The sequence below is a fragment of the Cyprinodon tularosa genome, unplaced genomic scaffold (genome assembly GCF_016077235.1).
Source record: "Cyprinodon tularosa strain WSP-4 unplaced genomic scaffold, ASM1607723v1 ctg374, whole genome shotgun sequence".
NCBI lineage: Eukaryota > Metazoa > Chordata > Actinopteri > Cyprinodontiformes > Cyprinodontidae > Cyprinodon > Cyprinodon tularosa.
Genome location: NW_024039090.1, coordinates 1 through 70,936, shown reverse-complemented (window position 1 = coordinate 70,936; position 70,936 = coordinate 1). Strand labels below are relative to the sequence as shown.

At 37.0% G+C, this 70,936-nt stretch overlaps 2 protein-coding genes across 4 annotated transcripts; one reads left to right on the top strand and one right to left on the bottom strand.

Annotated features, from left to right (window-relative positions):
- Window positions 1–5,271: 5,271 nt before the first annotated feature.
- ash2l (ash2 like, histone lysine methyltransferase complex subunit) lies at window positions 5,272–27,062 on the top strand. 2 transcript variants are annotated; one of them, XM_038296676.1, is made up of 17 exons: window positions 5,272–5,400; window positions 5,998–6,064; window positions 7,197–7,342; window positions 7,417–7,505; window positions 7,584–7,678; window positions 9,406–9,501; window positions 9,590–9,685; window positions 12,869–12,944; window positions 18,567–18,584; window positions 24,293–24,392; window positions 24,478–24,695; window positions 24,778–24,945; window positions 25,021–25,214; window positions 25,985–26,077; window positions 26,196–26,294; window positions 26,371–26,430; window positions 26,722–27,062. In XM_038296676.1, exons 1-17 carry the CDS (start codon window positions 5,342–5,344, stop codon window positions 26,827–26,829), a joined length of 1,782 nt encoding a protein of 593 aa, XP_038152604.1. In that variant the 5' UTR covers window positions 5,272–5,341; the 3' UTR covers window positions 26,830–27,062. The 2 variants fall into 2 exon arrangements, with proteins under 2 accessions (XP_038152604.1, XP_038152606.1); XM_038296678.1 differs by lacking the exon at window positions 18,567–18,584 and having other exon boundaries at window positions 5,273–5,400.
- A 7,085-nt stretch (window positions 27,063–34,147) lies between these two features.
- Window positions 34,148–59,095, bottom strand: LOC119790902 (G protein-coupled receptor kinase 5-like). 2 transcript variants are annotated; one of them, XM_038296650.1, is made up of 16 exons: window positions 58,886–59,095; window positions 58,228–58,317; window positions 53,572–53,684; window positions 50,235–50,312; window positions 48,898–48,995; window positions 46,303–46,395; window positions 46,066–46,129; window positions 45,220–45,360; window positions 42,680–42,870; window positions 42,550–42,587; window positions 41,662–41,751; window positions 36,690–36,898; window positions 36,442–36,579; window positions 34,611–34,748; window positions 34,405–34,535; window positions 34,148–34,327 (listed from the first exon to the last, which is right to left on the bottom strand). In XM_038296650.1, exons 1-16 carry the CDS (start codon window positions 58,935–58,937, stop codon window positions 34,306–34,308), a joined length of 1,686 nt encoding a protein of 561 aa, XP_038152578.1. In that variant the 5' UTR covers window positions 58,938–59,095; the 3' UTR covers window positions 34,148–34,305. The 2 variants fall into 2 exon arrangements, with proteins under 2 accessions (XP_038152578.1, XP_038152579.1); XM_038296651.1 differs by having other exon boundaries at window positions 34,148–34,324.
- Window positions 59,096–70,936: the final 11,841 nt, after the last annotated feature.

Below are 70,936 nucleotides of genomic sequence, written 5' to 3'. Positions count from 1 at the left end.
GGGGTGCCATGTCATCTGCTGGTGTTGGTCCATTGTGTTTTCTGAGGTCCAGGGTCAACGCAGCCACATACCAGGAAGTTTTAGAGCACTTCATGCTTCCTGCAGCTGACCAACTTTTTGGAGATGCAGATTTCATTTTCCAACAGGACTTGGCACCTGCACACAGTGCCAAAGCTACCAGTACCTGGTTGAAGGACCATGGTATCCCTGTTCTTAATTGGCCAGCAAACTCTCCTGACCTTAACCCCATAGAAAATCTATGGGGTATTGTGAAGAAGAAGATGCAATACACCAGACCCAACAATTCAGAAGAGCTAAAAGCCACTATTAGAGCAACCTGGGCTATCATAACACCTGAGCAGTGCCACAGACTGATCGACTCCATGCCACGCCGCATTGCTGCAGTAATACAGGCCAAAGGAGGCCCAACTAAATACTGAGTGCTGTACATGCTCATACTTTTCATGTTCATACTTTTCAGTTGGCCAACATTTCTATAAATCCTTTGTTTTTATTGGTCTTCAGTAATATTCTAATTTTCTGATATGATGAATTTGAGATTTTCATTTGTTGTCATTTGTAATCATCAAAATTAAACAAAATAAACTCTGAAATATATGAGTTTGTATGTAATGTATGAATATAATATACAAGTTTCACTTTTTAAATGGAATTACTGAAATCAATCTACTTTTTCATGATATTCTAATTTTATGACCAGCACCTGTAAATACATGGACTCCAGGTAGCTCAGGTGAAAGTGGGTGGGCTTATGGTTTTTACCAGTCCTCCAGTCTTCTAGCTGCAGGCTACCAGGCCTTTCAGAAGGCAAGTCACTCAGCCTTAATCAGGTGAAGTGAGCACAAAGGCAGAAACCAGGCCAGCAGATCTGGCAAGTAGTCTTTTTGAGTTTTTGTATCATGTTTATTTTTCCTGATGAAACCTGGAATAAACGAACCAAACTGCATTTTTCACGTATTTTGAGAATTTTTTGTACTGCGTGAAACCAGAAACCCACTATTCCTCAAGTGACTATTTGATTTACATTTATTTTTTGCTTTTTTATTTTTAAGTTTTTTCATAGACAACTAGTCACTACACAAACGTTACTCGTTACTCTATGCTTCGGTTTAACGTTTATATTCATTTCGCGTCATGTGCAGTGTTGTATGAAGTACTGAAATCTCGGAGTCAAGTAAAAGTATAAGTACATCTCCAAAATATGACTTTGGTAAAAGTCCAAGTCACTAACTGAAATGTTACTTGAGTATAAGTCTTAAAGTATCTGAAATGGCTTGTACTTAAGTATAAGAATTACTGTAAAAATAGATGTACTCAAGTAATGTAGTGAAAAGTATAAGTAAAAAGTAAGTGCAGTTTGAATGACATTTTTTAAAAACATTTTGGTAAACTTTGAAGGTTAAATTCACTTAAAATAATATAAACAACCAAGTGTAGGATAAATTTAGACTGGCTTTGCGAAACAGGCGTATCCTATTGGTGTTGATGAATGAACCCAGGCAAGACCCGACTTTGTAGTCAGTAGGGGTCAAAACACTTGCGTTTCTCTCGCTCTCTCGCTCTTTTTTTTTTTTTTTTTTTTAACTTAGTAATTAAACCAAACATTTAAAATGTATCGGAGTAAAAGTATGCAATTGAGTTCGTAAATGTAGTGAAGTAAAAGTGAAAGTTCTCAAAAAAATGTATGCTCTTGGAAAGTATAAATTACTCCAAAATATACTTAAGTACAGTAGGGAAGTATTTTTACTTCGTTACTATACAACACTGGTCATGTGCGCCATCCAATGCAGATCATTGGCGCCATCAACATCTAGTGAAAACTAGTGTAATTGGATGAGTCATATAATGCAAACACTCATTGGTTAGCTAAAGGAACTCATCAGAAGCAAGCAGGTGTTCTTCAAACTGTAAACGTGAATTGTCTATGCCATGCTACAATGTAGGATTCAGAAAAAGATGCTGAAATGTCTGAAAGGTCGGACACACGCGAGAGCGTATCGGGAGACGGAGATCAACAAGACCTCCCTCATCCTTTACCCTATCTCGAAGAATTTTACAAAATAGTTGAAAAATTGAGCTTTCAATTCATATAGTGGTATCTAGCTATTTTTTTAAAGGTTACTTTTTAGATCTATACTTTAAGTAGTTTATGGAGCACAGACCTTTTCACTATTACTTGAGTAAAAAGGTCAAGTTGATACATTACAGCTCAAGCTATTTTTCATAGACCACCTGGCAGAAATTACATATGAAACATTGACAGATTCAACAGACTTTAACTGTAACTGAAGTTACATTAAAACTGCAGAAGAATCGTACTCCAGCTGATCCCTGGAACTTTATCATAGAATCATTGCATGATGTACTGATAAATGTGGACTGGATTGTACAAAGTTACATCTTCATCCAGATGTAGCAGATGTGTCTCCCTTAGAAGAGGAAAGGGGGGGAGAACGCACCACTGTTAACTCCTCAACAATCACTTTGGGGCGTTTAGAACAACTCCCAGGGAGGCTTTTAGCATTCCAGCGCTCCTTTGTGCAACCTCTGCTGACACACTTTGCTTTTATAATCGTCGTCGTCAAACTGGTGATTGAACAACCCAGCGAACATCTTAATAACACAGAGGGGTGTGGGGTGGTCCTCCATCCACAGAGAGCCTAGTTTCCTGTTGCTTTCTTCACTGCAGAGCAATAAAACCAGGGGGTTAAACAATGAGGAGGGTGAATGTAAAGAATTATATTGACATGTCTGAAAGTTTGTGTCAAACACCACTTTAGCTTCTGTGCTGACTCTGTGACGCTCTGGAAAGTAATGGCAAAGTTTATGTGAGTTATTAGATGTTAAGTAGGATGGCATACGGTCCAGTGGTGGAGTGGAGATTATTCTTCCATTCAGAATTTAATTCCCTCTTCCAGGACTTTCTCTCTCTGCCCCTCTGTGAATTACAGCCAATAGCGACACAAATCAGTCCTTCTCAACTGGACTTTCTAAACACTACATATATTTAAATACATGTTATACATAAATGGGATTAGATTTGTGTTTATAATTTGATGTAAAGAAACAATGTAACAAAAAAAACAAAACCAAAACAAATGCAAAACAGAATTTTTATATGTCAGTGTGAATATTTTTATTAATGGGTGATTAAATATCTTGAAAATAAAGAAGCAGGATAAAATGCTACATAAGTACGTTACCATTTTACCAAATAAAACATGGTTGTTGAGAATAAACTTGTTTCCTTAAAGGTTAATTTCTCCTATTTATTGCAACGTTTAAGGTCAAAATCTCTCTACTTTTTAATGAAACACCGGAGGGATTTTTTCTTCTTACGAAAAGTAACTATTAGCTTTTATTGAAACAAAAATGTATATATAATTTTTGTTTTAATTTGAGTAACTTTTTTACTTAAGAGACCGTTCTTTTACGTGAGTTATTTTATTTTATTGCACTCTGAACAGGAGGGATCTGGCGCTTTGAGTAGTAACTAATTAGATTTATTTAGTTACATTTACTGAAGAAATATTTTGATTTTTTTTTTTTTTTTTAGGACAAATTTTCCTGCATGACACTTCTTACTTTTATTCGACTAATATTCTTGTGAAGTTCCTCTACTTCTACTTGCGTAAAAGTTGTGCTTAATCTCTCAAACGTTATCTAGCTATTCAGAGATGAGAATATACAATAAACAGTCAATATTGTCAGTGGAAGTTCAATTGCTCTCTCTAATATATACATTAATCAGAGGAAGTTTCCTTTTATTTGCATTATGCTAAAAATATCGATTTGGAGAAGTGTTTCTTCTGCAGGTTTTTTTATTTTATACACTGCTCAAGAAAATTAAAGGAACACTTTGAAAACACATCAGATCTCAATGGGGGAAAAAAAATCATGCTGTTTATTTATACTGATATGGATTAGGTGATGTGTTAGGAACAAAAGGATGCCACATCATTTGATGGAAATGAAAATTACAAAAATTACAGAGAAAAAATGATGCGGCAGGCTAGTCCATTTTGCTGAAGTTTCATTGCAGCAACTCAAAATGGTATTCAGTAATTTGTATGGCCCCAAAGTGCGTGTATGCATGCCTGACAACGTCAGGGCATGCTCCTAATGAGACGACGGATGGCGTCCTGGGATATCTCCTCCCAGATTTGGACCAGGGCATCACTGAGCTCCTGGACAGTCTGAGGTGCAACCTGGCGGCATCAGTTGGATCAAAACATAATGTCCCAGAGGTGTTCTATTGGATTTAGGTCAGGCGAGCGTGGGGGGGCAATCAATGGTATTAATTCCTTCATCCTCCAGGAAGTGCCTGCATACTCTCCCCACATGAGGCCGGGCATTGTCGTGCACCAGGAGGAACCCAGGATGCACTGCACCAGCATAGGGTCTGACAATGGGTGCAAGGGTTTCATCCCAATACCTAATGGCAGTCAGGGTGCCGTTGTCTAGCCTGTATAGGTCTGTGTGTCCCTCCATGGACATATCTCTCCAGGATGGAGTCACAGCCAAACAGGAACAGACCAGATGAAGCTACTATGACGAGAAAAAGAAGAGAGAGCAGAACGTTTTTTTTTTATTAGTTAAAAACAGAAAAGGGTCTAACAACACACCAGGATTAAAATGTTATTAGGAAAATCTGAATTGTAGAAAGGAAGAATTTAGCGTGCTTAGGGGCAGACAATATAAATTTTCTTTTGCTAATCCTACTGTTATTTTATTTTTAAAAATATAATTTTTTGTTTCTGTTTATTTGTGGTATTCTTTTTATTATGATATGTAAGATATTTTAATGACTTATGTTTTTTTTATGTCATTCTTCTATTGTTATTTGATGTAATTTTTACATCTACCAAATAAGTAAAAACACATTTCAAATACCTAAAGTACTAAACTTGCCTCTTTTCCTTATTTATTTTTGTTTTTCTGCCCCTTTAACTATTTTGCTCTATACGTTCACAAAATCTTAAAGCTTGTATTTGATTTGTTTGCATCACAATACATTTTTCCTTTATATTTTGGAGAATTTGTTCTTTTTTTGTATGTGACTTGTATCATTATATATTTATTTACATTCACAAACTTCAATACCATTGAGATTTTAAGTCATATATCAACTCAAGTAATCCGTATTTATAATAATCCGTAATAATCTGTACAGTATTCTGGTTTTAAAACAATGAATTTTGCCTGGGTTTGTCTCTATTTGCAGCAGTTCTCCTTTGAACCTGTGGTGGCGCCATTGGCTTCATCAAAGAGCGGAAGTCGAGCTCTCGCGATACTTTCTTGTTTTCATTGATTCTCAAACATGGCGTCTGAAGTGCAGGCGGGCACCGCTGCAGCTGCAGAAAAGGACTTGGCTGTAGGGTATGTTTGTTTCCTATTAAGCTTTCTATAGGTAATAACAGTGGTTTTAGTAATCCAACGCATATATTTAAGTTTCCTGAACGCAATGGCTTTGTTTTCGTCACGAGAACCGTTAGCATACCAGCTAGCTAGCGAATGATAGCTGTGTTGAGGAGCTACGAGGTAACAAAAAGTAACAATAGTGTTAATTATTGCAGTTAATTGACTTGTAAATGCCTGCTGTTTTAAAGATTAACTTTGCAACTGTTTTATTTGCTCCTCGGTCTCAAATTCTAGCTAATGTAGTTCAATAAACATGTATTGTTTGGTTATAGGTGCGCTTTTGCTTTAATTTAATCAGTAATCTGTCTGTTTAGCGTTTAGATTTGTATACCAACTGAAATAAGTTGCACAACCACTGAAGCTCTACGTTGTTGTGTGGTGAACTAATAGGAGAAAAACACTATGTCTTTTTTGACATCTTGTTCTGTGTTTTCGTTGATGACAAAGCATCTAGAGAATGTAGATCTATTTAATATTAAAGGTTTGTGCCTGTGTTGTTTTAATGTCCTATCTAGAGTCATGCTTGACTAAACTTGTCTCGCTTTTGGATTTCAGAGAGGTTGCCTTTGGGGAACAACCTCCTGGAATGGACACAGAGTCATCAAATGGCAAAGAGGGAATGGTAAAACTTTTTTAATGATCCTACTTTATCTTATATCTTGCTAAGCTTCAGTAAGATGTTAAAGTCGTAGGGAAGTCATATTTAAATGTCAAATCGTTCTGGCTTAAACATGTATATAAATGTACTCTTTATCAGACTATATTGTCCCAAAAATTAGAAAATTTTCTATAAAAAAAAAATCCTGTCTTAAAATCTGTGGTTTTTTTTTGTTATCTTATGCAGGTCAGTTAGTTGTACGTCAGCCTGAACACCTAATTTCGGCCAATCATATATCAACGGTCATCTGTCAATCAAATTTTTTTGCTCATATCATCTTGAGTCATATGTCGCAGCTAATATACGCAACGGTTAAAATAAGAAATCAGAATCATTTCCTTTCCCATTTAGTTCCGTCCCAGTGTTCAAAGGGATGGACGTCTGTGTCTTCGGCAGGCGTAGAGCTAACAAACATGTACGGCTGTAAGCCTTCTACACCAAATCAAGCTTCTGCTGCCCTGGTGTCCTCTTCCACATCTTCGTGTTACTATTCCTGTACCTAACCCTCCTCCTCTAAATAAAAAATGGATGACGGAGGAGACTCATCCACGACCTCCGACACTAAACTCTCCTCCTCTTGCATGTTTCGTCTGTCCATAGCGTTCCTTGACAGTGTCGTTTCTAAGTCACCAATTTAGTGCTACTTGGTCCCAATGGAATTTCCCATTGGGAACCTACTAGCACTAAGTTGCTAACTGGTTAGCAAGATGCTTCCAACAAACCGGCCACAACCAGACTTGCTTGAGAATCTTCCGCCACAACAATCCCGCCCCCCCCTGATAAACGACCATTCACTTTATTCACTCATGTAAAGTCGTGCCCCACTTGGGAGAATTCTGAAGAACCAGTTCGAACGGCCGTTTCCCTATGACTTTATGAATTTTAATTTTGGCATTTAGGCAATATAATGAAATTCTAAAATAAAGTGTATTTATATTTACTGTGTTTAGCTGTTCAAAGGAGGCAGCATCTGTGTTCCCAATGAGTTTTAACGGGTTACAATTATAGATGCCCGTGGTTTTCACTGTTTTACATTAAGTTGTTGTTTTCAGCTTTCTAACCCCTGTTGCTGTTTATTTTGTGGCCTTTTGCCCAGGAGGCTGTCGGTGATGGCTCCGAAGCAGCCGGCACTCTGACTGGATCCGGAGATGAGGAGAGCGGGCGGCAGCTCGGGGAGGTGGAGCTGCAGTGCGCCTTGTGTATGAAGTGGTTCACAGCGGAAACATTTGGGATTGAAACGGCGTACGTGTCTCCAGGATGTTGATTGCTGCTTTTTGGTTCCAATGCAGCCTTTAACTGCTTTTCTCCCCCCTCAGGACGTGTCTCCCCTTCATGACCAATTATGTGTTTCACTGCAATGTATGCCATCACAGCGGCAACACGTACTTCCTCAGGAAACAAGCAAGTATGTGTCCTGTTGCTGAAACCTGAGGTTCAGTGTTTTTTTTGTTGATGTTAACTGGATCAAATTTTTTTCTTTCAGACCTGAAGGAAATGTGCCTCACAGCTTTGGCAAACCTCACATGGAGGTCCAGAACACAAGATGAGCATCCTAAGACCATGTTCTCCAAAGACAAGGTGGGAGTCCGTCTTTCGGACTTTGGTGGTGACGTTTGGAGAGATGCTTAAACATTTGATTTACAATTGAAACCACAGTTGTTGTTTTGTTATTGAAGAGGTGTTTTAAAACTGAAAATAAAATGACAGATTTTGTCAACCTAACATGGGACAGCAGTAATTGGGCCATCCTTGCTTCCCCTCAAGAAATGAAATGTGGCAAAATACTTTTTTTTTTTTTTTTACATTAACTTCTATGGAGTTAATTTTGTTCCATTATTGCTGCGTTAAAGATCGCGTTTTGTAAATGGAAATTTAAAAAAAAAAAGTGCTTAACAGAAATGAAAAGTTTGATTGAGTGATTTTATTTCAAGCGATTTCTAGCATCAAAAGTGATACTTTTTACAATATGTAAAAAAAATATTTTGAGCTTTAATTTACTGTTTTTCACAAATGTTTTAAACTGCAAAAACGTTCTGAAAATGAGTTACATTTCTCAAAATATGTCTATTTACCCTTAATTTAGGTAGAAAATTAAGATGATCTGCCAATGCAGTGAGCATTTTTACCTTTGAAATAAGATAATTAGATATTATGCACTTGAATTAAAAGACTAGTTTTTATTTTAAATGTTAATTGTCTTATTTCATTGGCAAAGTGTCTCACTTAACTGCTCAATCAAAAAAAAAACGTGCTTATTTTAAGAAAAAAATTACCTACTTAGATAAAAAAAATTTTGCAGTGTATATTTTCAGATTTTTTTTTTTTAAATTTCTCTTCAGATTTATAGATTTATGGTTTACTTCATATTTCTTTTATATTTAATTTTATTTTTTACTTTTGCACTTTGGGAAAGGCTACCTATACAAAGGACTTTATTATTTTCAGCTCCATCTCCATGGCTGTGAAACTCTTCCTTCTTTTACAGCCACTATCAAACAATTATGCTCATTTTATTGGATGGAACCAAAATTTGTAAAACATTTGCACTGAAGTCTTTGTAGATCACCGGCAGGATGCCCAATCATTGCACCAACCAAAAAAAAAATGGAAATGCAGTCTAGCTCCTCTTATTCTGAATCTTTGAAGATCAGGTCCTATTCACTTAAAAGGGAACGCCGTTTTTTTTTTTTTTTTACAATGGCCCCTTTATTTGCCGTTATTACATCATGTTCTACTCACTTATATGAGTTTTGTGTCATTTGGAGCCGTTCTGAAGATATTCCGTTAGGTTATATCCAAGTAACGTCTTCCTAAAGGCACAAACTAAACTTTTCATAACTTATTGTTATGGTACGCCAGCATTCATAACATGTAGGCGAATCACTGTCCCCCAGACATCCACGGTTATTTTTATATTTTTATCTTTTAAAAACAAAGCAGAGTGTGTATGACTTTATCCGTCAGACACACTCAGTTTCCCTACGACTTTAAACAAACACAGCAGGATATGAAGCCCAGCTAACTGACAGATTTTAAAGTTTTTCTTTTTATTGTTGTTAATTTATTATTTTCCTGGGTTTGCTGTACAGAAATTTCAGGCTGCATTAAAGGGTTTAAAGCTGAAATGACATAATTGAAACACGATGATGTGTGTATCTGTCTAGCATAAACCAGTCTTTAGATAAGAGGAAACCTAAATGTTTTCCCTGCTAATGAGCCATTTCACAGAAACTCTTTTTCAGTAGCACCCCTTTAATTCTTCCCTTTTGAAGCTGTTGTTTTAATAAAGCTCCTTCCATTTGCAGGATATCATCCCATTCATTGATAAGTACTGGGAGTGCATGACGACTCGACAGCGACCAGGGAAGCTCACCTGGCCCAACAACATAGTGAAGACGATGGTAATGTGGCGTTCAGTCCTTCCCATTCCTGTACGGAAGCATTTAGAGAGTTAATTGGTTAAAATGACATCACTGCCGCGTTTTGCAGAGCAAAGAGAGGGACGTGTTCCTGGTGAAAGAACACCCTGACCCTGGCAGTAAGGACCTGGAGGAGGAGTACCCAAAGTTTGGCCTTTTGGATCAGGTGACTGAATAAAGCTGAATAAATGCAGCACAGCTTTTTTTTTTTTTTTTTAAATGCTAAATACACTCTGGAAAAAATATTTAGAAATGAGTAAAATCTTCTTAAATTAAGTGTACTTACCTTTAATTTTAGTAGTTAAATGAGATAATTTGCCAATGGGATGAGTATTTTTACTCTTAAATTAGGATAATTGGATAATATGCACTTGAAATAAGACAATGCAAATGTTCATTTCTTATTTTAAATGTAAATTGACTCGTTCCATTGGTTAAATGTCTCACTTTCCTACTCAATTCAAGAAAATATGATCTTATTTAAAGAAAAAAAAAAGACTTATGTAGATTTACATTTTTTGCAGGGCAGGCTTGGTTTTAGTGACTCCAAATAAAGGTTGCCTCGTTTCTATCGCTAAGTTTTTTTGTCAACAGAGAGCTGCCATTAGTCTCTCCCTGCTTCCTTTAAGCCCCTGTCAAACCGTGACCATTTAGCCAGCATATGCCTGAAATACGAAACATCTGGCAAAAATGCTGCCATACCTAGGATAAGTTGTGGATAAGTTTTGTTTAAGTTATGAGCACGCTCACACAAGTCGTCGTACAGCTAGTACATGGGCCATAAGTTATAGGTAAGTTATCTGATCGTCTACATACGTTAATTGTAAGTTACTCATAAGTCGTGGCATCTAGCTTGTCCAAAACTCCAAGTAACGTGCACATAACTTCTGTGTAACTTATCAAGACCTTATCTCCAGCGCATATCAACGAATCTGATGTGTTCCAGACGAGCGATGAACGTGTTTCAAACTTCCAGCTACTGTATAATGGTAAACTAGCCCCACCCGCCAGAGCCCCAAATAATTTTTGCCTGTGAGTTGGTCTAGCCTTGATCAATGCCCCAGGCCCTAGAACTGGCGGGCCAATCACAAAGCAGAGATGTCCTTTGAATTTTTGGATGCAAAGCGGGCGGGTTTTGAGGCTGTGACGACGAGGCTGCGCGACGCTGGAGAAAGCACAACAAGGAAGATGACAACAACTATTGAATAGTTCCCGTTTGACTCAGCTTTGGAATCAGTTCTGGAAGGATTAGACTTTGGGTTTTTGTTGAAACGTGAGCAGGAAGAGTCTCTGCGCTCTTTCGTCATTTAAGAAGGACGTATTCGCCATTTTACCGACAGGCTGTTTGTTTACACTCCCCCACCAGCTTTCTGTCACGTTACTGCGTCACAGTCAGTTGCGCTCATTGGTCAGAGCATTGGCCAATAGGAGCAGACATGGTTTGAAAAACAAACGGTTGTTCTCATCAATAATCTTCCGATGTCTCATTTATCGGGGCCAGACTAAATTACACATTTAATCTCACATTTAGTCTGGTTTATCAGGCTAATTTAATGGCGTATTGGCAGCGTTTTGGTATTAAGGGGGTTCACAGGAGAAAACAATCAGTTATCCCCCAGACTGCATCCCCATCATAGGGTGAGGGAGAATGTGAGTGTGATGGATCCTCCCTGCGTTCACACCAACTACCTACAAACCTAACAGACATGACGCTGAATCTGCTGCGACTGCAAACCCTTCATTCTCTCTTTTTCTTGTTTTGTTTTTTTGGCGGGCAGCAAACAGCAGCTAGGTGAATACCACGATCAAAGAAATCTTTTTATGCGGACTAGGCGCCTCTGGGTGCATTGCTGTCCCCCTCAGGACACTGGCTTTTGCATCATTTCATGGCATTACGCAGCCGTGCGTTATGCAGAAGTTAGGCTGTCGTTGGACATCAGTTCTGGACTCGTTATGAATAATCTATATATATGCCCAAAACTGAAAAAATACATAGAATGTTCAGCATATGCCAGAGTTTTAGGAGATTCTGGGACGTCTGCTGGCTAAATCAGCAAGGTGTGACTGGGCCCTGAGCGCTGTCTCACAGGCGGCTGCCTCCTCCTGAAAGCCCCACATGCCGTCAGGGGAATGAAATGATTTCATTATATGTTACAGTCTATGATTACAGCAGTTGTTATGTTTTTTTTTTTTTTTTGTTTTTTTTTTTTGCTATTTTATAAAATATGCAAAATAATTATAATTGTTGTGGGCATTATTGCTACTCTTTCTGACGCTTTTATTTTATTTTGACAATTACAAAGCAGGATATCTTTATTTTTTTTCTGCTGCACTAAAACAGGGGTCTGCGACTTTTAATATACAAAGAGGTATTTTGCTACGAGTTCGGCTAATGAAAGTCGTTTAGAGCCACAAAATATTAAATGACATTTTAATATTATTAAAAATAATAATATATTATAGGAAATCTGTTGTCATCTTAAACAACCAACAGTTTATTTGTATTTTTTACTTTTAAAACAAGGAAAAACCATAAAATGATTCACAAGCATTGATTCTCTTCAAGATAAAATCATTTAATATAAAAAAACACATAATTTCCAAGCTATTTAAAAGAAAAATCTTTTAAAAACATTTTTTGGTTCTTTTATTGTTATTGTCGTGAGAATTAAATTAAAATATTCTTTATAAAAACCACTAAAGCTTCCAAGTCTGCTATTTTTTTTTTTTAAATTAAAGTACAGTACTTAGTTCTTTATTTAATTTTTAGCCTCAATTAAAAGCCAATGTCGGGGGTCCAAAGAGCCACATGCGGCTCCAACGCCGTCACTAAAGTAATAACCTGATCATCTCACAGCTTGATTTATTCTCACCTCGTCTGCCTCTGTTTCCTGTGTTACTTTTAAAATGACATGTTTTAATAGTTATACATTATTTCATGAATTAGGCTAAAATGTGTTGCATTTAAAAAAGAAAATTAAAAACAATCCACTGGACTTTGTTTCTAAGTTTGAAGACGTTTCGCTTCCCATCCAGGAAGCTTTTTCAATTTCAAAATTACAGGAATAGCGTTGAGTTCGAGGTTTTATACAGTAGCCAAACAAAGTCTTGTTTTTATTTTGAAAACAAGCAAATTGAAACGGATGAAGGGCTCCACCCCTTTGGTATGGGGCTCAAAGACTATGACCTGGATGACTGGGAATCTTCACCAGCATGTTGCATTTAAACAACGTTTTAATGAGGGTGATGAAGGGACTTATTATAGTTTTGTTTCAACTCCAGGGTTGGAACATGCAATGCTAGAGGAAGCCTGTAAATATGATGGGACCTGCTGTGTGTTTTTCTGTAGGACCTTGGGAGCATAGGACCCTCATATGACACCCAGAAACAGACCAGTGGAACTCCAGCAGCTGGAGGGCTCAACGGTAAGACTGAAGAGAACCGAACTGAAGCAACCGTAGCTCAACGTTCATTAAACTGATTGATTTTTAATATGAATTAAGACAAGAAACAGGGATGACTGAAGGGTTTTAGTTTATTTAATTAAACGTCTTTAGTGTTTGTGTTAAGTGGGGTTAGCATAAAATTCATTTTTTCCATTATATGCATGCTGGATAACATTGGAAAGCTTAGACTCTTCTCAATTCAACCACCAAGTTCATTTTATGGACACAGCGAGCACCAATAAATACTGATAGAGCAGCACGTCAAAATGTAAACATCACAAAGCAGCCACAGCTACATACCTTTGAAGGCATCCAGAAGCCGTCTTATAAATCCAATCTTCAATTCTTTATACTCCATTCATCCATAAGGGTCTACAGATTACAAGTATATCGAGTATATTACTAATAAAAATATTCCATGATGAGAAAATCGTCCATAACGTCCGGTTGTTGGCATCAGAAAAGTTAGCTGGTCATAGCTAACTTTCAGCATCTTGCTAATATTTACTGTCTAACACCTATTTCCTCGGTTTTTAGCCCGCGATGTTTGGTACGGTTCTTTACATCGTCTTCTTACCTACAAGAAGATTTGAGCCATATATGGCCCCTGAAATCTCACTTCCCGTCACTTCCTGTCAGCCAGTGAAGCGCAACATTACGTGTCCTAATTCTGCGCTGTTATTGGTTAAGACCTAGGGTTGTCACGATACTAAACTTTTACAACTCGATACCGATACTAAGGAAAATATTCGATACTCGATACCATTTTTGATACCACAAGGATAAAAACAAAGACTCCAAAAGTCTACAGAAATATTTTCATCAGAGAGGGCAAAAGTACTCACTTTCCGTACTTGAGTAAAAGTACAGATACTTGTGTTAAAAAATACTCTGGTAAAAGTGGAAGTACTGATTAAACTTCTTTACTCAAGTAAAAGTAACAAAGTACAGGCTTGTAAATTTACTTAAAGTATAAAAGTAAAAGTAGAAACCACCTTTTTCATGCCGTTGCCTACATTTTAAATGGATGTCTGCCAATAGGACTAGATCTCCGTTGTGTTCATTTTCAATCATCTCGTCGTCCATACTACTATGCTAACGCCACCGCCACCAACCTGCAATGATTTGCCGCGAATGAATACCGCTGAATCTGTCGATTCATCTTGTAGTGGTGCGTCAAATGCAACGTAGATTCCCATCCAATTAGATTGAATTTGGTATTGATGACGTTAAAAATAATAACGGTAACTCCATTGAAATGATTCAAAACTAAAGTAACGAGCCAATTTTTTAAAATGTAAGGAGTAGAAGTAAAAAGTCGCCATAAAAATAAGTAGTAAAGTAAAGTAAAAATATCAGAAAAATCTACTTGAGTACAGTAACGAAGTATTTGTACTTCGTTACTTCCCATCTCTGATTTTCATTAATAAATAAAATACAATAAATAAACACAATAAAGGTTGTATGCTGTGCATAATATTAAGCAAGCTTGATAAAAAACTTATAAAATTCAAATTAAGTGTTCCTTCCTTGGCTATGCTTTGCACACATAACAATGACACTAGCCAAACCAGTTAAGAAAGAAAAATAATTCTCAGCAGCTGCACCTCTTACAAAAAAAAAAGTCTGAAACTGAAAAGAGCACAGAATTATTCAATCACACAGTGTTCTGAAAGTGCATTGTCCTCTATTCTGCACTTTAGATGAATGACTGCTTAGGTGCCACTGGTGACGGCACTGTATCGATACTTTTAAAAACGATTATTGTATCCGGATACAACATTTCAGTATCAATACTTTTTTGAGTTTCGATACTTTTGACAAGCCTATTAAGACCACGTGGGCTGTTAGGCTTTGTAACCAGTGAAATAGGGTTTCAAATGAGCTAGCATGTGCCGAGGGCATTTAAAGGGGAACCATGTAAACAGGCTTGCATTAGAGAGATGCAGACGCTGCGGATGGAGCCATGCGCGCGGCTCCAAGATGAGTGACACAACTGTCCTATTTTTTTTTTTAAGTTTGGACGCTGATTTTGTTTTATTACAATGCCTAAGGCTGAAAAAAAATACAGCTCAGAAAAGGCACTGGGGCTTATTTTAGCTTGAATAGCAGCAGTTTCACTATCTTTTATAGATTTTTATGTTATTATAGGTGTAAAAATTCTACATTATGTTACCGATTCTGGAAAAAGGGGAAAAATACTGGCTTCATAAATGTTTTGATGCTTAAATGTTATTTTATGGTTCAAATAGTTGAGTGGGACATTTGGAGAGATTTGGAGACGCTGGCGACACCAAAAGTTCAAAACCCCACAGCTCTGGAACTGTTATAGCTAGAGGTCTGAAATGTTCTGCATTTGTGGTTCACATGATGTAGAACACATTTAATACAATGAGACCTGCCTTTTTTCAAGCATGTCTTCATTGCTGCTGTTCAAAATGGACCTATCATTTCCCAGAATAAAAACAACAACTTTGAGTCATGTTTGAACTGATGCAGTTTGGTCTGTGTTCTACTCACCCAATTTATATATTCAGAAACTAGAGGGTGTTAGCTTTTAAATAATGTATCACACATGTAATTTAGGCTCACAGTTCCTAAGTTATTTGCTTTTCCATTTGGGCATGCAAAATAGGCGAGGATTACCCAAAATGAGGTGGATGTCAGGATCACATGCAGCGGGCCATTAACAACATGAACACAGTCATGTTCACATGTTTTTTTCTTATGCTAAAACTCTTACCTTTAGCTATAAAACAACCTAACAGGAGTTATGGGTGGAAGGTTAGAGATGTAAGGTGATAGAAACAGGAACATTTCGATAGAAAGTCAAACTTAAACCAGCTCCAGATGATCCTGTAGTCATGATTATTCCCTTTATTTCACTGCATGACCTCTACAGGCTTTAATGCAGAGCGGCCTGCTGCAGGGAGGGGTTTGGTCCCTTCTGTGGCTCTTAGGGCAGATTTCCTCCAGGCTGTTGTGATGAAAGTGGGAGATCCTCAGCTGCTGCACAGATTCCCAGAGCAGACCTATGTAGCTGTGTTTCCATCTAAACATCGCACCAATTTTGAGTCGACATTTAAAATGTGAAAAAAAAGGAACTTAGTCGTGTTTTTATGTATTGCTAATAAATAACCGCTGACTTTAGATTTAAAGGCACGTCGTTTAACTTTTGGCCACTAGGGGGTCGTCTTGCGCTGCAGCTGTAAAATTACAACTTAAGAGCTGAAAGCAAAATGCTGAACATAGCTTAAAATAATAATATTAATACTAATAAATGCAGCATAAAAACATAAAATAAGGCAATAATAAGAATTAGTTTGAGCTAAATAAATGTCACAACAACTAAGTCCTGCCAGTGTTAAAAGTCAGCCAATAAAAGTAAGTCTTGAGAGGAAATGTTAGAAAAAGTTTGGCCAGGAAGGAGCCTCCTTGATGTGCAGTGGGAGGCTATTCCATAAATATGGAGCAGCGATGGAGAAGGCTCTGGACCCTCTGACATTCCTCTGAAAGCTCAGTACCTGCAGGAGCTGCTGTTCTGCTGACCTGAGGGACTTTCTTTTTATTGGAGGCCACGCTAGACGTCAGCCTGCTCCAATTGTTAGGATGATTATTATTGATGATGTGTGAGTTTATTACACCTTGGTATTGGTGGCCTGTTGCGTGGCAGAACTGATGTTTTCCACAATAGTTTATCTAATTAGGACTCTTCCTCTGTACTGATATAAAGTTATAATCTTCATTCTGCACATGGCAAATATTTGGGAATGTAATGAGAGCGGCGTCTTTCAGCTAAGAAGGAAGTGTAATATTTTGATAATGCTGGAGCCATGGATGTCTAATCATCTGCTAACTTGTATGATTTAAAATGTGATGATGTGGCAGACTGGAGATGTATAAAATGTTTAACTGTTAAGAGAACCAGAGACATAGAGCTTCAAGGTGCAGACACAGAGCCTAGCTTTAACACAACCAACTCCTTTCCATGATCGACTCTTTTGTTTTTTCTCGCACACGATTCCTTTTCACGTTTTCTCCTTTTTAAGCCTCATAAGGTATAAATTTTTTCCTTGCCTTAGCCATGACCAGTAGTCGAGCAGGCGGAAAAATAAAACAGCAAAAGCCTTATATAAGAGCCTGTGGGCTTAAAGCAATACGTTCTTCCGGGTCACATGACCTGGCCGACGATGGTGAGTCTTCTCCCAAATTACATAGTCGGTATTTCAAGAAGTGAGCCCCGCTTGCAGCATTGATAGTGTCAAGCTTAAAGTCCACGGCGTGCCTGTAAGTGTAATTCTGTGAGGTTAGGAGTTAGTAGACACCGCAGTAGATGATGGGTCACAGAATATGATATAACACCAGAGCAGCGGCAGGTTTCTCTGCACCGATAACGAACAGTTTGATGGATGGAAGAACCCAGCAGGCCAATCCTTCTTAAAGGAATAGTACACCCAAAACATGAAAGGTCCATAAAAGTCCACAAAAAACGTGTCAATATTCCTTCATACTGCTCGTCCAATGTATTCCAAGTGTCCTGAGTGGGTAGCGTCCATAATTTACTCGAAACGAAGTCATTTAGAATGTTTTTAGAGCATAAACAGTAGTGTATAGGATTTCCTGAAAGCGCGCGCCTGCGAGTTCACGAGTCTACGGAAGCCGGCAGACCAAACCAGACGAAAGTGCGCATTCAGCTCGGCAAAGAACTCATGCTCTTCCTCAACACTGAAGTCCTCAGACATTTTTCTTTCGTTGTTTCTTTCTTTGCACAGGTAAACAGCACATTTCTTCTTCTACGCTTGAATTATCGGCAGAGCAGACGCTGAATGCGCACTTTCATCTGGTTTGGTCTGCCGGCTTCCGTAGCGTCGTGAACGCGCTTTTAGGAAATCCTATACACTACTGTTTATGCTCTAAAAACATTCTAAATGACTTCGTTTCGAGTAAATTCTGGATGCTACCCACTCAGGACACTTGGAATACATTGGACGAGCAGTATGGAGGAATATTGACACGTTTTTTGTGGACTTTTATGGACCTTTCTGCCTCGGGCACCATAGACCTCCATTATTTGAATGTCAGCAGACAGCAAGAAGCCTCCCAGATCTCCAGATGCATTTGAGATATCAAAAAAGTACTCCAGAGTGTTGTTCAGCATGGGGGTGAGTAGAAAATGAAGGCTAATCATGTTTTGGGTGTACTATTCCTTTAAAGAAAACCAGTGTTGGAGATCATGGTGCTGCTCTTAATGGTTCAAACCAGAACCCTGCCTTATATTTCCTTATGAAACAATGAGCTCTGCTTTATCAGGATGGTTTTCATCATTATTACATTTCAAAGCACACAAGGCTCCAACCTAAACTGTTTGTTTTCTTGCTTCACTTTGTATTAGTTTGAATATTGAAGGTATTAAATATGATGCAATATTAGCTCTATTTTGATAAAAAAACTAATACTTACACAAATACAAATTTTTAACACCAAAAGAACTTTGATTTTTCTAATAAAAAAAGAAAAACAAGGCGTCATATGAACAGAGTGGAGAACAGAGCGAGGCGGAGCAGCCTGATGACCACACTGTCTGTGTGCATTGTTTTCCAGGTGGATCTTCTTTCTCAGGTGAATATCTTACGCTTTGACACCTGGAGCTCCTCTATGTGTGTGTTTTTTATTTTTTTAATCTGCTGGATAGAAGTTGGCCCTGAGGTTAAAGTCACGCAGCAGTTTGTCCCTCTTCACCCCCCGTTAGCTCAAACCAAAGCTGATCCTCTAGAAGCATCTTGTGGGCAACTTCATCCATGTGCTGATGTGATCCCCTCATGTCTGCTTTTTGCATTGGTTCAGTGCAACAACCCTGGAACCATCAAACCTTCAGTGGCTTGCAAAAGTATTCACACCCCATTTTAATTTTTCTTTTCTTATTTTTGATGTCTCTGCCCCAAACGTAGGAGTTTTGGGGGGATTTTATGTGACAGACCGACACAAACTAAAGAATAATGCTACGAAAAAATGAAACCTGTTTTTTTTTTTTTTTTTTTTTTTTTTTTTCTCCAAGCACAGAACAGGATTTATGAATGAACATTAAACATTTTTTTTTATCTAGAAATGAAACTTTAAGCTGTTTTTTAAACAAAACATTTTTTGAGAATGTTTTTTTTATTTTTTTTATGGGCTTTTTTTCCCCCATTAATTAATTTTTCCAAAATTGTTTTTTTATTTTTCTTTATTCTGGTTTATAATTCATGTTTTTTGCTTTTCAACACTGATAGATGAAATGCTCCAGTTGAGATTATCAGGGTGGGTTTATAAAAACGTTAAAGGTTTCTTTCCTTTCATGGTTGCGTTGTGTCGGCCTGTCAGATTCAATCCCAGCAAACGAAGCAGAAATAATCTGGTAATGAGATAAAATGAGGAAAGATTTCAGAGGTGTGAATGGTTTTGCAAATCACTGCAGCTTCCACACGTCTGGCTTTGCTGCTGAAAGGCTCTGCCGTCCCTCAGTGTGTTTGAAATGACGCCTTGCTTTCAGGGGGAAAGCAGAGCGCCATTTTTTTACCTGCTGTTGGCCTTCACCCAATGCTACTTAGCCTCATCTTCCTCACTTTAACCTAAAGGTTAAAAAAAATCAAACGTCTAATAAGTTCACTTTTTCCTCACATAGGTGGGTTTCTCCAGGTAGGAGACCCTTGTTTACTAACCAAGTGTTCAGTTTTAATTATTAGATCCTAATTCAGTTTTATTTTTTTCTTTTCACTCAGCTGATTTATTTCTTTTTCAAGTCTTCTGTAACTAAACCACTTTAAATCATCTAATGACCAAATGAGAACTCTTGAGTTCTACTGCAGGAGCCTGGTGCCCCCATTTTTACAAAACCTACCAGAAGTCGATAATTTGGTGAATTTTTAGAATAGTTTTCATTGGATTATTTTATTATAAAATGTAATGCCATTAAAATCTTTGATTAACACTCTAATTTCAAGGCTTTTTGCATACATTACCCCAAATGTTGTAGGTAGAGATGTTTAAACACTCCTTGTTTGCTTGAGCATCTGTTTTTGCCAATAAATTTTAGACCTAAAGTTTTAGTTTAAGAACAGGGTTTCAGCGGGTCATTAAAAATAAGTAAAAGTCATTACATTATTATTTATTAAATTAAGGGGCATTTAAAAGGCTTTATTGCAAAAATGTTTATAAAAACTATTTGTTAGATATATTATATTGTGATATATTTGCGCAGAACTGCTTCCAGTTGATTGTAAAGCTGTATGTTCGGAAAAGAAGCTCGAGGCGGAGAAAAAGCTAGAGAATGAGAAAATGCTAATTTTAACAAAAGTGTCTGAAAAACGAGGAATTCGGGACATGGCTCCAGCCTGTCGACGGTAAAGATAATGAAGGATTTTGCTATGATATTTATATTTATATTTTATATAAATATATATATATATGAGTTTTATGAATTACGCACTTTTTTTTTTAGATTCTCTTAATTTCTGGGGGCAGGTGTTCCTCTGCGCTGAGGCTTGATGAAGCATTTCTATTGGTCTGCTGGATGTTAGCAACAACATTTTTATTGGTCAATGTACACATCAAGTAAGACGGAGTATTAGGGCCAGGCTACAGATGTTTTTTATTTATTTTGTTTGAGAATAAAGTTGTAATATTATGAGAATAAATTCATAAAAGTACAAGAATAAAGTCGCAATGAGAATAAAGTGATAAAATTACGAGAATAAAGTCGTAATATTGCGAGAACAAAGTCGTAACATTATGAGAATACAGTTGTAAAATTATGAGAATAAAGCAACAACTTTACGAAAATAAAATCATAGCATTGCAAGAATATAGTCGTAACAATATGAGAATGAAGCGGCAACATTACAAGAATAAAGTCGTAGCATTGCAAGAATAAAGTCGTAACATTACGAAAATAAAGTGGTAAAATTATGACAAAATCGTAACATTACGAGAATGAAGCGGCAACATTACGAGAATAAAGTCGTAACATTACAAGAATAAAGCAGCAACAATACGAGAAGTATTAGAAAAAAGTCATAATAGGAGAATAAAGTTGTACTTTTACAAGAAGCACTTCCCTAAAATGAGGAATGTCATATGAAGTTATACTATGGCATCGGTTTGACAAATAAGGAAATTAAGCACACCAGCATCGAATTGGACTTTATTCTCGTAATGTTGCGACTTTATTCTCGTAATGTTGCAACTTTATTGTCGTAATGTTACGACTTTATTCTCGTAATGTTACGACTTTATTCTCGTAATGTTGTGACTTTATTGTCGTAATGTTGTGACTTTATTGTCGTAATGTTACGACTTTATTCTCGTAATGTTGTGACTTTATTGTCGTAATGTTACAACTTTATTCTCATAATGTTACGAATTTATTCTCGTAATGTTGTGACTTTATTCTCGTAATGTTGCAACTTTATTCTCATTATGTTGCGACTTTATTGTCGTAATGTTACGACTTTATTCTCGTAATGTTACGACTTTATTCTCGTAATGTTACGACTTTATTCTCGTAATGTTACGACTTTATTCTCATAATGTTGCAACTTTATTGTCGTAATGTAGCAACTTTATTGTCGTAATGTTACGACTTTATTGTCGTAATGTTACGACTTTATTCTCATAATGTTGCGACTTTATTGTCGTAATGTTGCGACTTAATTGTCGTAATGTTGCGACTTAATTGTCGTAATGTTGCGACTTTATTCTCATAATGTTGCGACTTTATTCTCGTTATGTTGCGACTTTATTGTCGTGATGTTACGACTTTATTCTCGTAATGTTGCGACTTTATTGTCGTAATGTTGCGACTTAATTGTCGTAATGTTGCGACTTTATTCTCGTAATGTTGCGACCTTATTGTCGTAATGTTACGACTTTATTCTCGTAATGTTGCGACTTTATTGTCGTAATGTTGCGACTTAATTGTCATAATGTTGCGACTTAATTGTCGTAATGTTGTGACTTTATTCTCGTAATGTTGCAATTTTATTCTCATAATGTTGCGAGAGAGAAAAAACAATCTCTAGACTGGCCCTAATACTCCGACGTAATGAAGATGGACTGTTTGTTTGTTGGGCTTTAGGTGAAGAAAAGGAAATCTGTGAAAAACTATTTGAAACGACTAATTGATTAATTTGAAAAACAGAAATTTAAAAAGTATACAAAACTGCAAAAACGATTAACAAAAAATAACTAGCCAAAATTGAACATTTGAAAAAATAAATAAATATGAAAAACATATTTGAAGACAAATTTAATATTTAAAAAAATGTACAAAAGCTGTTTGTTTGCTTGCAACATTAATGAAACAAATTTTTCTTTAAATTGAGTTATTTTAATATAACTTTAATAAATTTCCACCCAATAAGCTGCAGGTGGATCAGCGCAGTGTTTCGTTGGCTCAGTCTGTCAGTTTTCATGTTCAGGGGAGATTCGTATGTCGCCTCCTAATTAGGAGAAAAGTACTAAAATAAAAATGGGTACGGACTTAATTAGCAAAGTGATAAACAGAAAAATGAAATGGATGCAACAAAAAAAATAGTTTCAATAGATTTGTTTGATTTCAAGACCAATTTCTGTTACGTACTTCTGTTTCTGGCATCGATTGTTAAAATGGTAGCGTCTCGTTCCTGCAGTACGAACTCCTGACCCCTCTATGCCACCATCAGAGGCTGATAGTGTTTGGAAAATGCCATGGGAGCTGATTCCTCCCTCTTTCTCTCCGCTTTCCCCATGTTGGTCTGAAAAGCTGCTTTCTCTGTGTGTTTGTGTACGAGTTCAGAGTCAGTCTGACTGATTCTCTTTTCTGCTTATTAAAAACTGAGTTTCAGACAGTAGTGCTTTTAGACGGTGTGTTTTAAAACTTCTCAGAAGAGGTCAGACGGCTGCTTGTTGAAAGCTCACTGTTATTCCAGCAACACACAAAGACGGTTGCCCGGGCGACCGAGGTGTGTCTGCAGCCGTTTCAGCGACTGTAGGTGGCTGCAAACTGGAGCTGGGCTTCCTTGGATTTAAGCCAAGGATGATTTAAGGTTGACAGATAGAGAGATGACAAACCACCTAATTGGTTCGTCTGGTGATGTTTTGTTTTCTGCCAGCTATGGGGTGAATATTGTTCCATTATTGTTTAAACCGATTGATATGTTTTGTAAGAAATTTAAATATAAAGAAAATACAATAATTTTTAAAAAGCATTAAAAGTAACTTTAATGTTTTCTTAGATTTTATTTTGTTAAAGTTTTTTTTTTTTTTTTTTTTTTTTTTACATATTTTATATATTTTTAAAAGTTATTTTTCAGATAAAATTTTACAGTTTTCATTCTTTCTAAACTGGCTTGACAAACAATTATTTTCACTTCAAGCCCAGTTAAAAGGTTTTTTGCCAACATCCAGCAGACCAATAGAAATGTGTCTTCCCTCCAGAGGAAAGTAAATATGATCTATATAAAATCTGATCAGATTGCAATTTACAAAACTCAATTTGAAAAAGAATTTTTTTTAAAACAGCAAAGTTACTTTTAAAGACTTTTTCCTTAATTTTATTCAAGTATCATTTACATAAAATGTCCTTTGGTTGTATCAATAATGGAATAAAATTGACCCCATACATGGACAGATCATTTATATATAATCTAAACAGATTGCAATTTATAAAACTCAATTTTAAAAAGAGAAAAAAAAAAAAAAAAAAAACTGCAGTTTCTTTTGAAGACTTTTTTCTCCTTAGTTTTATTCAAATTTCATTTTTAAAAATCTCCTTTGGTCGCATCAATAATGAAACAAAATTTACCCCATACTCAGGACGGATCATTTATATATAATCTGAACAGATTGCAATTTATAAAACTCAATTTTAAAAAGGGAAATAAATAAAAAAAAACCTGCAGTTGCTTTTGAAGACTTTTGATGTTTGTTAATAAATGTTTTTGCTCTTTGGTTTTAATTCAAATATCAAATTTTCTGCTTTAAAGCTTTTATTTAAGGCGTTTTGGGTTCATTATTAAAACCAAACTCAGGATCATGATCAGTCTTTGAGGTTTCAGGTTTAATTTCAGCGTTTAGAGCATAATCCTAATCTGTTCATTAAAGGTAAATAAAAAGTGCTTTAATGGGTTATTAAACTTAGCCTCCCCTCCATGTGAAGGGGGGGGGGGGGGGTTAACCAGCTTCTGTGTGTGTCTGCACCGTGGTAACCGTCCCGCTCTGCCTATTCTGCCCCTGCTGCTGTCTGCTCATGTTTTCTCTTCCATCTTGTTTCGGTTTCGGTCTCTGACTCGTCCGTCTCGTTGCTCCTAAAGGTGCTCTGGCCCCGGGCCCCGGGAAAGGGAGGGGGGCCAAACGCAAGCAGCAGCAGCAGCAGGAGGGGACGGCTGCTGGAGCTTCTAAGAGAACCAGGAGGTACGGCCGGCGGCTGGGATGAAGATTCTGACCTGATTAAAGAACCGTTGTTTCAGGGAACTAAACTTCTGTTCCTTTATCGCAGCGACCCGTTGTTCTCAGCCCAGCGGCTGCCTCCCCACGGCTACCCTCTGGAACACCCGTTCAACAAAGACGGCTACCGCTACATCCTGGCAGAACCGGACCCCCACGCTCCGGACCCAGAGAAGCTGGAGCTGGACTGCTGGGCCGGCAAACCCATCCCTGGTGATCTGTACAGGGCCTGCCTGTATGAGAGGGTGCTGCTGGCGCTGCACGACAGAGGTGCTCTGAGGTCACGGTTGTTTGTTTAAAAGCTCGGCTCTGCTGCGAATCCGAACCTGACGGGTCTCTGGATGTGTTGCAGCTCCTCAGCTGAAGATCTCAGACGACCGGCTGACGGTGACGGGGGAGAAAGGTTACTCCATGGTCCGAGCTTCGCACGGCGTGCGGAAAGGAGCGTGGTACTTTGAGGTCACGGTGGATGATATGCCTCCAGAGACGGCAGCCAGACTGGGCTGGTCTCAGCCTCTGGGTGACTGACCCCACCCACCCACCAAACACAACTAAAACACACCTGAATTGATTTTAACGCTTAGATCTCCTCTAGGTAACCTGCAGGCTCCTCTTGGTTATGATAAGTTCAGCTACTCCTGGCGGAGTAAGAAGGGGACTCGCTTCCACCAGTCCATAGGGAAGCATTACTCCTCTGGCTACGGTCAGGGCGACACGCTGGGCTTCTTCATCGAGCTGCCTGATGGAACGGAGACGGCCAAGGCTCTGCCCGACACCTACAAGGACAAGGTAAACGCCGAGACATGAGACCCACCTCCGCCTGACAGGCCTCCCCTCAGAGCTGAGCTCTGTTAACCTCTCAAAACCCACCGGGTCGCCGTGAAGCGTTTACAAATAATACCTCAGAATGCATGAAAATTATTCAATTAACATCGTTGGAAAGCTTAGATTCTCCATAATTCAACAACCAAGTTAATTTTATGGACACAGCGAGCACCAAAGCACTATTATAGCAGCATCTTGAAAAGTAGCATGACAAAGCAGCCACTACAAGAATAAAAAAAACAACAACTTTAAATCACGTTTCAACTCATGCAGGTTGGGTCCGGATTAGCCAGCAGGTGGGTCCGGATCCGGACCGCAGTCCGCTAATCCTTCACCTCTGGTCTAGTGGATGAAAAAGTAATGGAGTCGAAATTTCCCACAATGCACCTTGAAAAGTAGTGATCATCCATGGTCACTAGACAAGTAGATATATCCCATAATACTTTGCCAGGAGAGCTCTACTGGCAAAGTATTCTGGGATTTGTCACAGCGGTCCGCTGTCGACTACAGCTGTAGCTACCAGGGCGAGCGAAGAGCAGTGATCATCTGTCCGAATGATCAGTTAACTGAGTTTACTATATAATCGCTGCTCTATGTGGTGATTTAGTGGTTAATACGGATGTTTGGATGCAGCCATAGAAATGACGGGGCGTCTGGCCCCCAACGTGGCCCCCAGGGGCTGCTGTGATACCGGGTTTCTTCACCGGCTGTTGTTTCCTGTAATCTGTTCCTAGGCGCTTATTAAGTTCAAGAGCTACCTGTACTTTGAGGAGAAGGACTATGTGGACAAAGCAGAGAAGAGCCTGAAGCCGATGAGCCCCAGCAGGGTGAGGACTCCCTCTCCCCCTCCCTCTCTCCCTCCTCCTCCTCCTTCTCCCCCTCCTCCTTTAGGTGACAAACCATAGAGAAGTCGCCATTCTTGAACCCAGACTCTTTTCATTTCAGATGCTGTTTTATAAAAACGGCGTTAACCAAGGTGTTGCCTTCGAGAACCTCTTTGAAGGCCTCTACTTTCCTGCCATCTCCCTGTACAAGAGCTGCACGGTCAGTAAAACCTCCTGACTCGCCTTTCAGCCTCTAAACCTTCAGATTAGTACATTTCAGTCTCTGTTCTTCACAGGTTTCTGTCAACTTTGGGCCTCATTTCAAATACCCACCCAAAGACGTCACCTACCAACCGGTGAGGGTTTATTGCACCATCCGCTCCCGTCTGAGCCGACTGACTCACAAAATCTAGATATATGTCATTTTATTCTTGCAATAAGTGTATTTTTTCTTGAATTGAGGAGGTAAGGGAGACAATTTGCCAATGGAACAAGACAATTGTTCCATCGTTTTTCCATTGGCAAATTATCTTAGTTTCCTTCTCAAATTAATGGTAAATACACTTAATTCAAGACATTTTTGCTCATTTCTAGCTCGTTTTTGCAGTACTGACTGCTTTACTGACTGTTTCCTTTCATTCCTGCAGATGAGTGACATGGGATGGGGGGCGGTGATCGAGCACACGCTGGCGGACACGCTGTACCACGTGGAGACGGAGGTGGACGGCCGCCGCAGCCCCCCATGGGAGGGCTAGACGTGGAATCCAACACTTTGACCTTCGGATTACAGCAGTTAAAGCTAAAGTTAAGACTTGGCAGCAAAATTAAATAAGCGGATCTTCTGTGCATCCCAGGAAAAATAACCCATCATCCGATCCTTTAAAAACTCCTGGAAGGAGAGTTTAGTGTTTTCTGTGTTGTTTTTATTATTTACTTTTTTTTATATTTTGGATAAAAAAAAATAAATGTGTGTTAAATGGAAGAAGAATGGCTGAGTTCTCATCATTCTCATAAAGAGTGTTTTAATTTTTTAATTTTAAAGGAAAAGTTCGGTCAGCCAGGAATAATCAATGGATCATTATTTATAACTAAAACTAATACCTTCGTGTTGATTTAATGAATTTAGCATTGATCAGTAAAAAATATATATATATATTTTCGTTGTGATTAGAGTCTGGGAGCGGCCATTTTTGCCCAAATATCACTGGAAAGACGATCTAGAAAAAAGTAAAATATTTCTTAAATTAAGCGTATTTACCCTTAATTTGAGTAGGTAAATGAGGTAGTTTGCCAATGGAAAGAGTATTTTTACTTTTAAAATAAGATAATTAGATAATATTCACTTTAAATAAGACAATGCAACTGTGCTTTCTTATTTTAAGTGTAAATTGTCTTGTTCCATTGGCAAAATGTCACTTTTACGTCCTCAATCCAAGAATAAATGCACTTATTTTAAGAATAAATGACTTATCTAGATTTCAATTTTTTTCCAGTTAACCCCTCCCTCCTGCCATCTTCCAGCAGTGACATCACGGTGCAGTAAGCCTAGCGCCATTCTCCCTGCTTTACAAGCAAAATCAATGGGAACTACTAGACACTAGGGCTGGGTAAAAAAAAAGTGATTTAATCGATTTTGAATCAATTTGTTTACATTTTTGCAAAATCGATGGATATGAGATCGATTAGCTTTATAGTGACGCACGTGACATTCACATTCAAATGAGCAGGAAAGATGCACTCAAGATTGTTTCAAGCCAAGAAAGCTGCAAATATAGCCAATAGGTTGATTAAAGGAGAAGTTCGGTTTTTTACACTTTAAGCCCATTTTCTGTAGTGTCCAGGATGAAATCGAATGATCGACACCAAAAGTTTGACAATTGCTCCTGTCTCTGCTTTTTGGCTCATTTAGAATCACCCCCTGGCTGCTTTAGAATAGCTTGCATAGAGCATGTCCGATTATGTCCTTAAAACAACCTTAAACGTTCTTTTTTTAAAATATGCTACTCACCGTGTCGTCAGCGCTGTTCAATGACGTTCCAAAAAAAGTTTCGTGAAGAAAAAACGTTCCTGTAGTGTTTTATTTAGCATTTTGTAAATCCCATTGAGTTCTGTAGGAATAGTCAATATTCCGCTGCCACCGGAAACGGAAATGGGGCCTGTTTACACAGTTGTAGTCTTTTCGCTTCACTCTGTGTACGCCGACGTCGAGGTGCTAACGTCTCTGTTAAACACTTTAAAAAACTCTGAAAATGGAATACGAAAGGTGGATTCTTGATTCTCGACGTCGGAGTACACACAGTGTAAAAAACCGAACTTCCCCTTTAAAGACATTAACAAATGGGCGCTGACCAGCAAACACCCTGTAGTTTTTACAGACAACGCTGCAAATACGTTTGCACATTTGAGACAGTTTTGTTCACATCTCATGTTTAAACTGTCTGATTTACAAGTTTGCACTTTGTGTTTAATGTGACAGGAAAAAAAAAAACAAAATACACTAGTATTTTGAAACACAGTTGAACCACTTTTATTATTGCAAACACAGATCGAATCGAAATTAATTGATTTAGAACTTTATGAATCAAAATCGTATCGATTCAGGAATTTGGTGAAAATACCCATCCCTACTAGACACATCTGCAATCAACAACAATTATTGAAGATTTCCAGAGGACTTCACCATTGAAATTCACCAGAGCTATAGTTAAATGTGCATGGCAGCTGGATGCTGGAATCCATCGGGTAAAAGTGGGGAAAAAAAACTGTTATTTCACCTTTCTGATTCCTGATCCTCCACGGACGGGTTCGTTGTTGGGTTGCCAACTTGAAGAGGGAGGATTTGCCATCGAATCTGGCCAGAGAAAAAACCCGTAATATGGAGCCAACATTTGGAAGAAGAATGTTTCCAAGATGACTTGGATAATAGCGCGTTGTGACAAACACCAGATACAGCACTGGGACTTGATCAACAGCCGATACCGCACTGTGACGTCACAAACCAGTAGGTGGCAGTAGTGTTCTTTGACAAACATGGAGGCCTCAATTAAACACATTCAAATGAAAATGACTCTTAATTAAAAAACACTTATTTATTGAACAGTATGTAATCATTTTATATTTACATTTTTTTTTTCAGAAGTTTGAATTCTGAATGTGACCGAACTTCTCCTTTAAAGAGTAAACGGCCTTCAGAAGTCACATAATTAATAAATGTGTTAGAATAATTTGGCCCTTTTTAGGTTCATTACCCAGACCCAAATTGGCAGTAGTGTTCTTTGACAAACATGGATGTTTCCTTGGGTTGCCAACCTCCATTGAAGAATGGAATCGATCCGTATTTAGAAATAAGCACTTTGTCCCTTATGTGAGATTAAAAAAATAGTCTGTAAAAAACTAATAGAAAATTAAGAATAAGGGCCCGTTAGATACAGAACTTACGGTAAACTTGTTCCCGGGCCCTGTCCTGTCCTGTGACCAATGAGCTGACAACATATACACTCACCGGCCACTCTATTAGGTACACTTGTCCAACTGCTCGTTAACACTTAATTTCTAAGCAGCCAATCACATGGCGGCAACTCAGTGCATTTAGGCATGTAGACATGGTCAAGACAATCTCCTGCAGTTCAAACCGAGCATCAGTATGGGGAAGAAAGGTGATTTGAGTGACTTTGAACGTGGCATGATTGTTGGTGCCAGAAGGGCTGGTCTGAGTATTTCAGAAACTGCTGATTACTGGGATTTTCACGCACAACCATCTCTAGGGTTTACAGAGAATGGTCCGAAAAAGAAAAAACATCCAGTGAGCGGCAGTTCTGTGAGCGGAAATGCCTTCTTGATGCCAGAGGTCAGAGGAGAATGGCCAGACTGGTTCGAGCTGATAGAAGAGCAACAGTGACTCAAATAACCACCCGTTACAACCAAGGTGGGCAGAAGAGCATCTCTGAACGCACAGTACGTCAAACTTTGAGGCAGATGGGCTACAGCAGCAGAAGACCACACCGGGTGCCACTCCTTTCAGCTAAGAACAGGAAACTGAGGCTACAATTTGCACAAGCTCATCGAAATTGGACAATAGAAGATTGGAAAAACGTTGCCTGGTCTGATGAGTCCTGATTTCTGCTGCGACATTCGGATGGTAGGGTCAGAATTTGGCGTCTACAACATGAAAGCATGGATCCATCCTGCCTTGTATCAATGGTTCAGGCTGGTGGTGGTGGTGTCATGGTGTGGGGAATATTTTCTTGGCACTCTTTGGGCCCCTTGGTACCAATTGAGCATCGTTGCAACGCCACAGCCTACCTGAGTATCGTTGCTGACCATGTCCATCCCTTTATGACCACAATGTACCCAACTTCTGATGGCTACCTTCAGCAGGATAATGCGCCATGTCATAAAGCTGGAATCATCTCAGACTGGTTTCTTGAACATGACAATGAGTTCACTGTACTCAAATGGCCTCCACAGTCACCAGATCTCAATCCAATAGAGCATCTTTGGGATGTGGTGGAACGGGAGATTCGCATCATGGATGTGCAGCCGACAAATCTGCGGCAACTGTGTGATGCCATCATGTCAATATGGACCAAACTCCCTGAGGAATGCTTCCAGCACCTTGTTGAATCTATGCAACGAAGAATTGAGGCAGTTCTGAAGGCAAAAGGGGGTCCAACCCGTTACTAGCATGGGGTAGCTAATAAAGTGGCCGGTGAGTGTATGTAACGATGCAGAATCCCCTCTTCCCATTGGTCGAGCCAAGTGTTGCTCTCAGAGAAGATAGCAGGAAACAACAGAGTAGTATGGGGGACGAACGGAGTCATTTAAATGCTGACACTGCTTTTGGGGGTGGTGCATCTTCGCATAGCGATGATCCTCTGATGGAAAAAAAAAAAAAAAAAAAAAAGGGATGCAGGAGGAATGGGAAAAACCTGGGTGAAAAAATTCTGCCATAATGAATATAAAGCACACTGCCAATATGCATCTAATTCAATGCAGATTTGAGTCAAATAGTGAAAACATTTATTTGACGTACAAAGGGGCTAAAAAAATCGTCATGCCAGGAGGGGTAAAGGCAGTTGGGTCAGCTGGGACGAACATAAGGTGTCCCTTTGTTTTTTTCCAGCTAGTTGGCTACCCTAATGTCTCCAGTAAAGCACATTCAAATGAAATTACTCTTAATTAAAAACACTTACTTATTGAACAGTATGTAATAGTTTCATTATTAAAGTACTTTCAGAAGTTTGAATTCTGAATATTACCGGACTTTTCCTTTAAGAAAAGCTAGAAGTAGCTTAGTTGAAGGTTTCAGTCTCATTAAGTGCAGTTCTAACTGCTTCCCTGTGATGGCGCTAGATGCAGCAAAGTCTGAGGCTGTAAACTAGAAATCACTACAGCCTCCCTTCCTGCAGTAACCACACAGTGAGTTATTTATAGGAGCACAAGTTGTGTGAGATAAGCATCCCATTTAAAAGAATGCTAAACTTTTCATCTTTGCTGGAATTAAACACGGCGTGTTTAAATAAAATCATTTCCTGCCGAAGAATCGGATAACAACGACTATAGAGTCTAATTAATCTGATTAACATTTTTATTCCTTTATAGGCAAATTATAGACGGTTTCCAATTATTGTGTCAAACTTTGTTCTGTAAATATGAGAACATGTTCCTTAAAGTAGGTGTATTTTCCAATGGAAAATTATTTACTTTTAAAATAAGATTGAATAAACATTTTATTTTAAGGGCAAACAAACTAATTTAATTGGTAGATTATTTACCTGCTCAGATTAAACGCAAATCCACTTATTTTAAAGACTTAGACAGATTTAGTCTTTTTGTAGTGTAAACAAAAAATAAATTCTATTAAGTACAGCTCTAGACTATTTAGTGTTTTAAAGTGCAGGTAAGCAGCAGTGATAAAAACATTGTGATGAAAAAAAGTGATGTAAACATATGACTGTATAGTTACAGTTCCAACTTTTCAGATTTTTTTTTTTTTTTTTATAAACCATTTTATATAACATTCAGCAGTCTAATGGCAGTGGGGGGAAAAACTGTTGTGGAATCTGTTGGACCTGCATCGGATGCCTCCAGGTGTGTTTCCAGAGGGCAGCAGGGAGAACAGTTCATGTTGGGGGTGTGAAAAGAAATTAAGTATATAATTAAAGAACGTTCACTTAAATTTAGATCAGTTTTTGTATGAATTTGGCAAATGAGATTATCTTCCACCATGGATGGATAACCTTACATGCTCTTTGAACTTTTAATTACTGATTTATACATTTTTTTTCTTGTAGAAGCCATTTTTTTTGTATTGAATGGTGCAGTTTAACCCCCTCTCAGAAACGTAATGTTTCCAATAAAAGTTTAAAATGATCTAAACTTGAATAAAAGGTCACTAAGCAGTAAATTCCAGTTAGACTTTTAAACGTCTGCTTTCCAGCACCAGAAGCCAATCTGCTCTGATGAAATATATGGGGTGATTTTTGTTCCATTTTTGTTGCAACAAAAAAAGGTTATGTTTTATTAAGTGGAAATTATATATATTAAAAAAAAAATGTAATCCAGGATTGAAACTGAAAATCTTCCCTACCAAAAAGAAAAAGATTTGAGAATAGTTGCTGTTTTCTCAGATTTTATTTTTTCAAACTTTATTCTAAACTACACATTTTATATTTAACATTTACAACAAATTTCTTTCTTTTACTTTATATTTTGTATGTGATATTTTTTCAAATTTTTTTCCTTTATTCATTTTATTTTTTTTAACGATTTTATATTTTCAAATTTCTCTTACTAAAATTGAGTTTTACAATTTGCATTCTTTTCAAACTGTTTCTCAGACCACATTCTGTACTTCAAGCCCAATAGCCCAATCAAGGCTCATTCTCGATGTAAACCTGATAAAAAATTTTGTTGCTAACGTCCAGCAGACCAATAGAAATGCAGCTTCACTCCTCAGTCCAGAGCAAAGCCCCGCCCTCCAAAAATAAAAAGAATGTGATCTGTAAAACCTAATTTTAGAAGGCAATTCGCAACACTTAATCCGAAAACGAGAAGTAAAAAAATATCTTAAAACAAAGTAACTTAAAAATTAAATATGGAAATAAAAAAATTAAATCTGAGAAAATCTTTCATCAAATCCACTCATCCAGTTAAGCAAATTTGCTTAACTGGATTTTGAACTTCAAACCAACATCTATTAAAGAAAGGGGGAAAAAATTCTACAAATATTAAATTTTTATTTCATTTTTTTTTTTTTAGATGAGATGATTACTGATCAAGCCTACAGTTACAATAAGAGACTTTATATGCATTTCAGAGGCTCATAAAAGCAGTAAGTCAGCCTTTTATCACCTTAAGGACATTTCTAGGATTAAACGACAAATGTTCAGGGAGGATCTAGAAAAACTCATTCATGCATTTATCTTCAATAGAACTGATCACTGCAACAGTGTCTTCATAGGTTTGCCTTAAAAAGTCCATCAGAAAGCTGCAGCTGATCCAAAGCTCTGCTGCCCGTGTTCTCACTAGAACCAGGAAATTAGAGCACATCCGCCTGTTTCTGAAGTCCTTCCACTGGCTCCCTGTAGCTCAAAGAATAGACTTTAAAATTCTTCTGTTAGTTAATAAATCACTAAACGGATCAGCAACTCAATATATAACAGATGTGTTGTCTGTGGATCAACCTCCCAGTTCCAGTTTACTCTGTCCACCCGAAACTAGAACCAAACATAGAGAAGCAGCATTTAGTTCCTATGATCCACTGATCTGAAGCAAACTCCCAGAAATCTGAAAAAGAGCTAAAAGCCTGATTTTTTATTTTTATTTTATTTAAGTCAAAAGACATTTAGAGCTGCTTTTAGCTGCTGAAGTTAAACTGTTAACTGAGGTTTTATTAGTTTAAGGTTGTGATCTACCTGTTTTGTTTTACTACCTGTTTTTACTTACCTTCTTTTTTATTGTTTAATTGATGTAAAGCATGTTGAAATTTCTCTGTACTTATAAATAAACTCGCATTGCCTTTTAAAATGCATTTTTTTTTTGGTCTGAATAAACAAAAATGAAACGACTGGATTAAAAAACACAGTTTATTTAAAGACACCACTGATTTTGGCATTTCATAAGTGCTACTGTGCTGCAGCTGTAGCTACAGACACAAACTGCTTTGGAGCTTCAGGAGTTGGAGAGGAACGGATCCCCTCAGTTGGACGGCTGGCTCTGTTTGACATCCTCTAATGAGTCTGAGGGATGCTGCTGGAGGAGACGATGGAATCAGACATTTTCTGTCATGATATCAATTCATAATTTCCCTGATTGGATCGTGCTCTTACGCGTCTGCGGAAAATTCGATGCAGCAAACCGCGTTTGGGGCTTTCAGGGGCCATGGACCAGTCCAGGTCTGCAGGTCGAGATCCTTTGGCCCGAAAACATTCAGTTCCTCGAAACATCCCGTCTCTATGAGCTGCAATTAAAAAGAGGAGCACAGGTTCAGATTGGAGAAGCTGAAAGCAAGATAAAAGGCACTGATTATAATCACCTCGTTTTGCCAACTCCGTGGCACGCTTCCTGTGTTGAATTTGGCGTAGAACTCACTGTCCGTCTGGTTTAGAATGACTCCCCTCAGCGTGGAGAACTCCTCGATATCCTGCACATCATCACAGTACACCAGCCTGGGCTAAAGGGGAGGAAACCAGCAGTTAGCTCAGTTTTTAATTAGACTGATTTGATCTTTTTAATCCACGTTTTGATGACGAGGCCAGAAAGATTCTGTTGGAATAAGTCACAATGCAACAGAGCTGCCATTCAAGGCTGACCGCCATTATTATTCCCAGTGTCAGGAGCTACCTGTTCTTATACGGAGTGAGTTTTTCACTGTTGCAAGCAAAGGACGTGTTTTGTAAATTAAAAAAAAAAAAAAAAAAAAAAAAAAAACTTTAAAAAGTGTTTTATTCAAAAGCATTTGAGAGTAGTGTTAGGGTAATTATCATGGATGTGTGAGTTTATTACACCTTGATATGGCTGCCTGTTGCGTGGCAGAACTGATGTTTTCCATAGTAGTTTATCTAGTTAAGACGGTTCCTCTGTACAGTTATAATCTTCATTCTGTACGTGGCAAATATTCGGGAATAGAATGAGAGCGGTTTCCTTCATCTAAGAACGAAGTGTAATATTTTGATAATGCTGAAGCCATGGATGTCTCCTCATCTGCTAACGTGAAGCTGCTTCATTCTATTTCTATACTCCCATTCTGCAGAATCTGTTAGTTCAATCCCTAAATTTTCTCTCTGTTTCATCTGGCTTGTTCCTGTTTGGCTGTGACTCCATCCTGGAGAGAAATATCAGCTGTGCTGCTGCCATCAACACCTTTGTTTATAGATGTTGGAGATCGGCCTGTTTTCCAGTGTAGTCCTGTTTCTCTGACTGTGACTGGCTGGATGTGCTCTCTTCATCCTCTGACATGGGAGCTGGCTTGGAGCTCGTATGCCTGGCTGTGTGTTTCCTGGACCGGGCAGCATTTTACAGTTGCTCTGCTTCTTTTTCTTTGTGCTTGAACCCCAGTCGGCCTCAGCAGATGGCCGCTCACACTGAGCCTGATTATAATGGAAGTTTAAATTCTTGTTTAAAGGGAGTTTTTCCTCTCCACTGTCGCTACAAGCATGCTTAGTGTGAGGGATTGCATTTGAGTCAATGAGTCGATGCATTCAACTGGTTATCCTTAGATAGAAAACTGATCCCATCTGACTAGATGATCTGGTTTGAATTATCTGTTGTAAATTGACACAATATAAATAAATAAAATGTAAATTAATTTTTCCTATTTCATTAACATACTTTTTCAATTGTATTATTTCAAATTACATTTTTTTTTCATTTTTTGACAAATTTGATATAATTGTTTTGAAAAAATTAAATAGAAGTATATTATGAAACTATAAGAAAAATGTATTCCATGGAAACAGCAAAGTCACTTTCAAAACATTTTGTTTAAAAATATTCTCCTTTCAGAATTACAATTTTTTCATATTTCCTTTTACCGAACATACTTAACAATAGTGGAACAGAATTCACTCCATATATTTGCATTTTGGTAATGAAATGTATTAGCAGGGGCTTCATTCAAATCTTATCTGTCCCCAGTGATTCATTTGGAAAAGGACATTCATTTTTCTATCTTTACTGTATAATAATGAAATAAAAATAACATAAATAATATTTTGACCTCAGGTTTTGGAGACTACACTGGAAAAACGATCTAGAAATAAGAAAAACATTTTTAAATTAAGTGTATTTCCCCTTAATTTGAGTAGGTAAATGAGATAGTAAAGTCAATCTGCACATAGAGCTACAGACATAGATGTTGAACTCACATCTGGTGTGAAAGGAGCCTTCACTTGTCCTGCTTCCAGCATCCGGAAGTTGATGAGTCGAAAGAATGGGTGAGACTTCACCTCCCTCCCTCCTGACCCCCGGCAGCCTAATCTGTATTTAGGATTCCTCTGCAGCAACTAAAATAAAGAAAAGTTGATTTTATGGAGGCAATTCTAAAGAAAACATGTCTGATATGTGTTTCTGCTGAGAAGTAAGATTTAAATGAGTTTTAGGCAGTGAAACTGACTCCTTGGCAGATGTCCACTGCTTCCCTGCTGAACTTGTCGCTGAATTGCAACTTTTTCGATGTGATTCTTTTCTCCATTTCTGAGGATTTGGGGCGCTCTCCCGGGGCCCTGAATGGAGATCGACCTTCAATCATCTCGTAGATCAGACAGCCGAGGCCCCACCAGTCAGCACTCATGTCGTATTTCTCTTTGGTGATCACCTCAGGAGCTGCGAGCAGGAAAAGCAAACTGCTGTCAAGGAGGAGAAATAGATCTATATAACCTAGAAAACAATGACTCAGAAGCCTCACATTTTAATTCCCAGACCTCTACAGCAACATTTTTTTTATTTCGGTTTTGGTTTTTAGATGTTTTTAATGACCGGATCGCTTTGAATACTAAAAGTAAGAAATCTAGTCAATAACATTTCTTATTATTTATTGATAACAACAATTAAACAACTTGAAATCATTTTTCTTGGACCATTAATCTCCATCAACGCTTCAGATATTGATTGATCACAATTACTTGATCAATCAGAATAATCTTATTAAATTAAAAACGTTGAAACGTCTTTGGAAAAATGCTTTTATTGCATTAATGGCAAAAAGATAAAAGATCTATATATACAGTTATGATAACATATATAAATGCAAAATGTTAATATTATAAGAAAGGATAGGGTAGCTCCATGAATGTGCGCAGCTAAAGCAGCACAGATGCTTCAGCCGCGTGTCAGAACTGAAGTTGTACAAGCATAAAAAATGAAGCAAATTATGCGTTTTTGCTGCTTCTGCTGCGTTTGATGTGAACATAGCATTAATGTCAGACGTGGGTCAAGAGCAGCTTTGTTGCTCCTGAAGTAGATGCTCCAGTAAAATGTGTCCAGATGCTTCTGCTGCTCCTGTGTTTAACGGCAGAAAACATAGCTTAATACTTTTTAAAGTAAGTCCACCTTAAAACTTCATCTGTGCGATAAGTTTATCAAGATTACGATCCTGCCTACAACTATTATTTCTCTGTCGGAGCCGCTCAGACCGCCGTACACCGGCGGTTCTCTGTCACTGGGAATCCCCTTCAACACCAGCCTGTGGCTCGGTCGCCTCTTTGTTGTTTTCTGCTACTGTTTGCATTGGGTGGAAGGCGTTTTTTACGTACGTAATCCAAACTGCAGGCACCAGGATATTGCAATTAAGGATATTTTGCCGGCAGATTTTGAAATTTTTAATTAATTTGGGCGTTAATAAACTGTTTCAGAGGAGTGATCATCAGTGTTGCCAACTCAGCGACTTTGTCGCTATATTTAGTGACTTTTCAGACCCCTCCAGCGACTCTTTTTCAAAAAAGCGACCGGCGACAAATCTAGCGACTTTTCTGGTGTCTGCCGTGGGGCGCCTCCCCCCGTCCCAACCCCGTTTTCCCGCTTCCGCAGGAGTCCCTCTCAGCGCTACAGTCAGAGGCACATATGTGTTCCCTCAGCGTCCAGACAGCAAATGAACTGCGCGCATGCGCCGGGTTTAACAGCACAGGTTGATCACTCTGGAGTCAGCTCCCTCAGTTGCTGAACCTGCCATAGAGAGCCTTGACCAACATGACCATGAGCCACTCTTTCTGTGAGCAGGCAAGCACAGCCTGTGTCTGTGCAGGGAATTCTTATTAGTTAAAAAAAAAAACAATAATTACCATTTGTTAATATTGTCATTTATTCTTTATAGTCTTTTTTCCCCCATTTAGATTGTTAATGTAATGTAAAAAAAAAATGTAATGGTTCAAAATGTTAATGTTTTAGCATGATTTTTAAGGTCCTTAGTGGACCACAAGGCAAAAAAGGAAAAGTTAAATAAAAAAAAAAGTTGAAAAAAATATATATATATTATACAAATTAGGCAATTACGTCATTCAGCGACTTCTAGCGACTAATAGCACAGCCAATAGCTACTTTCCTTTCTGAGGAGTTGGCAACACCGGTGATCATAGCGCTCTGCATCAGCAGCGCTGTGTCTGTCTTCCTGCCAGCTCCCAGATCAGCTTCTTTGATTGGTTGATGTGGCGCATCTAGCTGCAAAAGCTAAATTTTTCCAGCAGCTGCTGAGTTTGCAGTGCGTCGCGCATGTCAGATGCTCAGAACCTCATGACGCTGCTGCTGCTCAAAACGAGGTGCAGGACCTTTTCCTGCACTGTTGACATTGCATGTAAACTAGCAGCTTCTGCTGCCTCTGCAGCGTGCGGTCTGAACGTAGCAAAAGGCTGCTTACTAATAGCTCAAATCAATAAAGACATTGCAGCCACAGGGGAACTGTGCTATCTGAAAGCGCTTAAAGTAAGGAAGAAGCTAGGATCAGGAAGCAGTACGCTTCCTAGCAACAGTTAGGTTAGCATAGGGACCTCCTGACATCCTAGCTGCTGCTACGAGCTGTATGGATCCTACAGTCCTTTGTGTGACAGAACACAGACTATTATCCAGAGGTGTCAAGTAACGAAGTACAAATACTTAAGTACACTTTTTAGGTATCTATACTTTACTCCATTACTTATTTTTCTTCCTACTTCTGACTTCTACTCTTTACATTTTCACACAAGTATCTGTACTTTCTATTCCTTACATTTTTAAAACAAACGTTACTCTTGGCTTCGGTTTAATGTTTATAAATATTTATTTCATGTCATGTGCTCCATCCAATGCAGATCATTGGCGCCATCAACATCTAGTGAAAACTAGTGTAAGTGGATGAGTCATAGAACGCAAACACTCATTGGTTAGCTAAAGGAAATCATCAGAAGCAAGCAGGTGTTCTTCAAACTGCAAACTTGAATTGTCTATGCCATGCTACAATGTGGGATTCAGAAAAAGATGTTGAAATGTCTGAAAGGTCGGACACAGGCGAGAGCGTATCGGGAGATGGAGACCAACAAGACCCCCCTCATCCTTGGCCCTATCTCAAAGAATTTTTAGAAATAGTCTAAAAATTGAGCTTTCAATTTATATAGTGGCGTCTGGCTGTTTTTTAAACGTTACTTTATACTTTTATACTTTAAGTAGTTTTTGGAGCACATACTTTTTCAATTTTACTTGAGTAAAGAGATCAGGTTGATACTTCAACTTTTACCAGAGTGTTTTTAAACTGCAGTATCTCTACTTCTACTTAATTAACAAATGTGTTTACTTTTGACGCCACTGCTATTATTAAAGGGTAGTGTAAATGGGGCTTATTTCTCCCTCAGTGATCCATTATGCCACACCAGAGATGGGAAGTAACGAAGTACTACTATGCTAAGTACGTTAGCATAGTAGTATTGACGACGAGATGATTGAAAATGAACACAACGGAGATCTAGTCCTATTGGCAGACATCCATTTAAAATGTAGGCAACGGCATGAAAAAAGTGGTTTCTACTTTTACTTTTATACTTTAAGTAAATTTACAAGACTGTACTTTGTTACTTTTACTTGAGTAAATAAGTTTAATCAGTACTTCCACTTTTACCAGAGTATTTTTATAACAAGTATCTGTACTTTTACTCAAGTATGCAAAGTGAGTACTTTTGCCATCTCTGCGCCACACATGCAAAACTCAGGGCCCAGCGGCCGAATCCGTCTCCTCATGGCAATTAATGCGGCCCTAAGAGCCAAAAATGTTACTCCATGTGACAAAGTAGAGACAGCAAAGTGGCAGAAATCCCTGAGCAGTAAATGAAATGTAGAATTCAGAATTTTGATTTATCAAGCTGGATCCAACCCTTTTAAGGACTTAATGATACTGAATTGTCCCCATATAAATATGAGTTTGCTTCATGGGCTCTGCATCTAAATACAAGAAGATGTATTTAAATAGTCACGGTTTCACCTTGTTTGCAATATCTTAGGTGACAGTGCAGGTTAATCCAGCTGTTTAATCTCACCATAGATCTGACTGTGGATCCTTTGGCAGAGCAGATATTTATATAATCTTTTATGTTTTTTTTGTTTTTGTACTACTTTAAGATCCTTAAATTTAAAAATAATTATGAATAATATTCACCCTTATTATATATTTTTGATAATTATTATAATCAGAACTTCATCCTTATTTCACGGCCACTCTCAAACTGCAGATTGACTCTTTTCAATGGGGCTGAACCAAACCTGTTTTCATGTCTTATCCTTTCTGCATGCAATCTTTGTAGATCACTCACTTGTTGCACAGGCTATTTTTGTCTTAATCCACGCAATTTAATTATTTCCTTAATTGGATTTTTTTAAAGATCAGGCCCTAAATGTCTTAAAAAATGTCTCATTGTCTGATTCTAACTTTAACCACAGAAGAAAAATAGTCTATTCTCAGAATGATCCACTTTCATTTTAGTTTTACTAAATAGACTTAGACTATTTTTTAATACTAAAGAGATTTAGACTACTTAGACTTTTTAAAAATCCTTTTTATATGTTTCTTTTATATATCTATATAGATATATGATGAAATCTACCAGCTAAAAGACTGAACCCTTTTCACACAACATAAATACCTGAAAATATACAACCCCATCAATGCACTATTGTACTAATGTAGGATACCTAGAAACTAAACAGAGATAACTAGTCAGATCGTTGCTCGCTTTGCAGGAATGGGCTCGATTAGATCATAGATCAACAATTAAAATTCCTCTTTCACACAAAGGCGTGAACGTGAAGAAACAAACAGTAACCGACAGGAATGCCGATAACACCTCAGACCTGTCATTTATGGAAGTGCAGCTTGGTGAAGGTGAAATAAAACCACAAGAAGAACGAATGTTTAGATTAAAGCATATCTGTGTCAATTGATCCATTTTAAGTCCAGACCTAAATCCAAATGGGAGTCTTAAAAACAGACCCTCTACATTCAGTTTTAACTGAGCTTCAGTTATTTTACTTGCAGCTTTAATTGCAGCAAAAGGGGCTTGATGTGAATACAGACCCAAACATTTAGATTAGTTTTAAAACTGAGGGATAAATCAGTTTCTGTAAATACATACCCATGTAGTACAATGTGCCGACCCTTCCCTCCACCAGATCCCCGTCCTGCAGCTTCACAGCCAAGCCTAGGTCAGAGATGCGGATGTGTCCTTGTTGGCACAAAAACAAACAGATATCAGCTGAACTGGTTTCATACTTTCTTCATTTTTGCTGTGATGACGCACTTTCCCTTTGCGCTTTTTTCATAACCTGCAGAACCTGTTCCTGGAGCTAATTTTACAACAGTCTGTCATTGCATGAGTTCTTTTATGTATCCAACAGATGAGAGACAAAGACCTTAAATCTCCTGCCAAAGCTGATTGTTTTTTTTTTTATTTTCCTTTTGGATTAGGTGACAAATGACTTGTTTCCCACGACGTTCAGCTACTTCAGCTATTTTTAACTCTTGTCAAAATACCATCAAAACAGATTTTCTTCTAAACCACTAGAGATTCATGTAAGGAATTGACGATGTCTTACAGAATACTACTGCACTGGAAAAACAATCTAGAAAGAAGTAAAAAAAAATCTTAAATTAAGTGTATTTACCCTTGATTTGAATAGATAAATCAGATAATTTGCCAATCAAATGAGTATTTCTACTCCTAAAATAAGATAATTAGATATTATGCACTTGAAATAAGACAATGCAGTTGTGTTTTCTTATTTTAAATCTAAATTGTCTTGCTCCATTGGTAAAAAGATCCTTTTACCTCCTAAGTTCAAGAACAAATGTACTTATTTTAAGAAAAAAAATGGCTTTCAAACTTATGCAAAAGCTAAAAATAGCCACAAAACGCCCCAATTATGGCTGGAATGTGACACGTGAAGTTATATTTATCCACTGTAAGCCAGTTACTGTTCACTCATGAATAAAACAAACATGCTTTTGATTTGGCCAGACGTACCATTGTCATCAAGGAGGATGTTTTCAGGTTTAAGATCCCTGGAACATAAAACGAAAGCATTTGGAGCAGATTATAGTCAGAACCTCTGATTGTCTGCGATGCGTTCAATGTCGTGCAGAAATACACCCACCTGTAAACTATTGACTTCTGGTGGAGATGAATTAATCCGCAGCAGACCTCTGCAGCATAGAAATACACTCTGTTCTTTTCTAAACCAGGCTCTCCCATGTTGTGTATGTGAAACCTCAGGTCGCCACCACTCATCATGGTTAACACCAAGCACAGAGCATGTTTGGTCTCATAAGCATACGCAAGATTTACCTGCAGAGAAACGGCACAGAAACCAGAGCAGTGAGCTGCATGCATGTTAGAAAAATTTTATTTATACTCCGTTTGTGTTTCATGGGTTGTGTACTAATGAACTGTTATGATGTATAATCTGTGATTCATTGTTTATTAACTCTTTCTAAAGATCGTTCCAGATAAAGGTCATGCAACGGACAGGTTGTAAAAGAAGCCTGAACATCCTGTATCACATGTTTCTTCTATACATGGGTTCTTGGAACAATTAAATTGTAAAACAACCACATGCTTTGTTTTAACATATGTGCTGAGGTTTAAAATAAGATCATTTTGTTTCCCTTCCCTTAGTTAAACCTCAGCTTTTGTAATTAGGGACATCCCCTGACTTTAATAAATAGCGAGGAGAAAGCTGGGTTGCAAATTTGTAAACTCCGCAGTCTCTTCCTACTCTCCTCACGAGTAAACTAAATTAATTGTCTCTGTGCCTTGTTTCTTTCCCTGTATGTATGTATGATGTTTTAGGTGCTTAGACCTGACAATACATGTGAGAAAATTCTGGAATATATTGACTATATTTATATTGACATATTGAAGAAATATAGTGAAGACAGCTCAGTTGATAAAAAAAAATAATGATAAATCAATTCCACGTTTGAGTTTTTAACTTTTACAGTAAATTCTAAGTTTTACACCAGATTGTAAAGAACAAAAATAGTGTTTTTTTATTTAATTGGGTTTACTAGCATTTAAAACTAGCATTTAAAGGTGTAAATAGAGGAACCTGTGAAGTGATCAGAAGGTGTTTAAGTTGGACTGATTCTAGTAATTAATGGCAAAGTGTTTGCAAACACTTAAGTGCACTTGGCTTGTTCTTCAGTCATGAAGTAATAATGTTAAAAGCAATAAGGTTCATTACTCAAGTAGAAGTATAAAAATTACTGTTAAAAAACACTTTTTTAAAGCTTTTTACTCAAGTAAAAGTGTCATTTTAAAGCTACTTAAAGCATGAAAGTAAAAGTAATTCAGTGAAAAACGTTGATGCTTTAAACATCTTACTGCCTATTGTGCTACCCTATTAAATGATTTTTTTCTACAATTCTGGATGATAATTTATTTATTTTATTTTTATAACTTATGGTAACAGTGTCAAATTGAACTTTGCATCATCTTGAAAAACTATTTTTGGTATGTAGTGAACAAGTTGGGGCAGCACCGAGTTCAACAAACAAAGGAATTTATTGTCTGGATGAAACCAATTTTTTTGATGTTAACAGGCCATAATGAAAATCAGCTTAAATGAAACAAAACTAACAAGTCCATTTTTAAAATGTAAGTAATAGAAAGAGTAGAAGTAAAAAGTTGTCTAAAAAATAATTACTGCAGTAAAGTATAGATAGACAAAATTTCTACTTAAGAAAGTTATTTGTACTTTTTTAAGTGACACCTCTGGTCAAATAAAGCAAAGGAAAAGTGTAGAAGGTAAGAGTAGAACTATATTTAGCTCTCATTCCTCCAGTAATAGTGATAAAATCTAAGGCAGTATTAACCTGAGCAACTAGTTAGATCTGTAACTTCCAGGTTTGGCTCAAAGTGAAAACAAGTGGTAGCATTAAAGTGTTACAAAGGCTACGTTCACACTGCAGGCCTTGATGCTCAATTCCAAATTTTTGTGAAATCCGATTTTTTTTGCATTGCCGTTCACCAAGCTGGTAAAACGTACAGTGAGGGCAAACGTAAGAAGTGTGCAAACCATCCCTGCAGCAAGGCTGTCAGCAGAGCTGCGTCTAATTAAAATCACTTCCTCCTAGCACTCAGGGATCAGTCAGCAGGGGATATTTTCTTACATAGTTTCAAACTAAAATACAGTATTCTACAATTTCCTTAAGTGTTTGTTACACACTCATCAAACATTCTTCACTCAGGATCCTTTCCTGCAGCTTTGAAACAGACATGGTTTTTAATCTCAAGGTTTTAGAAAGTAGTTATTGATTTTTAATCAAATGGTTTCTAATTTTGTTTATACATGATTTTGTTATTTGTATTTTTTATGTTTGATGTATTTTTTTTTTAAACGTTTTCACAATGGTTTACCCAATATTTGTTGAATGCTTCTGCTTTTGGGCTTTGCATGGTGTGTGGTCTGTTTTATTCACTCCTATGAAACATTTTATGTTTTTTAGAATATGCAATATTTACGCAAATAAGCAAAATATGCAAAAAGACAAAAGAATAAAAAGGTAAGAAAAAGGAAGTATTTTTTAGGCGGAAGTTATTCTGTTTGTGCATGTGCAGGACGGATCGTGCTTCCAGGATGAATTGGGTAGTGACAAACAATAAAAAAACATAAGACCGTAGTTTTAATCTCACCACAAATCGACTGTCCACCTCCTCCAGTAGCTCTTTCTCATTGAGCGCCATGTGCTCTCCCTGCCATTTCTTTACATGGGTCTTTTCTAGCTTTTTACAGGCATACATCTTTCCTGTGGCCCGCACCTGACAAGCCCAAACCTGCAGGAAGGAATAAAAAATGATGTTCGTAACAAAAAAAACCAAACAAATCATATCTGTCCAGTTGGTGCTGTGACGTGCAAAATTATGTAATTTAGACTAGTCATGCACTGCAAACACAATCTAAAAAGAAGTAAAAAATGTTTATATTAAGTGTTTTACCCTTAATGTGAGTAGATAAATGTGATAGTTTGCCAATGGAATGAGTGTTTTCAGTCTTAAAATAAGATAATTAGATGATATGCACTTGAAATAAGATAATGAAATTGCGTTTTCTTATTTTTAATCTAAATTGTCTTGTTCCATTGGCAAAATGTCTCTTTTATCTCCTCAATCCAAGAACAAATTCACTTATTTTAAGAAAAAATGACTTATCTAGATTTGGATTTTTTCCAGTGTGTGGTTAAGCAGGGACAGACTTTACTACACTGGAAAAACGATCTAGAAATAAGTAAACGTTTACTCTAATTGGAGTAGGTAAATGAGATGATTTGCCAATGGAATGAGTATTTTTACTCTGAAAATAAGATATTTAGATAAAATGCACTTGAAATAACACAATGCAATTGTGTTTTCTTATTTTAAAGGTAAATTGTCTTGTTTCATTGGCATGTCCCTTTTATCTCCTCAATTCAAGAACAAATGCACTTATTTTAAGACATAATGACTTATCTAGATTTTGTTTTTTTCCCAGTGTAATCTTACCTCTCCAAAGCCTCCTTTCCCAAGAAGCCTGTATTCTCTAAACGTGTGTTTGGTGATGGGCTTCCTGAGAGAGAGACAAATGAAGACATTTTTTTTCTGTCTTTCCAGATACAGTTCTTATTCAGCTATGTAACTTTAGGCCAGCAGATAAACCAGCTTCCCAGGAAACAAATAACCAGTCAAGCTGTTTTATGAGATTTCTGTTTCCTCCTCGCTAACGTACATAACAAGACTGACCTCTCCAGTTTCTTCCACTGTAGAAAGCGATCAAAGTGCATGCTGAACTGGTACTCTGTGAAGGGCTCTTGGCTCAGGTATTCATGCAGGGCTCTAATGGAAAGAGTTGTAAGTTTTTTTAGAGTAGAATATCTATATTAGAATTACAAAAAAAATGCTTTCATTTTTTTGTTTTTATTTCCATTGGTATTTTGTCACATTTCAGTCACAAACTTAAACCTAATTTACTGGGACTTTGTGCAATGGAACCAAAACATCTCTGTATCCAGCATGTGGGGGGTCTGCATCTGTTTCGACATTTAACTCAGGTCGGTTACAGAGAGCTCTATATATCCAACCCCACCCCCTCCCCACCTGGTCCCCATACACTGGAATAAAATCGAAAGTCATTTATTCTTAAAATAAGTGCATTTGTTCTTGGATTGAGGACGTAAAAGTGACATTTTGCAAATGGAACAAGACAATTTACACTTAAAATAAGAAAACACAACTGCATTGTCTTATTTAAAGTAAATATTATCGAATTATCTAATTTTAAAAGTAAAAATACTCATTCCATTGGCAAACTAGCTCATTTACCTACTCAAATTAAGGGTAAATACACTTAATTTAAGAAATGTTTTACTTTTTTCTAGATCGTTTTTCCAGTGTAGAGACAGTTTCTACCCACAGGCTTTCTCTCTGCTGCACACAATGAGGACATAAACGGAGGTGTCAGCTACTCAGCTGTGAAATGAAATCAGAACTTTTGCTCTATCACAAGCCGTCACTTATTTTATTTTTGTCTTTTCTTTACATAAAAATGAATTATCTAGTTCAATTGTCAATGGGAACCGGCATTGCTGCCTTGCAGCAAGAAGGTTCTGTGTTCCTGGGTCTTTCCCAGGCACCCTCAAGTTTCTGCATGGAGTTTGCATGTTCTCCCTGAGCATGCCTGGGTTCTCTCCGGGTACCCCGGCTTCCTCTCACATTTCAAAAACATGGCTGTCAGGTTACAATAATAATTGAGTTTTATTGATTTGAGACTGGAGATATTTACCTCCGCATTTAACCCATCCCCTTGGGGAGCAGTGGCCAGCCATTGTGCGGTGCCAGGGGAGCAGGGTGGGGTTAAAGGTTTTGCACTGCAAAAATTGAAATCTAAATAAAAGTATTTCCCTCAAAATAAGTGCAGTTTTTTTCTTGAGTAGGTAAGTGAGACTCGTCAATGGAACAAGACAATTTACACTTAAAATAAGAAAAAAACTATTGCTTTGCTTTATTTCAAATTAATATGATCTAACTATCTTATTTTAAGAGTAAAAATACTCATTCCATTGGCAAATCATTTTATTTGCCTACTTAAATTAAGGGTAAATAAACTTAAAGGAATTTTTACTTCTTTCTAGATCATTTTTTCAGTTTGCTCAGATACCCATAGTGGAGGCTGTGGGGATCAAATCAAGTACTTGCAATCTTCTTAGAGCACAAGCGCACTGCTCTGACCCACCAGGCCAGCACTCACTGCTATTAATTGACTTCTCTAAACTCTCCTTATGTGTGAGTGTGTATGTCCATGGTTGGGCGTCTCTGTGCTGCCCTGCAATGGAGCGCCTTTCACCCACAGACTGCTGGAGAGATAAACTGGAAAAACGATCTAGAAATAAGTGAAAATTAAATTAAGTGTATTTACCCTTAATTTGAGCAGGTAAATTAGACGATATAATAATGGAATGATTATTTTACTCTTAAAATAAGATTTTTAGATAAAATGCACTTGAAATAAGAATGCAATTGTGCATTCTTATTTCAAGAAAAAGTGACTTATATAGATTTTCTTTTTTTTTTCAGTGTAAGCACCAGCCCCACTGCAACCGTTACGGATCAAGCAGGAGAAAATGGATGCATCTGTCTTCTACACTGGAAAAAAAATTAAATCTACATAAGTCATTTTTTCTTAAAATAAGTGCATTTTTTGGGATTTAGGAGGTAAAAGAGACATTTTGCTGATGGAACAGGACAATTTCCACCTAAAATAAGTAAAAACAATTGCATTGTCTTATTTCAAGTGCAAATTATCTAATTATCTTATTTTAAGAGTAAAAATAATCATTCCACTGGCAAACCATCACATTTACCTACTCAAATTAAGGTTAAATACACTTAATTTAAGATATTTTTACTTATTTCTAGATCATTTAGACACTAAGTTAAAACTTTTTGTTAAAACCATCGCATGGTGATTGCTATGATTTAATCCTGCAGTTAAAGGCCAAAAATATTTCATAAAATAAATACATGTACTGTGAAATACGTATGTAACATTAATTATTTAATTAGTTAATTTGTTTAGGTTTTTTTATTCATGCACGATTCAAATATTAAATATACCATTGAACACTACATATAAATCAGTAGCATATTTTGCGTGTAATGAATCTAAAAATCTTCAATTTGCAAAATATAATATATCAAATATAATCTTTTTTGTAATGAGCCTAACTGCTGGATGCCATTCTGTTACATCCAGTGAAATGTGTTGAAGTATGTGATTGTACGGTAATGTTCTAACAGTTCAGAGGGCGTGGTTATGTTGTATAACACGACAGTACTCACTCTCTGCATGTGTGAAAGACGTCCTCACATGGACTGAGCTCCAGACTCTCTCTGCAGCTTTGTTCATACTTTTCTAATAAAGGCACAAACTGGATAGCCTGAGGAACAAGGAAGATGTTATTAAAACTGTGTGTAGAAAATAACTCATTTGATAATTGCTGCTGTATTATTTGTTATTTTGTGTTTCATGCTTTGCTTTTTGCATTAATAACAACAATCCTGTGCATGTGTGCAGGAGTAAACTAGGAAGTGGCATAACGCTGCTAAGCCATTAGCCCCTCACAGTTAAGTATGGAAACAATGAAAAAAGTGAAAGATCCAGTGTGAGAAAAATGCTAAAAATTATTTGGTTGCAAGGATGATTAGACTGGAACAGAGCTGGGAAAAAACTCTGAACGTTGGTGTTTACTAAAGAGGAAGATAACGCTGCTGACTGCTAACTGCTGCACTTTAAGTAAAATGGAAATGTTGTGAGAACTGTACAAAAAATAAATTTAGTTTTGTATACACACTGTACAAAATGACAATTAATGTTGTCTAAGTCTAAGTGAGGCGTTCATACGATGGAGTATTAGGGCCAGGCTCCAGATTTTTGCTGTTTCGAGAATAAAGTTGTAACATTATGAGAATAGTCATAAAATTATGTTAATAAAGCCGTAACATTACAAGAATGAAGCTGTAAAATTACGACAATAGTCATAAAATTATGAGAATAAAGTTATAAAGCTATGAGAAAGTCGTAAAATTACGAGAATAAAGTCGCAACAAGAATATTCATAAAATTACAAGAATAAAGTTGTAACTTTACGAGACTAAGGTTGTAAAAGTACAAGAATAAAGTCATAAAAGTATGAGAATAGCTGTAAAAGTGTGAGAATAAAGACATAACTTTACAAGAATAAAGTTGCAACAAAAATAGTCATAAAATTACGAGAATTTTTTTGAAGGCATATAATGTGACTAATGCAACTTTAATACAGAACATAGAGCTGCTGGCATTTATATGGATATATAGTCTATACCAGCTTATGTATTACTCCACTTCGCTCCTTTTTTGTTAATTGTATTTCTTAGCTTGCAGGTATTGAGGAGGATTTTCGTGATTTTTTAAAGACCTGCCCTCTCCACTTAAAAAAAAAATGCGTGCAAGAGTGTGCACGTGCCCATTTCTCCTCGTGCAAACTCTGTTTAAAAGTTACTGTTTGCATTGTTCACACAAACTTCAGGTCGACAATTCGGAGGACCACTTATGTTGATGATCCACCCAGAAAAAGAACATCCTCCACTATACCTTTATGTATGTATGTGTTTATGTGTGTATAGAAGCCCTTTCAGACCTGGGGATTCATAAACCTCTGAATGATGCTGAACCCAAAGCTTTTCCTTTCCTTATCTTCCTTTGTTTCAAATTGTTCCTAAAGGAGACAAAGAGTAAAGAGGGTAAGAAGGACAAACTATGAATAATTAGCAAGTCAAACATGAAAACAGAACTGCTTCTCTCCTGAGTGTTGTAGGTGACCTCTTCACCCTGAATGTTGGAACTGTAACTATACAGTTGTATATTTATATCACTTTTTTCACCAGTGTTTTTATCAAAGGCCACTTTAAAGCTGCACTTTAAAAAAATGAAAAAGTCTAGAGAGCTGTACTAAATGAAATTTCTTTTTGCATACACTTGAGTGTTCAAAATGACTCTAAGTGAATCTATCTGATCTGAACTCCTGCAGAAACAGCATATCAGTGATTGGAGGGATGTGATCAAGTTGATTTGTGTTTCATGCAAATCTTTAATTATCAATTGGAACAGCATTGAGTCATTGGAAACGGTTTTACGTACATTAAAATCTATAAGATCTTAAAGTAATCTAGCAATTTTTTGAATGGAAACAGAGTGATGTTTATCAGTGCGAAATCAGCCTTACTCACTGAGTGAAAACCTATACTGGATAAAACACTAAATAGTACTCGATTAAACTATGGGGAATTTAATTATGTCCAGAGAAACTTGAAAATTATTAGCAGTGAATAAGGGTGAATGAAATTCAGACAAGAAACTGCTTGATTTGCAGTTTGGATCAAATAAAGATGTTTTCTAAGGTGTAATAAATATGGAAATTCAGATTCCTGTTGGATATATCGTTATAAACAGCTAGAAAAAAAGGTTTTGTCCCAACAAGTGTAAACAGCATGAATGCAGACGGTGTAGTACATATGCCAGGCCCTCTGGTGGCGCTGTGACACCATCACTGAATCACACCGAGCCGCTGATAAAAACACTGGGTAGTGGGTCATGTGAGATAAACGCAGCTGTAACTACTTTGTACCGGTAGCACAATCTGTACCATCAGCTCATTTTCGCAACTAGATATACATCCGGGTCGCCTTTGATTTTACTCTCCCCAAAAATTAGAAGCATCTCCTTTTTTCTGTTTTTCCTCTTCTTTTCTACTTACATTGCAGTGTTCATATAATCTGTAAAACTCCCTGCATAATTATAATAAAGTTATTTATATGCATAAATCAAGCGGAACACTATGGCGATATCCCTACTGCTCCTCTTGTGAAAGTAAAATCTGTTGGGCTCTTTTTGGCATAAAGACAATTATTCTTATTGCCATATTGCCAGACAGGACACTGTTAAAAAAGAAAAAAAAAAAATTAGAAGCATACTAAACTACATTGGGTACAAGGTTAATATATATTTTTCTAACAAATTAAATCCATTAAAATCCTTTCTGTTTTATCGCTCGTCTGTGCTAGATCTGTCCTGGAAATGGGATCCTACGCTACTTCCGAGAGCTAGCTTTTTCAGCTTCGTATTTATACATAAATCTTGCCTTTTCAAGTTGGATTTTTGCCTCTCGTTTTAAGCTTATAGTATATATTGCATAATCTAAAAAAGAAAATAGCTAAAACGGTGCAATCATATTTTCCCGGACTACTCTGAGCATGTCCGATGATGACGTAAGAAAAGCAGTTTAATGACGATGTTTCAGAAATTCCCAAAAAGTTGAACAATCCACTGGATTTTGTTTCCAAGTTTGAAGACGTTTTGCTTTTAATCCAGGAAGTCTTCAAATGTCAGAAATAGCAGTAAATTGAGGGTTTATACAGCAGCCTAATAAAGCCTTGTTTTGGTTTAAAAAGCATGCAAATTAAAAAAGGCGAACGGGTCCACCCCTTTGGAATGGGGGTCGTTCGGCTTCTTTTGTTAACCTGCAATTCCCCATACCTGTCTATGTCTCTGAAAGCAATGTCATTAAAAGGAATTATTGGCCTGGCTGAATAGGAGAGGTGTTTTGTTCCCCTGTAAAGGGATTGGGGTTGCAATGATGGCGGAAAGGGATCAACTCAATTGCTGCATTGTAGGTTTTTGAAAGCTGGAATCGGAGTCCTTCCCTATACTATATTACTATAAGTAATAGTTGCTTATTTGAAGGCCATCATTGATTTGGTTTTTTTGCATATTTTATTTTCTCAATTATTATCTTATTTACTTAGCTTTAATAGCTAAACAATATTAGTAAAAAAGGTGGTTACACTGATTGATTCAACAATAGCGTATTTGATCTGACTGTTTCTTTCATTCATTGGCTCCATAAAAATTAATATTAGTAAAATTTTAGTTTTTGACCTTAATTTTAATTTTAGAAAAGTAATATGTTGATAGTTCTGTTGAATTTTAATTCCATTAAGCAGCTGATGAATACGGGGTAATTTTTTTCTATTTGATAATAATTAAAAATTAAATACAATCCAGTAATGAAACCACGAAAAGGGTTTTACTCCAAAATAGTTTTTTAGAGTAACTTTACTGTATTCTTGATTTGTTTTTTTCAAACCTTTTTTTTGTAAATAGAATTTTACTTTTTATGGATTATTTTTTTTAATAGTTTATTTTTATCAATGCTGTCAAACTAATTGTTATTTTTTTATTTCTATTTTATTTTTTTTTACAGATTTTATATAAATGTTTTTGTATTTGTTTTGAATACGAACAAAAAACAAACAAACAAAATCTTAGAAAAGAAAAAAACATTTATGGCCAAATTTTTTTTTTCAAATGATCATTTCTGAATTCCTTATTTTTTTTTTTTTTTCATTTAATTTTCAAAGCAGTTGTTTGCTTGCAACACTAATGGACCAAATCCACTCCATAGATAAAGATCACATCATTTGTATGGTTTGTAAAGATGGGTTTACTTTCCTTTTCAAACCCTTTCTTCACTGCAAAAACAATCCAGAAATAAGTAAAAAATGGCTTAAATTAAGTATATTTAGCCTTAATTTGAGCAGGTAAATAAGATGATTTGCCAATGGAATGAGTATTTTCACTCTTAAAATAAGATAGTTAGATAATATTTACTTGAAATAAGACGATAAAATAGTTTTTTCTTATTTTAAAAGGAAATTGTCTTGTTCCATTGGCAAAGTGTCTTACTTACCTCCTCAAATCAAGGAAAAACACACTTATTTTAAGAAAAAATAACTTATTGAGATTTATATTTTTTGCAGTGTTCTCTACTGTACAAAGAATGCCAAAACCCATTCTGTCTTAGTTTGAAGCCTTTTCATCTCATTGTAGAAGTTTCTTCAGCACAACTTGAAGGAAGGGGGAAACTTTATTATTCCTGCATGTGTTAAAAATCAGTTTGCATGTTCCTTTCAGCGTACCAAAGCATCCAGGAGCCCCATGTGGTTGTGCAGTTCAGGTCGAGTCATACAGTAGAGCTGAAACAGTTTCTTTCCAATTGGCTGCTTGACACATAGATCATCGTAGTTTCGTTCTAGCAAGGAGAAAATCAGAACACAGAACAAAGAGATGTGTGACTTCCCACCATATTCCATCTATAAAGGGATACCTTTACACTGCAAAAGAAAAAAAAAATCTACATAAATCATTTTTTCTTGAATTGAGGAGGAAAGTAAGACATTTTAACAATGGAACAAGACAATTTACATTCAAATAAGAAAAAATTTTTGCGTTTGTCTTATTTCAAGTGCATGTTATGTAATTATCTTATACTAAGAGTGAAAATACTCCCATTGGCAAACTATCTCAATTACCTTCTCAAAATAATGTACTTAATTGCAGAAAGTTGTACTTATTTCTAGATCATTTTTCCAGTGTAGTTCTTCACATCACTAGGTTCTTAGTTCTCTATATAAAATAATCAATTACTGCTTAATGCTACTTTAAAGGAATAGTACACCCAAAACATGATTAGCCTTCATTTTCTACTCACCCCCATGCTGAACAACACTCTGGAGTACTTTTTTGATATCTCAAATGCATCTGGAGATCTGGGAGGCTTCTTGCTGTCTGCTGACATTCAAATAATGGAGGTCTATGGTGACCGAGGCAGAAAGGTCCATAAAAGTCCACAAAAAACGTGTCAATATTCCTCCATACTGCTCGTCCAATGTATTCCAAGTGTCCTGAGTGGGTAACGTCCATAATTTACTTGAAACTAAGTCATTTAGAATGTTTTTAGAGCATAAACAGTAGTTTATAGGATTTCCTACAAGCGCGCGCCTGCGAGTTCACGAGTCTACGGAAACCGTGGCAGACCAAACCAGATGAAAGTGCGCATTCAGCTCGGCAAAGAACTCATGCTCTTCCTCAACACTGAAGTCCTCAGATATTTTTCTTTCGTTGTTTCTTTCTTTGCACAGGTAAACAGCAAAGTTCTTCTTCTACGCTTGCATTATCAGCAGAGCAGACGCTGAATGCGCACTTTCATCTGGTTTGGTCTGCCGCGGTTTCCGTAGACTCATGAACTCGCAGGCGCGCGCTTGTAGGAAATCCTATACACTACTGTTTATGCTCTAAAAACATTCTAAATGACTTCGTTTCGAGTAAATTCTGGATGCTACCCACTCAGGACACTTGGAATACATTGGACGAGCAGTATGGAGGAATATTGACACGTTTTTTGTGGACTTTTATGGACCTTTCTGCCTCGGGCACCATAGACCTCCATCATTTGAATGTCAGCAGACAGCAAGAAGCCTCCCAGATCTCCAGATGCATTTGAGATATCAAAGAAGTACTCCAGAGTGTTGTTCAGCATGGGGGTGAGTAGAAAATGAAGGCTAATCATGTTTTGGGTGTACTATTCCTTTAAACAAAAAGTTTGGCTGCATGGCAGAAGAAAGTAGTTACCTTACCAGGGCCACAGAGCAGCCTGTTAACATTGATTAGACCATAACTCAACTTTATAGCAACATTTGTAAAAACTGCATTAGGAGGTTAGTGAGAAAAGTACACCCTTAGTAACACAAGATGTGGATCTCTGTTGATCTCAGAAGGGCACCAACAGCTAACCAGGTCTTTTTTAAGGGCAAGGGTGTAACTTTGTGATGAAAGTTGGTGGGGACGCTCTAAGGGTGGCGGCTGATGGACCTAAAGTTACCCGACCCGAACGCTTTCATTAAGTTTTTTATATGTTCCAAAAATGAGCTCAAACATATTTATTGAATGCTTATTGTATTGTTCAGAACACAAGAGAACAACAGTACACTGATATTTATATTTATAGATAGTGAGAGAGATGCCTTTTAGTGCATTTCTTTATAGGGCCCAAAAGCATTAATTTATAAAAAAAAAATAAAATAATGCATAACAAAAATCGATATATATCATGCATCCATTATATATAGAAATCAATTCCATCCATCCAGAAAAATATGGATATGCTTAATTTTAAATAGCATATTTTTTTTCTTGTAAAGTTTCTGGTAAACTTGGAAATATATTTTATAGCATGTTGGATATTCCAGTAAATCTGTTTCACCTTAATTCTGCAGCTCTCCCCGCTTTTCTCTGTGCTCTGTTTAAAAAGATGTATGAACCTCTTTACTAATATAATGATGCCAGAAGCAACATTTCAAGATATGTAGAGGCTCTGCACTGCAAAAAAATGAAATCTCAATAAGTCATTTTTTTTCTTAAAATATGTGCATTTTTCTTGAATTTAGGAGGTAAGTAAGAAACTCTGCCAATAGAACAAGACAATTTACACTTAATATAAGAAAAAACAATTGTATTGTCTAATTTCAAGTGCACTTTATCTAAATATCTTATTTTAGGAGTAAAAATACTCATTCCATTGGCAAAACAACAGATTTACCTGCTCAAATCAAAGGTAAATACACTTAATTTAAGACATTTTCACTTATTTCTAGATCGTTTTTACAGTGTGCAGTCCGATTCTGTCTGTACAATAAGAAAACATGTTAATTTTAACCTGTAACTGTCAGTCATCACAGTCCTCTGAGAAGCCCAGCTTTTTTAACTACTAAAGAAGAACACAACATTTAAACATTTAATCTCTGTATGTCTAACAAATAGATTTTTCGGTGGCATCTCTAATTTTTTTAACCAACCAGTCTCCTAACTTTTACTTAACATCAAAGTAGCTGCTGGTTAATATTCACTGAGTGCTGCTGTGTGTCTCTCCTCCAACCATGTAGCTACTATGTACACAATGAAATGCGGCCGCAAATCAGATGTCTCAAAGTGACGGATCTGATGATGTTTCACTGAGAGGTGGAACACAAGAATAGAGGAAAAAAGCACTGACTTAAAACGCTTTAAACACAGATAGCGGCACCCAACTCTTTTAGCTTTGGCTAAAGTAAATCAGCGGAAAGGGGAAAAAAACAAAAATTATTGGTGGAGACTGTCCACACCAGTCCTTCAGAAAGTGAGGCCTTTGCTTTGGGGTCATTTGGGTCGCTTCAGCTGTTGTTGGTTCACAAGAACAAAGAACGATGTTTGAACACTGGAAAGAGTACCTCTGACCAGACCGTTAGAAGACTGATGATGATAAAATAAGTTCGCTTGTGAGGATTCTCAATCACCCAGGTCATAGTCATTCCAAAAAAGTTAAAAAACAATCCACTGGACTTTGTTTCCAAATTCATCTTATATCCAGAAGTGTTGTAAATGGCTTTAACCAACCACTAACTATGAGAGAAAGACATGTTTTTATATCTATAATATTCTCAGAAAAGTTACCATTTACGGTAACATACATGAACATAACAGGAATAATCTTTTAACACCTATATATAGTAGCAGCCGATTGGCAGCCCACCTCTCTGCAACTCCCAGCAAAATCCCATCCATGAACCCAACATATTTCTGTACTCAGACTCCACGCTTTCCCTGAATTAAAGGGTCTGACCAGGAGATGATGCGTCTCTTTAAGCCGGGCATACACTGTATGATTTTTGCAGTCGTTGCATGCAGCTGCCGCTCACACTGAATGAGGAAACCCTGCAGTTTCCTTGTACAGAGTGAGTTCACAGCTCACAATGCATGTTCAGCATGACGCTCTGATCCAATCTACCTGCAGGTAGCTGCAGGTTTTCTTTCCAACCAAGGAATAGCGATCAGACTCCAGTCACCTCATCAAGTGAGTCTAATCTTAACATGATGGCTTGATGAGATGAATTAAGTCTGGTGTGCTATTGCTTGGTTGGAAAGAAAACCTGCAGCCACACGGCCCTTTCTGCAACCAGTTTGACACCCCTGATTTATAGGGAAGGTTACCGTTTTTGATTACTTGCATACCCCTTATAAATGGAGTCCCCCCGGTCCCTCAGTGAGATCTAGAAGCACAAGATCTATATCCAGCCATTCAGCAAAGATGTTGCTACATGGCTGCACATCTTATTTTGGCATTTAAACCAATTAGATGAGGCCTTGAATGATTATTAATGTAAATTAAGTTGAAAAAACAAGTTAACAAGTCATGAAAAAAGTTAATAAGCCTAGTTAACAATTATATTTAGGTTTATAAACTAAAAAATGTAAGTGCCAGTATCAGGATTAATTCCTCTAAGGTTATGTTGTACCAAAAAAAAAAAGTGTTTTTCATAAATTTCTTATAGAAGCAATTTTGTTATTTTTCTTAATATATTCGGGCAAGTTGGCGTTTCTTTACATAAATTTTTGCCATCAAAATATCCATATTTATTGAATGTTACAAAGGTAATACGCTCTTCTCCTGTATTCCAATAAAACTATTGGCTTGAAATTTTGATTCTTTTTTTTTTTTTTATCAATGAGAGCCCTACAAAGGGTTAATGTCCACGAATCATGACAGAAATAATATATTTTAGTACAAAGATTGATGTTTAAAAAGGACCAGACAAGGAGCCATAAAGGCAAGTGGGGGAATTTTGAATGGCTACTACTGTATAGCCATCAGGTGTGTGTAACTACATTAGGATCATCCTTTATGAAGACTATTGGAAGGCGATTATACCAGAAAAGATCAGATCACATTATCAAGCTTGCACACACACTCCTACACACACCTATGGTCTTGGCCAGCTCTCTGCACTCGCTGATGTGGGGAAACCGCAGCATTTCTCTCCATTTCCAGCTCCTTCCTTTGCTTCCTCCACCTGTGGAACAAAAAAACAAAAACATACCAAATAGGTAAATAGGAAACATCTTAATGCTGACGAGTCAGCAGTGCCACCATGCACACATCTACACACACACCTAGATCATCAGGTTTCAAACAATAGTACGCTCCTCTACAGTGAATGAACTATTATTAGCTCAAGGAACATGTAAGTAGAGCCTGTATGACCACATTACAAACTCAGAGGAGGAATTTTGGTTCCTCAAGACACATTTGTTTACCAACCCAGGGAAGTCACTATGTCAGCAGGGTTTAAGCCTTCTCATTTTCTCTAAAAAGGTTTCCCCTGGTAAAGAGACAATCTCTGTGGGGGTCGTACATCCCACCTTTCCTAAAATGTTACTCCAAGGAAGCAGGGGGAATATCCTGACCTCACCTTTCCGTTCCGATAATGTTAAAACTACAAAAAAAAAACTTCGATATCTACATTAAAATATATATATAAAAAAAAAGAATTAAACTTGAAATGATACTTTTTTGTCCATTAAATCTCTTTGAAACCTTCCAGAGCTACATCTGCACAGGAAAATGTTAATCCTCCTTACCTTCTCTGGCTCTAACAAGAGCGCTGTTTTGCACCATGTTGTCAATATCCATATTAAAAGGTTTGATTAAAAAAAACGTCCTTTTTTAACTCTTCAGGAGACGCATCAGACCTTTGGGTCTGCAGAGGATTCAGAGCTTCGCAGAAGCCTTTAACAACTAAAAGTGAGCTAAAACAAATGAGGTGTGCAGTCTAACCTGTTACTCACCAATGAATGGAAACACTTGTTGTGTGACATTGTGCTTGAAGCCAGGAAACACTCCCTCGTCGCAGAGGAGGGACCAAACTCCAGCAGTCTGTGCAAGTCTATGGCAAAGGAGCGTGGAAAGAATTCAAGTGAGGACAGGAGAACAAAAAACAACAGATATGTTCTGGCACTCCCAAGCTCATGTAGAAATCAAATGAGTTCCAAAAAATTAAACTCACTCTGTTTACTTCAACAAAATAAAATCAAAAAGGCTTATTTAATGGTTTAAACACAAATGACCTTCTGTTTTACTCACCAGACACTTTATTAGCTTCCCATTCAGTGTCTCACCATTAAATTCTATAACATATGTTTTATTGATCTAAAAGAGAAATTAAATGTTGCAGTAAATCAGATTTTTCATTCTTTTTAATTAATTGTAGATATTGAAAGTTGCAGGAAGGATGAATCTTCTGCAACTCTCTGTCTTGCACTGAATCTACAGAACTTTCTTAGCTAAATACAGTCTGATGAAGAGGATGCTCAGGTTTGTCCGTAATATTCTTTATTTTGTTTTTCTGGTCTGTTCCTGCAGCCACTTAACTACTCAAAGGTTGAAGTTTGAACAGGCTCTCCTATCAATCATTATGGGCGATGAGAGATCTTTAGAAAACAGGGTAGAAAAACATCAAGCCCTAACAGGGACCATGCCAGAAGGTTTACTGAAACATGGCTGCAGGATCATATCCCTGACTTCATCGTCTCTATACAAGGCTTTCCTGGTAGACATCATGTCAGACGGTGTCATCAAGGAAATGTTACTGTAAAGTGTTGTCTCTGCTGCACAGATTTAAATTCTTTACTAATATATATCTTTTTTTTTATTTTAGCATGTATTTCTAACAAGTTCTGGAGCGACTTCAATTCACAAACAAAGCCACTGCCAGTCGATTTGTTGAGATTTATGACGCATCTTCACTAAGCCACTTTCAATCAGAGCTTTGTTTTGATTATTTATTTTAGAATTAAAATAATTACTTTTAGCACCTAAACAAAAAAATGACAGTGAGTTTTTGTCGCCACTCCCTCAGCATATTGATGAGCATTCCACACTCACCATGCAATTACCTGAGGTGTGAGAAAATCTTGGCACATGTGCCACCAAAGTAAATAAACTAAACAAACTTTAACTTTGGCTCACAAGTTAATTTGTCTGTGTTTTACAGTTCTTTCTGATTTTACAGTATTTTTTTCCTGCCCCCAACTACCTACACCCAGTAATAATCTACATTTCTCATTTAATCCCAGTATAAATCCAACTGTTTTATGTAGATCTCAGATGTTTGTTATAAAAACAGCAGAAAACAAATAGTAGAAACCAGAAAAGACAGCAGAGAGGGAGAAAGTTATGTAAAAGTTAAGGCCGAGATAGGCTCTACAATAACTTCCTAATCTCAGGTCCATTATTACATTTGAAAAGAATGCGACAAAGATTTACATCTTTCCATTCATCCCTGTTGAGCTAAACTGAAAGGTAGCTTAAGGGGCACATTATTATGATAAATTACCAAAAAAATAAATGTTCTGCTATATGTAGTGAGGACCTTGGCTTCCATTGACTTTCAGTAATTTTCAACCCTTTCTATGCCCTAACCCAGGGGCAGAGGTGGAAAGTAATGAAATACATTTACTCAAGTTACTGTATTGAGTAGGTTTTTTGTGTATTTTGTATTTTTCAAGTAGTTTTTAAAATTGGTAATTTAAATTTTACTTGATTACGTTTTGAGAGAAGTAATGTATTTCGTTACATTACAAATCCCATCCGTTACTGAGTAAAAAAAAAACTTTGGAAAACCGAAAGGAAGACAAAAAAATTCTGTAGGAGATTGGGAACGAGATGGAGGTGGATCAGGAGAGCGTTGACGGTTTAGAGAACGTTTCACTGGTAATGCTAGCTGAAGCATCAAATTCTGCAGCCCAAAACGACGAAAATCCTTGGCCACATTTAAAGGACTGCTTTTCATTTAAATTCAAGAGGGCCAACAGTATCATCATGCAATGCCAGATGTGTCTGCCAAAGGTGACTGAACTGGCAGCAACTAAATAGTTTTGGATTTATGATTTATGACTCCTTGTCCTATTTTCACTACATGGGGCAGATCCCCTGCCCCGTTCCTTTTACTTGAGTAATTTTTCTGATGGGTAATTTTACTTTTACTTGAGTAATATTTCATCCAAGTATTGGTACTTTTACTTGAGTATGATATTTTAGTGCTTTTTCCACCTATGCCTATGCTGATTAAAAATCAGCGGGGTCCGAATAAAGAAAATCCACAACCAGTAAAGGTCCGGAGACATTTTTTGTTATAATCTGTCAACAGCCGGATCAAACGTTGCATTTCCGAATTCTCCCGAGTGGTGCCTAACTTTACTTTACTAATTGGATTTTATTAAGGGGGCGGGATTGTTGTGGTGAAAGGTTCGCAAACAAGCTTGGTTGTAGCCGATTTGTTGGAAGCATCTTGCTTACCAGTTAGCAACTTAGTGCTAGTAGGTTCCCAATGGGAAATTCCATTGGGACCAAGTAGCACTAAATAGGTGACTTAGAAACGACACTGTCAAGGAACGCTATGGACAGAGGAAACATGCAAGAGGAGGAGAGTTTAGTGTCGGAGGTCGTGGATGAGTCTCCTCCGTCGTAAATTTTTTATTTAGAGGAGGAAAGCGGGACGAAGATGTTGTAGAAGAGGACGCCAGGGCGGCAGAAGCTTGGTTTGGTGTAGAAGGCTTCCAGCCGTACATGTTTGAGCCCTTGCCTCGCAACGCTGCCAGTTCTTTTAGCTCTACGCCTGCTGAAGACACAGACGTCAATCCCCGTGAACACTGGGACGCAACTCAATGGGAAAGGAAATGATTCTTATTTCAACTATTGCGTATATTAGCTGCAACATATGAATCAAGATGCGATGACCGGAGAAATTTGATTGACAGATGACCTTTGATGTATGATTGGCCGAATTTAGGTGTTCAGGCTGACGTATAACTAACTGGCCTGCATAAGAAAAAAAAAAACAGATTTTAAGACAGGATTTTTTTTTTAGATAGAAATTTTCAAACTTTTGGGACAATATTGTCTGATAAAGAGTACACTTATATACATGTTTAAGCCAGAATGATTTGATATTTAAATATTATTTCCCTATGACTTTAACACTGAAAAATTTTTTTTTTTGCATCTGTGTTATACATTGAATTTTTAAATAAAAAAATATTTTAAAAAATTGAAAATTTTTCCATTTTAAAATCTAAAGTGTTAATAAACTGGTTAATTGGCATTGGTTAATACATTTTGTTATAATTGATGATTTGTGTGATTGACAGCACATTCAACTTTGTACAGAACAAAGTATTGATTGAAAATATTTTGTTCATTCAGATTATGACGTGTGGTCCCTTTTTTGAGCAGTGTAGGTTCTCTGTGGTTATCCATGGGCTCTGTTTGAAAACCTACGACGCATCCTTAGAAGACCGGATTCGAAGGACGATTACGTCATAGCGCGGCGCCGAGGTCTGGTCGGATTCCAAGAGTCCTCGTTATGCGGCCTTAAAATGCGTCCTTCTTTTTGCCCGATTTGAAGGACGGGTCTGATGTATCCTCGGTATTCTTGGATATCCCCGGATTCATTGCGAGACCAAGCAAGCTGTGATCAGAGGAAAGGTTACTTGGCGCCGAACAGTGGTGAAAATTGGAAGTTCAGTTTAATATAATACAACTCTGTGAATAGTTCCGTCTGAAATGAATGAAAATAGTTGTTTTAATGGTTACTGAGTCAGATATGTGGCGGTAATGTTTGATTTATCTAAAGGTTTTAATCTGTTACTGTGTAAATGGGTTTGGCTGTAATTTAAGGACAGATTCTAATATATTTGCAGGGTGGGGACTATAAATCTGATAGGATTTTTATCTTTTTATTACTATTTTGCACAATATGCTTAACTACGTATTTTTTGTTGTTGAATATTAGAGACTTTGCAGATATATTTTTTATAAATATATTGTTTAGATTTACTTATATCTTTCTAGAATAGAATAGAAAATCCCTTTATTTTCCCACAATGGGAAAATTTACAGCAGCAGAAAGATTATTGAAAATGGTCACACAAATGTGGACCTTAGAAAAATGTATAAGAATAACATAATAGGGAAGAGTTAAAATATAAACAATAAAATACTGTTAAGTGTTTTAACAATATAAAACTGGGGAATAAATAACCAATATGCAGCTATGGACATTTTTACAGTAATGGATATTTGAAAATAGCAGCAACATCAGAGATGTGCAAAATAACAGCAGCATTTTCAGAATCAGAATTCTTTATTGCAGGGGAGGATCTAGGATTCTAGGAGATCAGGGGCTTAGCCCCGAGGGTGAAGATGAGCGTGTAGACTTTCTGCTAAATCCCGTTCTAATGTAAAATATGACAGATTACTGGATTAAAGAAATTTCTAGTACATGCTATCACACATAACAATTCCAGCTCCACAACATGGGAAGAAATTCATTTACCTGCAAGTCTTAAGTCTTAACTGTGTTTATTTCTTTCTTCAAGAACAAGCTCTGTGGAGACATTTCATCATTATTTGCCAAAGTTATGAAGGGGAAATCATATATTTTAGCAACCTGATATAATCTGCTCCCCCATAACATGGGAAAAATTAAACAAATCCTGTGAATTTTGAAACTGTCATTATTTTTCTATATTATGTTTGAAACATTTATTATTTTATATTTTGAAATCTTAAATAGTTAATAAAAATATGTCAATTCTCAATTCAAAATGTCTGGAATAGCATTACTTAAGACATTTTGAATTGAGAAAGCTCTCTGGATGGAAAACGAAACATCTTCAAACTTGGAAAACAAAGTCCAGCTGTTTTGGTATGAACTTTTCTTTTGAAATATATTTGTAAATTGTTAGATAAACATTTAAACTGAAAAGAAATTTCATAAAGATCATCAAAGGGGAAACGGATTATATCAGGTGGCTAAAATATACAATTTCCCTCTCATAACTTTGGCAAATAATGATTTAATGTCACCAAATCCACAGGATTTGTTGTTGATGATGAGAGGAATAAACACAGTTAAAGATTTGTAGGTGAATTAATTCCTTCCCATGTTATGGAGGAGGAACGGAATATTCCAGGCAGCTGAAATATCCATTCTCTCCTCTCCTCCTCCCATATGTTTAGGAAATAAACAGCAACTGTTTCCAAATTCTCAAAAAAGGTTATGTTTGATACCATGTAGTATACTACTGTAGAAATTTCTTTAATCCAGTAATCTGTCATATTTTACATTAGAACGGGATTTACCAGAAAGTCTACTCTCTCATCTTTTCTGGAAATGTTAAATTTTGTGTCCTGCTATCAGCCAGTTTCCGTCCTCTTGTATCAGCAGTGAAAAATTATAAATACTTCTGACTTTTATTTCTGTCAGGCTTAACTGACAGAAGTTGGAAAAAGACAGATTCTCTTGGCGTTTAAAAAATAACACAAAACAGCTTAAAAGGACCTCGTCTATTTATTTATTTTACAATTTTATAGACAACAGCTGCTGATTAAACTGGATGTTACAACATTGACATGAATGACAATGGTCCCATCCGCCGTTCAATGCGTGCTCCCGACACAAGGGGAACAGAATTTTTTACAACTCCAGGACAAAGAACGTCTGGAAGTCAGTCAGAGCTTCACATACCTGGGACATCAGTCTGTTTAGCAACAGCTAGTGGGGACTTCTTCTGCACAGGAATGCTACAGGCTGCTTTCCTGCACATGCTGCCACTCTCTGGTGAATTCCAGTACTGCACATTTTACTCTGATCAGCTCAGAAGCGAGATCCGGGGCTCTTGGGGAAACATCCGGGGCTGCAGCCCAAGTAGCCACCCCCTAGATCCGCCACTGGTTGAGACCATTACCCATCAGTGGCTTCTCCTTTGTCAGAGCTTATTGTTTGCACACTGTCCATCTAATATAGACTTAGTCAAGATTTGCCAAAAATAAAATCCTAATTCCACTCAACGACAGCCCTTTTGCATTATTGATCAAATAAACAGCAGTTGGAATAATAAGGAGCGAAAGGTGTGTGCAGTTAAATATATATACATATTTTTTTCTGGCTGTATAGTATGTCTAGCTTTAAAGCAGTTTGTCCCTAGAATGATACATTGAGTTTGTCCAGCTGTTGTCCAGCAGTTTGATGTGCATAGTCATCAGCTGCCAAGAGAGTCAGTTAAATAATTATGCTAAAGAATAATAACTTGTGTATGAGAATATAATTTTAATAAACAATAAAGGAAATGCATACTTAGAAATAATGTGTTAGTATTTTATCATATGCATTAAGAAATTATAACCTTACAGTAGATGTTAAAATCATTTAATATAACTGGACGTTAGTGCTAAAAATCACAAGCGACTTGATGGAGATGGCAACTATTTATTATCCATTAACTAATTTCTAAGAAGTCAGGATGGTACAAAAATAACGCAAGAATCAAACATCTAAAAAGAAAAATGAGAGATGAGCTGTGAAAGTGGAAACTTAATTAATTAAAAATCACTGCCCCAGGCATACCCAGGCACTGCAGATCCACCGTCGACGCTGATGCTCTGCTTATCATGAGACTAATCGAGACATCTGGTTGCAATGTGGTTAACGTATGTTCTGGTATTAGGGTAAAGGAGATTGGATAGAAACACAAACGCAGATTTCTACATGAAAAGACCTTTGGGCGGGAGTGTTGGCTTAGAGGTTAGAGCAGTGCTCTTGTGCTCTGAGAAGGTTGCACCTATCAAGTTTTTATATCTTCACAGACTGCCACTCTGGGACCCTTAACCCAACACTGCTCCCTAGGCGCCGCACAATGGCAGCCCACTGCTCCCCAAGGGGATGGGTCAAATGCAGCGGTGAATATTTGTAAAAGATTGTAAAACCATGTATCACTCTCTGTTCATTTCACAAACATTTGATGGTTATCACATTGAATCCAAATAAAATACATAAGCAGGGCTCGATGTTATCCTTTGCCCGATCGCCCGGGGCAAGTAGTTTTTATTGTCGGGAGAGTACAAATTTCATTGCATTTGTCCGCCGGGCAAGTGCAATGATTGCAAAAAGAAGCGTTGCCGGCGCCATTTTTGTTGTTTTGTACACATTCTCGTGTGATTTGGAAAAGCCACATAATTTGAAAAAGCCGTGTGATTTTCCGCCAGATGGTGTGATTATTGTCCAGGAATTGGCATGAATCAGACACATTTTTTCTTTTTTTTACTTTGCAGGCTAAAAAACAACCACAAGGCAAAAAAATGTATGTACAGTAGTACACCCACCACCTAGTTTACCCTCCACCCATTTCATCCACCATAACCCTAGATTAAAAATTATCGGTCAGGGATCAGGAAAATTGGCATAATTGTATGCCATGCCCACAGTGTAAATATGGCTATCATATGGCAGTCTTCTGTACACTGATGCAGGTCATACATTAAAAAAATGTTCATTAATTTTTTTTCTCTTAGACATTGAAGAGGTGCATTTAAATGTTATAGAGCTAAACATGTTAAATTGGTGAGCTGTTATGTTATTATTATTGTCTTGTTGCTGCATTTATTTTGTCAGTGAAAACTAATCCTGAGTCAGTTAAAAGTCAGGGAATTCTGAAATTATGCAAGACAGAGGAAACCCTGTATAAAATAACTATGTATAATGATTCTCTAGAAAAGTCACATAATATTAATAGTATTATCTTGTATAAACAAACCGTGACTCTAAAATAAAAGTTATTCATTTGTGACATTGACTTCTGTCTTGTGATTTATCTTAAGTTTTTAACCTGTCAAGTTTTTATTTTTTATTTTTAACAATGCAATTTATATTTTTCCAAGCACACAACAGTTTAAAGCAAAGTTTAGTTTGAAAAGGATGTGCAGGAAGGATTGAAAAGCATGTTAACACGGTAATATAAGCTTGAGTTCATTATCAGACGCATGCATATACACACCAGGAACCTGTAAACTTAATAAATACAGAATTACAAAAAACATTTAAAAAATAAACATGTTTCATTGACATATATAAATATACAAAAATGAATATTATATTTATCAAACATTATACTGGGCAAGTAAAAATTGTTTCTGGGCAAATGAAATGTAAAAGTTACTTGCCCTTTGGGCAAGTGGTAAAAATCCTTAACGTCAACCCCTGATAAGGGTGTATTTTCTCCTTATAGGTTCCCTTTAACATGTTTCACTGGTAAAAAATAATGAACAAATTAAATCTGTTGTATTTCATTTAACAAGTCTCTGTGTCTGCACCTTGAGGCTCTATCTCTCTGTTTTTTTTTTTCCCGTAAAGAGATCACTCCGGACAAACTCTTTAAATAACACTTCCTAATTCAGATGTATTAAACATCCATGGGACATGACAAAAGATTCTGATAGAAATTGTAATCTTACTCCGACCAGAAAAGTTCAGATTTTTACAGAAGGCAACTGCTAACCAACTATGTATATATATATATATATATATATATATATATATATATATATACACACACACATATATACACATATATATATATATATATCTATATATATCCGAACCCACCTGCTGGCTAATCTGGACCCAACCTGATTTAAAGCATTTATAAATTACTGCATGTTGTCTGTCAAGGTTGGTTGTGGTTTGGAGGACCCAAATGCAGCAACCTATTCTCATTATGAGTGCGTATGAAATCGTACGAAAAGTTATGCACCGTAATTTCGTACGTTTTGGACGTTTTTTGCGTCGTATGCGCATGCGCATCTGACGCACCATCCACAAATCTAGAATATAAATTACAATTAGCCCTAACCCTGACCCTAAGATATAAAACAGCAAGCAACGTAGTTAGAGACATGAATAAGTGATGATTGTACTGTTTTTCCCAGTTTTCCGTCCGTCCGCGGAACTGCTTTTTTGAGGAAAAACGTCCAAAACGTACGAAATAGTGTGCATAACTTTTCGTACGATTTCATACGCATTGATAATGAGAATATGTTGAATGCAGAGGCAGAGGTGAATACTTGTAGTTTTAATGATGAAAATGGTTAACAAAAGCAGTCCAAAAATCCAACTAAAAATGTAACAGACCAGAACCATAGAGACATCAAGGGAAAACACTTACAAGGAGCCAGGGAGAGACGAGGTGAGACGACGACAGCGATGACAGGACCAGCAACAACAGAGAGTGAGAGCAGAGGGAGAGCATATACTATAGCAGACAGAGACAAAGGGAGGCTTAACGAGCTGACAAGGAGCAGGTGTGAAAGGAGACAACGAGGGAGCCAAGGGGAAAGGAACACACATACACAAGAGGGCAACAGAGGACAACAGAAAAACATGAGAACTAACATAAATCTAGAAATTACAACAAAACTGGAATTAAACCAATTAATCTAGAAAACAAGGAGCAAAGTAAAGAACAACAGAACCATGACACTGACAACAGTGTCTAAGCGTCACTAACGCAGTTTCTCCTGTTACCCGAAGTCCCACATCCTGCGACTCTGCTGCACCCCTCAGCATCCAGGCCCCCTGCATCCGGAAAGCAAAGCCTACAGCCTCTGCTGTTCCTCCCGTCTTGCTGCACTCCGACTTATCCTGGGAGCTGGAGGAGAGCATGCGCGATATTATCATTAAATTTGTAGGAGCCAAACATGCAGGAATGAGCGCTTCATTTAATATGAAAAATTCAAAAAATCCCCATCAGCATCCAGCATATGAGCGGTTTCTGATGGAGATGAGAAATCTGCTTCCTGGTATGGTGAAGAATCAATAGTTTGCATCTAATCTTTTAAATAAACTCTGTTAGTTTTTTTAAAAAATATATATGAATTATGCTCTAATTTGTCGTTTTTGTTACTATATTTTAATTTGACAAATCGGATCTTATCACCATTCTTTTTCCTGTTTGGTGCGATTGCAATAGCGGATCTTGACTTGGCCGGACCGTAGCGGAGCCTGAACATTTAGAGTATATTTGGCTCCACTTGCTGCTGTGAAGCAGGATTTTCCACCATGAACATAATCAAAAATAAATATCAATCCAGGCTAACGAGTGAGCACTTTGATATATACTTGAGAATGGCTTTGTCACCATTGAAACACAGGTTTAAAGCCTTGCAGAGCAGCCTAAAGCCCACTGATCTCATTAAGTCAAAAAAAAAAGAAAAAGAAAAAAAAAAACAGTTCAGGTGTTTTAAAAAATATGTGAATCAGGAAATTGTCTATATACCAACCTGAAAGATTGTTGTTCTCTACGTCAAAGAACACTTTAGATTTTAAAATGGAAATACTTTCCATTATTTTTTTTATATATTTTTATCTAAAAATTTTATATATAACGAATGCATACTTCATTTCCTTCAATCCCTACATGAGCAGGAATCCAGACAAATCAAACAAAAATATTCTTATTATGAAGCTAAACTAATAGGTGATATAAATGTAATAACAAATCTAATCTACAAGACTTGCCAGATTTGATACTTAATAATGCAGCTTGACTATCTGATGCAATAATATATTTATTTACCTCTTTAACATTTTCATCAACCAACCCTTCTAAAGTTATCATAATGGTATCAGCCTACTTTAGAAGCAGAAAACAAGATAATGAGAGGCTGCGCTATCGCCCCCATGTGGCATGGAATTAAAACTCCAACAAAACGAATTCTTCTTCTTTTCTATTATGGCGGATCACAAGCAACTGTAAGTTGCATACTGCCACCTACTGTACATAATGGTGTAGCGGCATTACATCAAATTCTATTTTTTTACTTAGTATTCTGTAGATAAATAAATAATGCTTTCTTTAATCTGTGAATATTATTATTTTATTTCCTTCATTTCCCAATATTCCTTTAAGACTCCATTATTTGCCTGTCCTCAATTTCTCCCTTTCATGTTCATAAGTTTTACAGTTCATCCGTACATCTTTTACATTCTCTTTTTTTCCTCATCATTCACATTTATCATTATTTTTCCTCCCTATTAAATATAAATTGTCATTTAAATAGGTATGACCCACTCTTAATCTGATGATTATTACTTCTTCCCTTTTGTTTCTCTCATTAATGATTCTATTTAATACTGATTTTTGGACCTTATATAATCCTCTTCCTTTCTTATCTTCATTCCATCTCTTTTGTCATTTTTCCATTTCTTTAATCTAAAAAAGTGATTTACCTTCCCCTTTCCCAATAGGAATTGTAATGGTTATTGTTCCCTCTTGAGCCCTTTTCGCTAATATTTCGCTAATATTCGCGAATATTCGACTTCCTGTTTGGATTAACTGAGTGTGCAACTGAGTGTGCAGCTGTTCAGAGGATCTCCATCTGAAGTTAAGTTATTTTCTCTGTGATATCTCTGTATCTAAGTAACTCTAACTGACTACTTTAAAACATAGCACCTTCTGCTGCACTTTTCTACTGAGCACTTGTCAGTTTCACACGGTTTTATTTCTGATAGCAAGAAGTAGCTAGCCTAGCATTGCTATGGCTTCTCTCTCTCCCTCCCTTGACTCTTTTCCAACTCTTCCTTCTTCCTCTCCTCTCTCCTGCTCTCTGTGTCAGATGTTCAGTTATTCCTCTGCCTCCTTTAGTGATAATGGGATGTGTAATAAGTGTAGTATTTTTGTAGCTTTGGAGGCGGAGTGTCGGTGTCGAGTTAGAATCCAGGCTTCAGGCTGTTGAAGTAGGCCCCCACGTACGTTCCCCAAAAGTGCCCCGGCAAACCAGGCGATTGGGTAACTGTA

Bases quoted from the DNA above. Each gene is read 5' to 3' on its own strand.
- LOC119790902 (XM_038296650.1), bottom strand. From the start codon at position 58,937: ATGGATATTGACAACATGGTGCAAAACAGCGCTCTTGTTAGAGCCAGA. The intron at 36,580-36,689 runs GTCAGTTTCACT...TCTTTATTTTAG, and splicing joins CAGTGGACATCTGCCAAGGA to TTGCTGCAGAGGAATCCTAA. The intron at 34,749-36,441 runs GTGAGTTCAACA...CCTCCCCTTTAG, and splicing joins AGGCTCCTTTCACACCAGAT to CCCAGGCTGGTGTACTGTGA.
- ash2l (XM_038296676.1), top strand. From the start codon at position 5,342: ATGGCGTCTGAAGTGCAGGCGGGCACCGCTGCAGCTGCAGAAAAGGAC. The intron at 7,506-7,583 runs GTATGTGTCCTG...TTTTTCTTTCAG, and splicing joins CTTCCTCAGGAAACAAGCAA to ACCTGAAGGAAATGTGCCTC. The intron at 9,502-9,589 runs GTAATGTGGCGT...CGCGTTTTGCAG, and splicing joins ACAACATAGTGAAGACGATG to AGCAAAGAGAGGGACGTGTT.